The 69,447-nt window shown below is 52.5% G+C and overlaps 2 protein-coding genes and 1 long non-coding RNA gene across 6 annotated transcripts; 1 reads left to right on the forward strand and 2 right to left on the reverse strand.

Moving 5' to 3' along the window:
- Positions 1–3,421: 3,421 nt before the first annotated feature.
- ARID5A (AT-rich interaction domain 5A) lies at positions 3,422–15,895 on the reverse strand. 3 transcript variants are annotated; one of them, XM_046663128.1, is made up of 7 exons: positions 15,837–15,895; positions 8,543–8,658; positions 6,898–7,036; positions 6,577–6,629; positions 5,981–6,078; positions 5,486–5,645; positions 3,422–5,047 (listed from the first exon to the last, which is right to left on the reverse strand). In XM_046663128.1, the coding sequence occupies exons 1-7, from the start codon at positions 15,838–15,840 to the stop codon at positions 3,812–3,814; spliced, it is 1,806 nt and encodes a 601-aa protein (XP_046519084.1). In that variant the 5' UTR covers positions 15,841–15,895; the 3' UTR covers positions 3,422–3,811. The 3 variants fall into 3 exon arrangements, with proteins under 3 accessions (XP_046519084.1, XP_046519086.1, XP_046519085.1); XM_046663130.1 differs by lacking the exon at positions 6,898–7,036 and having other exon boundaries at positions 15,837–15,862; XM_046663129.1 differs by lacking the exons at positions 6,577–6,629; positions 6,898–7,036.
- Positions 15,896–17,174: 1,279 nt separating this feature from the next.
- LOC124239091 (uncharacterized) lies at positions 17,175–19,501 on the reverse strand. The gene is made up of 3 exons (XR_006888530.1): positions 19,270–19,501; positions 17,669–17,773; positions 17,175–17,415 (listed from the first exon to the last, which is right to left on the reverse strand). It is a non-coding gene; the product is annotated as an uncharacterized LOC124239091 (long non-coding RNA).
- Positions 19,502–41,843: 22,342 nt separating this feature from the next.
- NEURL3 (neuralized E3 ubiquitin protein ligase 3) lies at positions 41,844–51,385 on the forward strand. Of its 2 annotated transcripts, none has more exons than XM_046660286.1 (5): positions 41,844–42,253; positions 43,211–43,469; positions 48,313–48,798; positions 49,721–49,792; positions 50,423–51,385. In XM_046660286.1, the coding sequence occupies exons 2-5, from the start codon at positions 43,442–43,444 to the stop codon at positions 50,611–50,613; spliced, it is 777 nt and encodes a 258-aa protein (XP_046516242.1). In that variant the 5' UTR covers positions 41,844–42,253; positions 43,211–43,441; the 3' UTR covers positions 50,614–51,385. The 2 variants fall into 2 exon arrangements, with proteins under 2 accessions (XP_046516242.1, XP_046516244.1); XM_046660288.1 differs by having other exon boundaries at positions 43,228–43,469.
- Positions 51,386–69,447: the final 18,062 nt, after the last annotated feature.

The raw sequence follows: 69,447 nt of genomic DNA on the forward strand, positions 1-69,447 counted from the left end.
TCCCTGCTGCAGTTCTCCATGGGCCCTCCAGGCCCTCCTCTCCGATCCTTGCCGACTGTAGCCCTTGCCCCAGACCACTGCCGTCCTATCTGTGCTGATTTCAAGGCTTCCCACATGCTGGCCTCTCTGGCCCTTGACTTCCTCTCCTCCAGCAATATTCTCTCCCACCCTCCACGTCCCCATGTCCCCCTCACCCAACTTCGACTCTGAAGCCCACCACTGTCGTCACTCTCTTGCACCACCGCACCACCCTCTTGCTCACCTGACTTTCCTGGCCCAGCTCCCATGGGCGCTGACTCCCCTCTCATGCACCCCAACTCCGCACCTAGCTGGCCCAGCCTCACCACAACTCCTGCCACTAACCTCAGGCGGGAATTGGGTGCACCCCAGGGCACGGACTGGTGTAGCCTTGCTCCCTCTCTTGGAGATCTCTAGTCCCCCTTCTCCCTCACCTCAAAGCCCCCACCCCTGGTGGTCCTGCTCACTTCCACTCACTAGCAAAACATCACTTGACAGAGGCGCCCACAACCCCCACTCACCCCAGGCCTCCACCCAGGTAGGCTGCCTCTGCGTCTCTGAGAATGGGCCCCTACTCCCACCCAGCATCTAGGCCCACCCAGAGCCGCACGGCTCTTGTTCAAGCTAGAGAGCCTCCTCAGCTCCTGTCTCACTCTGAGTAAAAGGACTGCTCCAGCGGCCTGGAAGGCTCTACACAGCCTCAGTCCGTGGCCATGCCATCCTTCCTGCTCGGTCACTCTGCTCCCACCTTGTAGGCCTTCTACTTCCTCAGACACACACTCCCCCCTGCTATCCCCCTGAGAAGGCGCATGGCTCCCTCTGTCACCTCCTCCAGCTGTGCTCAGATGCCACCTTCTATTGAGGCCTCTCTGGCCGCTCCATTTAAATTGTGCATTCTGGAAATGGATGGTGGTGATGGTGGCCCAACATTGTGAATGTCCTTAACGCGACTGCATTGTACACTTAAAAATGGGTACGACGGTAAATTTTATGCTAAGTTCTATTTTACTACAAAAACAAACTGCACACTCCACTCCCAGCCCTATTTTCCTCTGTTTTATCCATTTATTTCCTGCCTCCTCCTGCAGAACATCAGCTTCACGAGGGCAGGGACTTGAAAGTTTTCTTCAGTGACATGTCCATCCAACACCTGGAACAGTGCCTGACGCCCACTGGGAGCAGACAGTCGGTGTCTCTCGAATGAGCAACACACGGCCTTCTACTTAAACTGTCACCAGGAAAGGGGCTGGGACTGTGGGGACATCCCTTCCAGAGTTGCCTCCACTCACCGCCACCATCAACAGGTCAAACACAGTTTGAAAGGGGTCCTGAAAGTGGCCTTGAAACAGTTTATGCCCCAAACGTAGATGCTCTGCCAGTCCTGCTGGCCTGTGGGTCCCCAGGGCAGTCAGGGACTGTCAGGACACAGCAGGCAATGTGAAGTAACGAGCAGGACAGGAAAGACAACCTGGAGCACACCTGTCCACTTAAGGGGGCAGAGCCCAGGAAGCATGGCAGGATGCCCTTCCAGCGAGTGAGGCACTCCTGGTCAGCTGCGTCCTGGCAGCTGAAGCTATGGGATCTCAGAGCTGTTTCTTCAGCTTATTTGTAAATGGGGACAGTACCTTCTCAGGGAATCGTGAGGATGAGTGAGAAAAATCATGCAACGCTAGCACACTGGAGCTGCAGGACACAGGGCACAGAGATGTTCGAGGAGGCATGCTCACATTAAACCCTAGGTGTTTGCTGACACCCAAGCAGGGGCCACAGTATCCTGCCCATGGGCCCGCTCAGGACACGGATGCTCCACGAGGAAAGGTGTATTCCCTAGAGAAGCCTCCAGAGGGCGCCATCATCACAGCTCTGAGCGGTCTGTGCCAAGTCCTGCTGCCAGGTGCACCTGCCTACCTCTGTGCCAGGGCAAAGCCACTGTGGCTTTGCAGATGCAGGGGACTCCCACGACCACGCCCCATCTCAGGCAGGACCCCACACACAACAGGAAGCCCGGGCCTCACCCTTACTCAGGGGATCTTACCCCATCACCTGTGGCCCAGCACCCAACGCTCTTGTGGAGGTGGCAGAATTCAGCCTTCTCACCCCTCTGTCAACCACTGAGACCCCAGAGGCTCAGAGAAGTAGGCAGCACATGGGCATGTGTGCGAGCTCAGGGCTGGAAGTCACACAGCTACTTGGGCTGGCATCTGCTATTTCTGGGAGGAGGAAGGCAGGGAATTGGGAGATCCCCCTGCAAAACTGGAGTGTTCACAACAGGGGTGACCATTACCCCATCACTGGCCCCAGGGCAGCTGTCTCACCGGTGCCAGTCTGAACTCCCCCTCCACAGGCAGCTCCTGGAGTTGGAGGCTGGACAAGATGGACTTCAGCCCTGGCAGCCCACCCCCTGCTGCCAGACATGTTGTGCGCCCTGGTGTGGGTTCTGTCATACGTGTTGGTGGCCTTGGGCAAACAAGACCCATCCCTGGCCTCAGCCCATTTACCTGTTAACTGAGGGGGGGGGCGGTGTCACACTAGATTGCCCCTCCCATGGCCTGAGGTCATTAGTATCCCAGAGAGCAGGGCAAGTTCCATGGTGCAGGTTAAAGGCCACCCAGCAATCAACCCCAGGCAGGAAGTTGGGGGCCTGCCCCATGCCTGCCACCCAGGTCAATAGCAGCACTGCCTTTCCAGGAACACGTGTGAACTAGGCAGGCGGCCTGCCTCTGATGGGGCCCCCTCCTACTGAGGTAGGCACAGCGCAGGGGAGGGGCATGGCTCCCCAGTCACAGCCTGTAGGAAGCGGGGTGGGGGAGGGCTAGGCTACAGAGTTTCTGAGTGAGCACCCTGGAGCAGGCACCTCTGAAACAACACAGATGCCCAGGCAGAGATTCTGGCCCTTTCACTCTCGGTGCCCCCAGAGGGGACCTGCTGACCCACTCGTGCGTGCGTGGCAGGCAAGTGGGGGCAGGGTGGGGGGCTCGCCAGGAGGAACCAGCAGGCCCTGGAAGTCTGCGGCCACACGAGGGTGGACCAATTCACGCTTCCTGGTCATGCCGTCAGCTAGCAGCTGCAGGGGGTCTTCTCGCTAGGACTCAGAGTGCAGTTCTGCCACTTACCTGGGGAACCTGGGCAAGTTACTGGCCCTCTCTGAGTCTCAGGCTCCTGGCTGTACAATGAGCAAGGTAACAGGCAGTTGTCCTGAGGCTCGACTAGGAAAGTGGACAGCAGGCACAGGACAACTGTCACAACCTGCTGAAAGATGAGCAGGAAGCTGCATTTTGCTCTGGGTCCTGCTCTTCAGTGGGGTGGCTGTGTTCCAGATCTGAGTGGATCCTTGGCCCCCCTGGCCCCTCCACTGGCGGCCCCGCCTGCCCTGTGAAGATCCGCACCACGCGCACCTCAGGACTGGGTGGATTCACATTGCTGTTTTATTGGGTTTTCTGTGGGCAGCCTGGATGCCTCAAGCTATCCAGCTCCTTGGCCCCTCAGCCCATTCCCAGCCTCTGCTCTGAGGACTTCTGCTGGGAGCTGCCAGCCCTGCACCGTCTTCTCCCAAGGCCCTGCCACAACTGGGCCTCCAGTGCCCAGGCTCGGGCTGCTACCTTGAAAGACAAACCCAGTCTTCCCACTGCCTCCCTCTTTGCACCGGGCTGCCCAGCCAGGGGCATGTGTCTCCATCAGACACAGCCAAGCTCTCCTGGGGGAAGAGCTCCAGCCCAGAGCCCCCTGGCAGTGCCTACCCATCTTGGGCCACGTCAGATCCTCCACAGCACAGCACAGCGCTGCGGGCTCTGACCTACAGCTTTGTGTTGAGGTGGAAGAGGTGGGGTGCTGCATAGCTTGCGGCAGGTGGCACATGCCACGCAGACGAGGCCGGGCAAAGTCTGTGGCGGAGGGCACTGTCGAAAGATGCTGGGGGGAAGTGCATCAGACCAGCGGCCATGGGTGAGGGGGCTGTAGTGGCCAGGAAGTGGGCTGGGAAGGCCGGGATGACCAGGGGGCTGAAGGGGAGGGTAGCTTGGCCCTTTAAGGGGTCGGAGGTGCTGGCAAAGTTCAGTGGGCAGCGCAGCATGGTGCCCCTGTAGGCCTCTGGGAGGGCAGGCCCCAGGGCTGGGCCCAGCAGGCAGGAGACGGCCAAGCCAGGCCCCACAGACTTGGCCCCACACTCCTTGGCTTCGGCCTCCTTAAGAAAGGGAGACACTGCCCGCAGTTTTTTGCCACCATAGGCAAAGCCCTCTTCCTCGAGGCTGCGCTTGTTGCTGAGGCCTGGGCTGCTAGGGAAGGTGGGTAGGGCCACAGGGGTCTCGGCAGGGACCTTGGCCATGGGGGACACCCAGCAGGCTTTAGGCTTGGGGTAGAGGCTGCCCTTTCTGGAGCCGCCTTTGTGGAATGCAGAGGGGCGGTTGGCATCCCCGCCCCACACCAGCTGGGGTTCTTTGACCAGCAGCCCCTCTTCTTTGCCAGAGGGCCCCAATAGCAGCCCATCTTTAAGACTGGGGAAGAAGTCCCGGGGGTGCTGGCTGATGGGCTTCAGTACCTCAGTGGGGTAGGCGTGGAAACAGCCAGTGAAGAGGGGGGCTGCCGGGCGGGGACCCACCGGAGTCTCCTCCCTGAGGCTGCCCCCAGGGGCTTGCATTTCCTCCTGAGGCGTCAGTCGGTGCCTGGAGTTCTCAGCCTGCCCTCCTGGGCTCTGGGGACTCTCTGGGGGGCAAAGAGCTGGGGACGTCTGGGGCTCCCCGTTAGGGCCACCTGCCCCATGCCGACAGCCCTCCTCCTGACACTGCAAGGCCTCTGCCTTGCTCACCTGGGCCAGGAGCTTCTTTTTGGCCAGTGGTGACATGATGCCATGTGTCCCTTTGCAGTAGAAACTGGACAGGAGACGCTTGTAGGCCTCAGGGCAGCCGCTGGTACCCACGAAGGGCAGAGAAGGCCCAGAGGCCGAGCCCGGCTGTTCTGTGCTGTCCCTGAGGGGTTCCTGGCTGGGAAGCCGCACCAAGTCCACGGCATCTGTTTTGGTCTTGCCTGGCATCATCTAGAATGAGAAAGGCCATGTCTCAGGGCTGGGTGTGAGCTATGCATCCTGACCTGGGGACCTGGTGACAACAGGGTCCTGGGGGGAGGGAGGGCCTAGGAGCCTCTTCAGCGACTTTGTGCAAAAATTTCAAAAGGTGTCCCGTCCTCTGAGTGGATACAGCCTGGTGTTAGGACACGGGGCCTGGTGAATGGGGTGCAGACTGGAGTTCAGACCCCACATGTGCCCTCGTTTGAGGGCCCTCAAATAGGGAGCAACTTGCACAACCAGCACAGAGGCCCTGGAGCCCCCCACAGGTTCTGCCCTCAGACCGCATTGTGGGTGTTCTGGACAGGGAGCTCTGCGGCCACACCACGCCAACAGGTGGGGGAGCTGAGAGGGGCAGGGGACAGGGAGGCCCAGGGTCAGCTGGTGGCCCCAGCAAGGCTCAGAGCTCACCTGATCCTCCCGCTTCTCCTCCTTGGCCTTCTTTGGCCTCTCAGCGGCCCCGTCATCCCCCCGAGTCTCCTTGGCCATCTTGTATTGCTTCCTGGGCTTGGACGGGGGCAGAGGCTTGTCGTCCTCCCCCTTCAGGTGCCGCACGTACGGGAGGACCAGCCTGAGGAGGAGCGGGCATGTCCACCAGGAGGCCAGGGCTGGCAGGCCCGCTCCACACTTCCCGCCCCTCTAGGCCCACCCCATCTCCTCCAAGCCCCTTTGGCTCCTCCCCAACCACGAACACCACTGCCTGACAGTGTACACAGACAACCTACACCACCGGGGCCCACGCTCTTCCCGACCCGTGCAGGACGCCTGCAGCGTGCGCATAGCTCGTGCAGCTCACATCCTGCCTCCCATCAGTATATTCTCCCCGCAGCCCAGATGCGCTCTGCCCGCCCCTGGGGGTGCAGGCCCTGGCATCCCATACCCAGGGGGCCCAGCCTCGAGCCATACCTCTCGTAGTGGCGGCGCGTGCAGGTGGCTGCACTGGTGCTGCCTGGGCTGCCCCCCAGCTCGTCGTACACGTTCTTCCAGAGGCGGCGGCCAGTCACCTGCAAGGGCACCACGTGAGGGCACAGCCAGCCGCACCCCTGGCCGGGGGCCCTCGCAGCTCTGGGTCCTCACTTGGCAGGGACAGGGGCCAGGAGTGCAGTCTTGCAGCTGCTCCTCCAGCCGCAGGAATGGGAGACTGGTGGGGCGCGCCTGGCCGCCAGCCAGTTCTCCCTCCCAGGGGCCACTGCCCGACTGCTGGCCCAAGCAGCTTCCCGAGCACTGAGTACCGAGCACCGGACACAGGGAGGACAGAACAGATGGGGAAGAGAGGAAAACTTGCTTTGACCAGCAAAGTACCAGTGGCACAGCAGGCCCCTCCACCTCCCCGCAGCATGCAGGAGCGCTGGGGAAGGGGCAGGACCTGGGACCTGCTGCCTCTTCCACTCTGGAGGCAAGGACAGCCCTGCTGGGCCTACGTTCTGCCCCAGCTCCCCCTGGGGTGCAGTGGGAATGTGCCAGGAGATGCAAGGTGGTGAGGACTCAGGTGCCCTTCTTACCATCTCATAGGCCCCCAGCTTCTCCACTGCCTTGTAGATTTTCCACAGGTTAACTGGAGAAAAGAGAGGCCAGGGCCCCGTCAGTCTCTGCCGGAGGAAGGGGCAGCCAGCAGCCCGTTCCCATGGCCCTGTCAGGCAGGCACAGAACCAGCACACCCCCAGACAGGGCCACTGCGAGGGACAGGGCACCCTTTCTATGTGCAACCCCTGTGGACTGGCAGCGTCCAGGGTCACCCAGAGTGGAGGTGCCTGCCCCGATGCCCTGCCTGGGTGGGGTCCCCTGCTGGGCCCCCCCTCCCTGCCTGCACCCCAGGGACGCACTCTGCTTGAAGCCGAGATGGGGCACCCTCTCGATGGGCGTGTGTCGCTCCTTCATGAACTTGTAGAGGCTGACCAGGAAGGCCTGCTCCTCCTCCCGCTCCTGCTCCTCCTCCCGCTCCCCGCCTGCCTCGGGGGAGTCCTGGGGAAAGAACAGGAGGCAGTGGGATGAGCCCCCAGTTGGTGGGTGGCTGAGGACAGGCGGAACCACTGGCTGCCGGAGAAGAATGACATGCCTGGCTCCCAACCCCAGGCTCCCACAGGAGGGAGCAGGCCCCCAGCACCCAGCCTACTGCTCTGGGCTGAAGTGAGTGTCCCCGGCATCAGAAAGGCGCAGTTGTCAGCTACTAGGGCCCAGGACCCCAGGGCAGAGTCCACAGAAGCCTGGCTCCAGGGATGGCCCTAGGAGCAGCCCCGCAGCTTCTCCAAGCCTCTCTCCAGGCACAGATCACTTCTTTAGCTCGCTCTAGATTTGTTACACCTGTATCTTCGCTGCTCAGCCTGAGCTTCTGGCAGCAGGCCTCCCAGCGGCCCCTGTGGTCAAAGCTGAAGGAATGAAGGCGCTTGGTACTTTCTGGCACTGAGGGTCCGCTTTGCCGGCCTGTGTCCACTAAGCCTTTGCTGCGGTGGCCTGCCTCTCTGACCTGCCAGTGTGCGAGCTGAATTCAGGGAGGCAAGGCCCTCTTCTGGGTTCCCGTCACGCTTCCGTCAGATGCACAGGACTTTGGTGTCTGCTCCCAGAGAGGCAATTTTTGCTGATGCTGTTCATCTGGCTGGTGGCTCAGGGCAGAGGGGATGGTTGGGCTGGAGCTGAGGGCTCGGAGAAGAGACAGTTCCCAGGTCCTGGCTGGGGAGGCCCCCAACACCAGAAGGACACGAACCATCTGGGCCTAGAACGTGCGGAGAGCCATCTGTTCCCAAAATACTCGATTCAAGCCCCATTTCAGTGTTTTTGAACATCAAAGACCTCTGATAATAACTGACACACAGACTCACGTGTTGCCTACGACACTGTGACCTGCGGGGGACCGAGGCAGCTGGTTTGAGCAGGCGCGCTCACACTGCTCTTCAAAGGAACCTGCTCCTCTGGTCCTCATCTCTGAATGATGCACAAACTGTTGAAAACGGTTACCATTTGCAGCTACTCTTCTATGAGAATCAGGATTTTCACGTCAGACTGTGCCACCAAAGCAAATGGCTAAAACGCAAGGACGCCAAGGCTGACCACTCTGCCATGTCACCCACGGCTCGCCTCTCAGACCGTGCTCAGCAGCACGGCCTCATTGGTCTCGCCGAGGGACTCTGATGTCCACGTCATACGTGTGGATGCATGGCTGGGAGTACGTGTTGGTTTACGTCACAGAAGAGTGCTTTCCTCTGTGCTACAGACCAGGCTCCAGGTAATCTCCATTTGATAAAAGGGATCTGCTATAAAAACTGTGTGGGAGCCCTGCCCAGGCGACGGGCCAGTCCTCCTGCCTGCCAGCTTCCAGCTCCCACTCCTCCCAACGCAGGGCCCCGGACAGCAGGATTGGGGTACAGATCACACCTCCCTCCTGAGAGCTTGGGGAGTCTCCCAGGTCACCTGGGAGGCTGTGCACAGGCAGGGGTCTGGGGGGGAAGGCCCCCCGGGGGTCCCTCAACTCACCTCCAGCTGGATGGGACTCTGGCTCTTGCTCTGCTCACCATCGGGTTGAGGGGACACAGGTGGGTCTAGGGGGTCACCCCCCTCTGACTGTTTCCTTTTCCCTTTGACAGAAGGTGCTGCAAGGAGAGAAAGAAGGAGAGAGGAAGGAGAGAGAGAGAACACGTGAGATGCAGGTGGGGAGGAGGTCTGCTGGGGAGAGGCGGCAGGTCTAAATGCCCGGTGGGGGTGAGTCCTCTCCTTCCCTTCCTTCTGCAGCATGTCTTCTACACCGCGCAATACCCCCCACCACCACCACCTCCTGCTGCGCTGGACACAGGCCGACCCCAGAAGCACATGTGGGCTCCCCCTTGAGAGTGACTCTGCTCTCACTCCTCTCCTCTGCTCATCCCCAACCAGGCCCCGCCCACGCCACACCTGCCGCCTGGCCTTCCTCTGTTCAGGCCATCTCCCCAAGCCTTTGAAGGAAAGCCTAAACCAGCACGGGGTCAAGTCAGAGGAGCCTGGAGGTGGGGCTGTGGCACTCGGGAACTCCTGTCGCCAAAACCTGCGCCACATCCAGGCAGAAAGTTTTCAGAGCAGCTCAGCCAAACCGGGAAAGCTACTGAGGCTCCCATGTTTGTGGGCCCCAGGGGGCTGCTTACACACACCGTAGATCCTTCGGGAATAATCGAGAAGAGAGTAAGTGCCCGTCTGTGACGCATCCGACCTTTCCCTGCGCACCTACAGACTCCTAACTGCCCCTAATTAGGCCCCACGTTCCCCCCACCGGCAAGGGGCCTGGTGACCCTTCAGGGCTCACCTGACTAGTTGCTTCCTCTGGGAGGCCATTCCCCACTCCCAGCCAAGCTCCTGCTTCTCTCCAGCCCTCCTGACCGACTCCCATCACTTGTCTGGCTTTCTGGCAGCTCGGTCTCCCAGCACCCACACACACTAGGTGCCAGGTAAGGGAGAAGGAGCGAGTCTCACAACCACCTACATAGAGGCCAAGGAGGAGCCACGGGCTCAAGCTTACTAAGGGCAGCCATGAGCCGACGGTGGCAAACACACACCACCTGTACCAGTACAAAAACACAACTGTGGGAAACTGCTTCGGGCCACGCGCAGGCTGGCAGCAGGTCCGAGGCCAGGGGGATCCACGCCTCCTGACCACCTTTGCTTTCTCCTTTCCTTTCCTTTTTTCTTTGTGATAATCTAGTATGAACTGTCCCATACTCCTGGTTCGGTCCAGCTCAGGAAACTCTTACTGCTGGGAACCTGTGCGATTACCCCTTCATCCCAGAGAGAGAATCTCCTTGAGACTAATAAACGCGCATAAACATGAGCCAGCACATGGTGTCAGAACCTCTGGCCACTGGATACGCCCCCTTAGTGGTTCACATAAGCGCCACTATGCCTGCAATTACCCTCTCACACTGTGTGGGTCCTCAGCTCTGTGTCCCTGGCTCTTTCATGTATATTTTCTCATTTAGTCCCAGGAGGGATCCTGTTTTAAAGAGGGGGAAACTGAGGCCAGAGAGGTTAAGTTGCTTGTCTCCCTGGGGACCAGGATTCAAGACAAGGTCTGTCTGACACCAGCCCAGTGGCCTGGCCTCACCACCACTGCGGTGCTGTGGCTATCACCAACATTTGAAAGCCTTGATGAAGAGTCCAAATAGGCCTGGGAGAAACCAATCCTCCTGCTGGTCAAAGAGAAAGCGACTCGGCCATCCTCTCAGGCTGGCTCCTGACCATTGGAGACATGGCCAACCTCCAGAAATAACCAAGACGGATGCCTTTCCAACCAAGTCCTTGGGCAACTCTGTGCCTCGGTCTTCCCTTCTCTGAAATAGGAGAAAAAGACCCAGGAGTCCTTTGCTAACTATCCGTGAATTCCTGAAGTTTTCCAGGTCATGGGAGCACCTGCTTCCACCAGCTTTTCTCCTTTCCCCTCCTGCCCTCCCTTCTTTCACATCCTCTCTCCCTTCCTTCCTGCTGGCTCAGACCCTCAGCATCAAAGGACTCTCTCCGTCTGTTCCTGTGACAGGGGCTTCCTGCTGGAGCCCTCCTGCAAACCTGCTATGTGACTCTGGCAAGTCACTGCCCTCTGGCCTCAGAGAAATAAGGTGGTCGGACCAGAGCCCTTTAGAATCAATCACGTGGGGAACATTTTAAAGACACTGATGCCTGTCTCCCCACCCCCTACTCCCATCCCCCCAAGTCTGATTTAAGGTCCTGCAGGAGCATCTGAGTTTAAAGCTCCCCGGAGGATCCCAGGGGGCAGCCAGGTTAAGTGCCACTGGCTACAGGATTTCTAGTCCCTTCTGCTCAGTTCTGGTGAGCTCTGCCTGGGCCACAATCTCCTGGAGTTGGGCACTCAGGTTACCTGGAAAGGAGGTCACCAATCCGAGCTGTTTAACCCCAGATGGGAAAGGGATTAGAGCTCTCACCAAAGCCACGGAGGGAAACAGTCTTTTTATCTGTGTGTCCAGCGGAGTCCCCAAATGAATCCAGCCTCCATTCTCTCCCAAGAGCATGGGCCCCCACTTCTGCAGCCTCAGACGTGGGAGAGGACTCCTCCCCCTCCAGGGTGCCCTCAGTCCTGTCCCTGGCTGCCCCAGTCCCTCCCTTCCCCAACCATTTGTAGATCAGGGTTCCAGGCAACTCTCCACTTGGGAAAAGGGTTGTGCTACAACAAACAAGTTTGAAACCCTTTGCCATAGGTGACGGGCCAGTCCTCCCACCTGCCCAGCTCCCAGCTCCCACACCTCCCCCAGCCGGGTCCCAGGCAGCAGGGCTGGGCCCCTCTCCTGGCTCTGCAGGGGAGGGAAGGGGCTTATGGACCGGCCATTCCAGGCCCCCAGCCACATCCAGCCTGCAGAGGCAGGAGAACCCCCTGCCCCTGAGTGACTGCTGCTGCCCAGGAGCCACTGAGCAACTCTCTTGCTCCGAGCTTGTGGGTGTAGATCCCCTCTGAGCGCAACGCCTTAGGTGTCCATTCAGAGGAGGTAGGCTCCATTACAGAAAGAAAACCTCTGCTCTCCAGAGGAATGTCATTCAGACATTGCTTTTTCCATCCAGGAAGCAATAATGACAATAACGGTGATTATCGTTTCATTGTTTACTTTTAACACATCTGGAATCTATAAGGTGTGAGATGGAGATCTAATCACATCCCCTCCAATGGTTAGGCGGTCTCGGTATTGACTGAGTGACCCCTCCCCCCATAATTTGAAATGCTACTTTTCTCACAATCTAAAGGCTTATAAGGGACATATTTGGGACTGGTTTTGGACTTTCTATTCTGTTTCGTTCACTGGGGAATGCTGGGCCCCGTGCACCGTTTTAATCTTTATAGCTTTGTAAAACAACTCACTATCCGGAAGGCAAGTCCCCCATCATTACTCTTCTGTTTAAAAAATCCCATCTGAACTTTAGGATAATTTTGTCACATTCCCTTTTAAAAAACACAGAGACACACAACACCAAAACCCACTGGGGTTTTGATGGAATTGCCTTTAAACTTAAAAGTTACGAGAAATCACCCTTTCTGACATTGCCTCTTCCTTTTCAGAAGCCCGTGTCTCCACACTCAGGTCTCCCTCTGCAGTCCCCAGTGTTCCTTCTTAAAGGCCTGGTGTGTTTCCTGTTGAGTTTATCCTTGTGTTTGGTGCAGCTGGACAACAGTGTGAGAAAAGCCTTGAGAGCTGACCGGAGGACTTCGCCCCATAGCCTCTGCCATTTCCTCATTTCACTGTTGGGAAGAGGACAGGGGGAGGCTGGTGGCTGGGCCAGGAGATGAACCCTGGGCCCCTGTGCCCAGTCCGTCACTGTGCAGGGAGTGGGCGTGGCAGGGGTTGCTCAAGGCCCTTCCTGTGTTAGGCATCTGATTTCTATTCAACTCCATGACTCATGTCCAAGTCAAGCTTAACCCCCAGATCCTAAAACCACAGCAGTGAAGAGGTTAGTTTCAGTCACTGACTGCAAAAGAGGATGCTCCCTGCAGACCACTTCTTCTGCCACCACGCTCCTTCCCTTTCCGAAAGCACGATACATTCCAAATCAGACCAGGGCTCTGCCAGGACTTGGACTAGGCGTCTTCATACACTGACTCACCGAAGCTTCCAGCCACCCAGTGGGTATTATTTCCCCCTTTAACAGATACAATACCTGAGGCTCCGAGATGTTCAGTAACTTGCCTGAGGTCACACAGCTTATTAGTGGCAAAGCTGGGATTCAGAACCAGAACAGTCTGTCCCTAGACACTCAAGATGGTGACCCTGAGATCTAGAGCATTTTTTTAATGGGAACAGGGAGACCCCAAGTTCCTTAACCATGCCTACTTTCCCGGAGTGGATCTGCAGTCTCCTGTCACATCACTCCAGTTAATCGGCTAACAAGAGCCTGCCCCTGCCGTACCAGATGACAGGCTGAAATCGGGGAGAGTGAGCAGGAGGAGAGACGGGGAAAGGGGCTCTGACACCATAAAGGTGCATCTTTTACCAAGTCAGTTACCACTTCTGTACCTCAGTTCTCCCATCTATAAGGTGAGTGTGCTAGAATCCGTGGGCCCAATGTTCTAAGCAGAACCAAGTGAGAAACGAGGCTTCCCCCGGAAAACACAGCTGAATGTTTGTGTGTGTGTGCACGCACACACATCCCTGGGTGAGATCTGAGGTCTGCCTGTCCTACTCACTGCCCACAGAGCAGTGTATGGCACAGAACAGGTGCTCCATAAACATCAGCCACGTGGACGCAGGACACAGTATCTTGATCTCAGATACTCCTGATGCCCTTAGAGGGGCTTGAGCTGTGACTAGTTCAAGGCCACCCAGCCTGTCAGTAACCCAGTGCCAGGCTGCACCACTTCTCTTTCTCTCTGCCTGCCCCACTTATCTCTCTCTCTCTTTCTCTCTGCCTGCCCCGCCCCATTCACCCTTGGTGTGATGGGAAGGAAGCGACACTTCCTTTCATGAAAAGTCACCCACTGGGAGCACTGTGTCAATTACGACAATAATGGTAACAGCAGCCTCAATAACAACCAGCAGACATGGCCCCACCCCCTCGCCTGAGGTTGTTGGCTTAAGTTTCCCTTAGCTTGAGCTGGAGCCGAAACAAAGACAGCCTTTGAAGCGGCCAGTCCACTTCGTGGCCCAGGAGCCGGCTGCCTGGCGGAGTCTGCATGCTGAGTTTGCTCCAGTGGGCAGTGTGAGGAGGAGGACCTGCCAAGGGCTGCGCTCCAGCCAGCACTGAGGACCTCGGAGCTGGACATGGGACCCTTGAGGCACAGGGTGCAGCTCCTGCAACAGCCTTGCCTCAGTGTCTCAGACTGGGGGCCGGGGGGCAGGGTCTGGGAGGAGCTGGGGCCAGGATGACAGCCCTGAGAGAGTACAGAAATGTAGGGGGCATGGGGGTACCAAATGGGAGACTACCAAGCCCCACTGGGACCCCTGGCCCTCTTTAGCCAGCTCTGGGATGTCCTAAAAGACCCTATTGCAGGATGGGGCTGAAGCCCCACTGTCCTCTTCCAAGTCTGGGTGATTCTGATGATAACAGTAACAGCTCCATCTATGCACAGTTTCCTATGACCCCATGAATTACACTTCACGTTCCCATTCCACCTACAGAGAAACCAGGCTCAGAGGCTTTAAGCGACTTGTCCAAGATGTGGCCAACAGTAGAGGCACAGCCAGGACCGGAGGAAGGCTGCCTGACCGCCCATGGGGCACTCCTCTGCCTCTCCCCTTTGCCACTCCCCTTCTAGGGCCCCCCAAGGTGGCTCTCCAAGCCTGTGGGCCCAGGGCCTAAGGGGGTCTGTGGGGCATCCCAGGCCAGTTTCCCACCCGGAAAAGAGGAGACCAAGGGGAAGGGAGGGGGCGGGGTCTTGGAGGCCTGCTCCTCCCTCACGGCCAGACCACGACTGGTCTCTAAGCCTCAGTTTCTCAGACTGTGAATCAAAGACGGAGCGGCTGATTGTCTGAGGTCCTTTCTACCTCTGCTACTCCAAGTTCTAGGCCCCAGACGGGTCCCCAGGGCTCGGATGGACTCTGGAACTCCACTCCGGGGGTCCGACCCTCTAGCAGCCATCCCCCATCCCTCCTCTGCCCTAGCGCGGACTGCAGGTGCAGAGACTCCGATGTCCTCAACAGTGGTGCTCGGGAGAGGACAAGAAGCACCTGTTATCCTCCCCGCGGACCCCTCCTCGCCCGCTGACGACCCCGCAAACAAAGGGACGCTGGGCCAGGGCAGCGCAGTGCCTTCGGATCCGCACGCCGAGCCCTTGGGGGTCCGGCGACCCCCCACTTCCCCGCGTGTCGGCGCGGCTGGGGGACGTGAGCCCCGCCCGGCGGCGCCCCCTGGACACTCTGCGGAGGGACCGAGATGCGGCCACCCGGCTGCGCCCCGCAGCCAAACATCTCTGCGCAGCCAAACGCTCGCAGCCTCCGCTTCTCCTCTCTCTTTCCCCCATCACTTCCCTTCTGGAGCCCGGAGGGGAGAGAGGAGCAGAGACTGAAGAAAGGAGAGCAAAGAGGGAAGCTACTTCTTTCCTGCGGGGGGGGGGGGGGGGGGAGCAAAGGGGGGGGGACAGGGGACAAGAAGAGACACCAGAGGAGAAAAAGAAAAAAGGGAAGAGCGACGAGAAAGGGTAGGGGGCGAGCAGCAGGTAACCGCCGGAGCATCAGCACACCCCTCTACTGAAAGAGGAACAGTGGATTCTTCAAAGTGTATTGAGCAAGTTCTTCAAAACCCGCGCAGAGTCACTTTCAGGAAACGGCGGCCGCAGTGGAAAGCGCCCCGCGCGCCCCGCGGACCCCGGAGCCTCTTCTCGGCGGCGCCGGCGGGTTCTGAGAAGCCGGGGCCGGGACGGTGGGGGTGGGGGCGGCGGGGGGCTGGGCGCGGAGAAACTGCTGCGGACAGCTGTCACAACAAATTAGCTGAGACCAGCTCGAGATTGAAACCACAGCAGGAAGTGGGATGACAGAACCGTACAGGACTTGGTAAATTTCAGTCAAGAGACGGCGAGAAGAGTTTCGAGATAAACGCCCGGGAAGCCCCTGGCCGCCAGAACTTTTTGTCTTTCCTTTTTTCGAAGAGCACGCGCCGACAGCCGGCCTCACCCCTCCCGCGCAGGGCGGAGGGCGCGGGCGCCGCGGGCCGGGCTGGGTCCCCGCGCCCTCGCCCCGACCCCACCGCCGCCCCCGCTGCGCCCCCCGAGGCGGCACCGACGGCCACGCGGGCCGGGGGACACCTGGAGCCGCCGCCTCGCGCTCCCCCGGAGCCGCCCTCCCCGTCCCGGGACGAGCGCAGAGCCGCTTACCCATGGCCCGGCGAGGTCCCGCGGCGCCCGCCCGAGCCCCTCCGCGCGCGCAGCTCCGCCGTCCCCGCGCTCTCCGCGCGACTGGCCCGCGGCGCCGCTCGCCCGCCGCCTCCCCGCGGCCCCGCCCCGCCCCGCCCGGGCACCGCCCTCGCCCCGCTCTGGGCTCCGGTTGGTGGGTCTCAGGCCTCTGCGAGGGGGCAGGGCCCGCCCCCCGAGCCCGGGGAACTCTGGGAGTTGTAGTTAGTGTGCGCCCCCCTCACTCCCCCACCCCCGTCCAGGATCAAAGACCAGGGCACCTGAGTAGGCTCCTCCCCTAGAGGAGGAGGCAGGACACCCAGGAATCACTGCCTCCAGAGGCACAAGCAGAGTCTTGGAAAAATCCCGCGCTGCCCGTAGGGCACTGGGGGCAGGGTTGGGTGAGCAAAGCGCTTCTGATTTTGACTTGAAGGGGATCATGGGCACTTCCCAACTCCGGCCCCGCCCAACATAGAAGTAGAGGTGGTTGGTGTGAGCTAAACAAGGATTCAGTCCAAACTAGCAAGTCCTTGGCAAAAGCTCTGTGGAGTTCCAGAAATGCCTGTGACAGGAAGCCTGCCGGTGGTGGCCAATGTCCACATGTGTCACCAAGAGAGTGTCAGCTACAGAGTGAGGAGTCCAAAGAGGGGGCATGACCCCCGCGGAGGGAGCTAAGGGTCAGGCTTAGGATGAAGTGGGGGCCGGAGGAGACGCTGAGCCAGCTGCGACAGCAGGGCTTCCACAGGAGGGAGGAGTAACCCTGTCCTGCGCAGGTCACAGGGAAGGACACTGAGGCTTGCTTTGAGAGCCCAAAGTCTCGCAGGATTATTCACAATAGTCAAAAGGTGGAAGCAACCCAGTGACACTTGAGGGATGAGTGAATAAACTGTGGTCCGTACCTACAATGGACTATTACTCAGCCTTAAAAAGGAAGGCAATTCTGACACATGCTACAATGTGGATAAACCTCTAAGACATTACGCTAAGTGAAATAAACGAGACAGAAAAGGGCAAATACTGTAGGATTCCACTTACACGAGGTACTTAGACTCAAATTCACAGAGACAAATAATAGAATGGTTGCCAGGAGCTGGGGGGATGGGGAAATGCAGAGTTAGTGTTTAATAAGTACAGAGTTTCAGTTTTGCAAGATGAAAAAGTCCGGGAGATGGATGGTGGTGATAGTTGCACAACATTGTGAATGCACTTAATGCCACTGAACTGTACACTTAAAAATGGTTAAGATGGTAAACTTTATGTTCTGTATATTTTATCGCAATTTGGAAAAAGAGCCTAAGGTCTCAGCATGTGGTTAGCTAGGACTTGAACTTTGTTCCTAACACGTAGGAGGCATTCATGATTTTTTGTTGATTAGTTTTAATACAATGGGTCTATGCATTTCACATCATCATGGTCCTCATTTTATCGGGTAAAACTGAGGTTCTAGGAGGTTCATTAGTTCAAGTAACACAGCTGGTAAGTGGTGGCGCTCCAGAACAGGCCTCCTCAACCATTCCCCTCAGCCATCTCTTGGCAGTGCTGCTAAGAGAATAGGGACCATGGCCTGAAGAGGAGAGAGCGGAAGGGGGAAGACATGAGCACTGGTGAGGAAGTGGTGGGCCAGCAAGATGTCCAGCCAGGAGCTGGAACTGAGGCCTGGAATCCAGGAGTGAGAAACGGACTGGAAATATACATGGTTGAGGAGCCCTCATACACAGGGACCCACCAAACCTGTTCGTACCCATTACTGCCCATCCATCATCCTAAGCAAATGGACCAGGGCTGCAGGTTGGTGACCTTGAAACTCTGGCCCTTACCTTTTGGCCTGGGGATGGAAGATCGCTCCAGGCCCAGCCCAGAGCAGACAGCACTGTGATCTCCCTTGTCCGCCTCACGATCGGTTGGTCTGTGCGAGTCAGTGCCTGTAGATTTGGTAGCAGACACATCATGGACAATATTTAGTAACTACCGAGAACAATCGTCACAATGGTGATTGTAATAGTGCACCCCACTTCCCAGCTGACAAGCTCTCCAGGAGAACTGAGGCTGTGGTGGCAGACACCACAAAGGAATGCCATCAGGAAGCTTAATGGGCTTCTAGTCCCACCAGTAAGGATTGATTGCCTAAGATTTGGGATGGACACCAGGACACTGCCCTCAGGGTCGCAGTCCAGGCTAACCCCTCCCTCCTGGATTGGATGCCTCTTCTGACCAAGGAACTCATTACTTTACAAAGCAGCTGCTCTTTCCACCACGGGGTAGGGTTCTAGGGTTATTCTGCCATCCAGGCAGCCGAGCACACGCTTACAGACAGTAGCTGTTGTGCAAAGCTTCAGCAAGTCAACACCTGCCGGTGCCAACCTGGGAACAATATGATCTAAATTTAATTGCCTCCTGAGGCAACTGTTTGCAGTAGAAAGTAATTTACAACGGCTAATAAATCTTGCAGAGGACGGACATCTCCATTTGCCTCCCTAAAAGCATAAACACTTCCATTGCTCAAGATTCTATCTCACACACCTCCACCCCTCCACCCACAGCCACCCTCCTCCTGCACCCTCCAACCATGGGATCCCAGCCCAGGACAGCCTGAGAGGAGTCGGCCTCGCCCCTCAACGTCTTCGTGTCTCGCTGTGTCTCAATAGCACAAACATCGCCACTAATAAATGCATTCTTCCTGTCAAAACATTACAAATAAATCAGTCCTCTCTGACACCACTCCAAATTCAGCTCCTCCCTGCCAGAACTTTCCCTATGTGTTTTCACAAATATATGTATCCATCTTATAGAAAAATATGTAACTTTGTTTTACATGTTTTTAAGTGAATGATATAATTCTATTTTTCCCATTCTGCAGCTTGGTTTTTTGTCCAAGAATCTATCTCGGAAAGCCCTCTCTGTCAGAACACAGACCTGCTTCTCTCTCATATCTGCAAGGCTGCGTGCCTTGGTGTGGATCTACCAGTGTTTTCATTTAAGCCCCTCTAGATGGTGCTTAATCTTTTTTTTTTTTTCCTTCTTCTTCTCCCCAAAGCCCCCCAGTACATAGTTGTATATTCTAGTTGTAGGTCCTTCTGGCTGTGCTATGTGGGAAGCAGCCTCGGTGTGGCTTGATGAGCGGTGCCATGTCTGCACCCAGGATCTCAACTGGCGAAACCCTGGGCCACCGAAGCAGAGCGGGCAAACTTAAACACTCGGCCACGGGGCCGGCCCCAACGGTGCTTAATCTTTTTGTAATTACATGAATCCTCTGAGAACGTTCTGGACCCCCTAAGAACACTGTCAGGGCTTGGAAACTCGCAAACTCTTCCCAGAGACTGAGCTAAACGCTGTCTTCTCCTAACGCCTGCCTCCATGTCCTAGCACCCCTTGCCAGCCCAACACTAGGAAGAAAACCTGGCCCTGGGATGGTTCTCACCCTGGAGCTTTCAGAGCTGGAGGGACCATTGGAGATCTTCTGTTCACCTGGCCTCATTTTAGCGAGAAGGCCACAAGGACCAGAGATGTTAAGTGAGTTGCCCGAGGTCACACAGCAAGTCAGTGACGCTTCTTCTGGGACTCCCACTGGGACTCACAAACCCATCCACCACACTCAGGAAACCACGCACAGCCAGTTTTCTGCCTAGGAAGCTCCGTTCCCAGGCTCAGCAGTTGCAAAAGGCCCCCAGGGCTTTGTTTTCAAAGGAGAAATGAAGCGGGAAGTATTTTTAACTGCTGGCCCCGCCTTGCTCCTGCCTGGCTCCCTCGTGCTAGCTGTCCAGGAAAGGCCGGCTTCACAGTGGCATTCGCAACTCATGGAAAACAACAAATGCCCGAAATAGACGATACCCAAGCTCAGGAATGGAAAAAATTGGCTCATGGCTTCAAATGCCTCTTTTAGAAAAAGCCAAGAATAGCTTTCGGCCTTTGGGGAACTGCTGGGGGTGAGGGAGTGGAGAGGCGTGGCCCTGGGATAGGGACCCAGTCAAGATCGCCAAGGGCCCCGCTGCCCGCCTGCCTGCCCGAGCAGCATTGGCCACTTTGCCCAGGGCAGGTGAAAACCAGCTCCCCGCTTTGTCCACACCTGGCTGTCTCCCTCCAACTCCACCCCAGCCCTCCCTCCCGCTGAATCTGGAACAACTTCCTTTGTTGGGCAGGGCCCAGGCAGGGCGCCCCTCCCACCAACGTCCCAGCAGGGTGGAAACCGAGATTCTGCACTTCCTGAGCCTGAAGGGTGAAAGTCGAATTCCCTTGTGTGTGTGTGTGTGTGTGTGTGTGTGTGTGTGTGTGTGTGTGTGTGTTGGGGGGGGGACAAGGAGAGAAAATCTGGGTTTTCATCCCCACTCAGACAGCCCAGCTGTGTGGCCTTGTAGAAGTCACTTGACCTCTCAGAGCCTCAGGTCCCTCGGCCAGCAGGGGTAATCCTCAGTTATTCATTCCTCGGACAGTCGTCGTGGTCGTACTGTATGCTAGCTCTGGCCAAGACACTGGAGGCATAGTCGCGACCAGAACAAAGCTCTGACCTTGTGCCCCTGAAGGTGCAGCCTCATTGGCTTCAGAGAATCAGCAATTCCTTCCTCAGTGACTGAGCCAAGGCTGATGCTGGGAGGGGCGAAGACGCCTTTGACACCAGTGTTGACTCTCTCAGACACTCACCCGGCGTGTTTCCGGGATCATTTCGCTTAGTGTCCCCCAGCCCTATGAAGCGGGCGCCCGATTTATGCCCTTATTACAGCCGACGACACTGAGAAGCACAGAGTAAGTGCTTCTCCGCAAACAGCAAGGAGGTAGGAAAGACCGCTGTGAGCCAGGTCCCTGTTAAGCCCTGGGTACTTGGATAACTAAAGCCTAGTTCTTTGTGTCACTTTGTGACACGAAGTGGTAAGTCTAGACTGGAGATCAGTACAAACGCACTGGACAAAGGCTTTTTTAAATCGTGGGGTCTGTGTACGGCTGTCTCCCATTTGACAGATGAGTAAACCGAAGCCTGCAGAGATTAAGTGACTTGTCCCAAGACCCCACCACCAGATTTTCTGCCCTAGGGTTTATCACACGCGGGACCCTTTTGTCGCGCCCGACCCCGCCCGACGCCCGCACCGTGCCGACATTCCCCGGGCCCCGGGGGGAGGAGGTGCCCGGGTCCGGAAAGAACTACGTCTCCCAGGATGCCGTGCGAGGGGTGGGAGGGGTGCGAGGGGTGGGGCCGCCGCGGGCACAAGGCTGTCATTTCTTGGTATTAAAAAAAAAAGATAGAAAAAGAAAAGAGAGAAAGAATCAAAGCCTCAAGCGTCACGTCTAGGAATAGCCTCGGAGTCAGGCCAAGTCATTATAGACGATGAGTAATCCGGTTAAGTCATTTCTCTAAACACCATTCCTTGTAAGAGAATTAAAATATCAGCTTACATCAGGGGCGAGGCGGGCTCCGGGGACCCGGCGGGCGCGCAGCCAGGAGGGGGCGCGGCGGGCGCGCTCGGCCCTGCCGGGGGCGGGGCTGGGCCCTGGGATGGGGCCCGCCACAGCTCGCCTCAGTTTACCTCGTTGTTCAGGGCTCCGGGGACAGTTTGGGGCTGCCTCCTCTCCGGAGAATCGGTGTCCTCCGTGGGGGCGGCCTTGTGAGGTGAATGAGACAGAGGGGACTAGGCCAGGCGGGGCTGGGGTTCCCTTTTATTCAGTGTCCCCGCTTTCTCCCGTATTCCAGAGGCAGTATCTGGACAGCTGCGGGCCCGCTGTCAGAGCGAAGGGCTGGGGAACGGCCTGGGGACACTTAGAGAGGAGAGAGGGGCCCCAAACCTCCTGGGAGGTGCCGATTTCCCTCTAGACTTGCAGAAAAGTCGTTGGGGGGACGGGTGGCCACCAGCGCAGCTTCGGTGTCCTGAGGGCAGGCCTGTGAGGAATCGGGGAGGGCGAGCTGATCAAGAAGCAGCCTGTCCGCCTCTGGAGCCTGCCCTCTCAGCCACGAGATGGGTCCCAGGCCCAGCAGTGAGCTGGACACAGGTACCATCCCACTCCCGGTGGTCCTAACCTAGACCCTTGCCAGGTCGGTCCCCTGGGGCCCAGAGACTTCCCACTGGCTTCCCCCACTGGTCCCCTAGGCAGCAAAGGAAACAGTGACTAAGTGCTTGAGGTGGCCTTCGCAGCTCTAAGCTCTTTACACACATCCAATCTTGCAATGTTAGGTACATTTTAAATTCCCTTTTTTACCAAAGGGCAGAGGCAAGCACAGATAGGTTCACGGCTTCCCAGGAGGCAGCACTCGCTCTCAGCCAGTCCGCTGGAAGAAGACCCCCCCACCCCGGAGCCAGGCCAGCTGCTTCCAACCCTGCACCCTCGCTGACAGGTGACCTTGCATGAGTTCCTCCCCATCTCTAATCCTCAATTTCCCCACGTGTAAAATGGGCTTAGCAATACCTATCTTGCAAAATTAGTGTGAGGGTTAGAAATAACACAGCCCTTCCACAACTGATCACTCTGTTGTGTCAGGGGTATCCTCTGGCAGCCTCCAACGGAGCAGACTTGGTGTGCTTCTGAGCCTGTGCAAGAAAAGAGGAAAGGCATAATACTTAAATAAACCCTCAGGGACCTGACCATCTGTTAGCACAGCAGCCATCCTCCTACACCACGGGACGGAGCCCTGGCTGCACAGCTGGCCTGTCTGCACAGCCCTGTCCTGTGTGCGCCCCAGGGGAGGCCAGGCTGAGGCCCCAGACCCTGGCCTTGGTGACCTAGGCTAGCTTTGAGACTCCCTGCCTGATCCAGTTTTCCAGGTTTTCAGGTCGTGGCTTCAAAGTCCCAGGGTCTTAGGGTCTGGCCAGGATGGCGAGAGGAATTGTGGGTAAGGTAAGTGATTCATCTCCAACCTGAGTGGGCCCCTCAACCCTTTCAATCCTGGAAACCCAGGCTTCGGGGGGGCAGTGCTCTAATTCCTGCTCCCCAAACGAACTCATGGGACTTTACTGACATCAAAACTAAAGCTTCCAGCCCAGGAGTTGTCTGGGGCCCCCTGGCTCCAAGAACTCAAGATCCCTTAGAGGTTTCACGCTCTCCCCACACCTGTCCCCACTCCCACTCCCTTACCTGAAGGCCAGGCCTCTGATTTCGTCATCTGGGTATTATCCACCGTGCGACTGCCACCGGGGGGCCTGTGCTCGCTTCCTGCCTTCCCCAACAATGTTTGTTTGAAACGGCACCTGGTAGGGAGGACCCCAGCGGAACTCGGGTCTAAATGGTCTTGTCTCCACCCCAGGCTCTCCTTCCTTCCTAGTCTGCCAACCAAGGGCTTGAATTCTCCCCACGCCCACTGCACATCCTTTCTGGAGCATGTCTGCAAATCTGTGTACACACACTTGTGCATTTGCATGTGCATCCTGCGTGCAGAGGAGCCCATACCTCACACTGGGAACACACATACATATGTACGTACTCAACTAGAACTCACTGGAGAGCCCGCAGTCCCTACGGCTTCCTTCTCCCCATCTGGGGCACCACCTTGGCCTACCTTGGACACCCTGAAGGGGATAGATGGTTGTCCAGCATCCCCTGCCTCTCCCCAACTGCCTACCTGTGCCTTGGTTTCTTCAGCCATAGGGCTGACCTGCTTCTTTCTGGATTTTGGATTTTGCTTTGTTATAACTGCCTTCCCTCCCTGTGTTGGCCTCGGCAGGCTCTTCTGGACCTGCCTGGGTGGTACTGGACACAGCTGAAGGCAGAGGGCTGCATGCAGCTGGCCTCTCTGGGTGTTGGGCCTGGGGTAAGGACTGCTCTTGGGCATGGCGGTGGCTTGGCATCCACCCCTACCTGGAAAATCTGGCAATACAGCCACACTAGGAGGACTGTCTCCCCAGTGCCCCATGCCCTATTCCTGACATCAAATGTTTGCATGTGCTGTTCCCTCTCTGCCTGAGCCCCCTTCCCTAGCTCTGCAGGTCCCGCCATGTCCACCTAGCAAACTTCTGCTCATCCTTCAATGCTCCGCCTGAAGCAGGCATCCACATCCCCTCCAGCACTCCCAGCATACACCTCTGCTGTGACATTTGTCACACTGGAGCTCCTATGGTCAGTCCCACGCCATCATGGGACAGGTCCTTCCTATTGGCCTGTACCATGCTGCTGGCAGGGCCACAGCACCCAGGCCACTGCCCTTCCAGAGAGGAGCCCAATGTTCAGAGGAGCCGGATGTCTGAGGTCCCACAGTAGGTTCAGGAGACCTAAGAGTTGGTGAATAAAGGAGTTGGGAAGGAAGAGGAGAAAGTGAGCCCCAGAGGGTGGATGCATGGCAGGTGCTCAATGACGATCCATGGAAGGGGAATGAAGGAGAGGAATGAAGGAAGAAGGGGCAGGATACCTATTTCCATCTCCTCCCACGCCTCCCCACATCACCACGGGGCATCTCGTCCTTCCCCAGGGCAGCGCTTCCTAATTTTTAAGGGCAGGATATTCTATGATATTTTAGCCTTGAGGTCACACGTGCTCCCTCCTTCCTGGACTCGCAGGGCTGGGTAACTGCAGAGCTGGTGGTCACTCCATCCCTCTGGCCCCAGGCTGGCAGCTCAGATCAGAGCGCCACCCTGGGTCACCTGCTGCTGCTGGACCTAGATGGGGCCCGGGAGCAGGATCTGGGGCTGTGGACGTCACTCAGGGCAGTGGTGCTCAGCCTCCTCAGGAGCTCAGAGCCCCCAAGCCCCTGACCCACTGGTCTCCACAAGAGGAGGTTCCAGGCACCCAGTAGCCTCACTCCAGTGAGTCTGAGGCCCGCTTGTGGCTGAGCAGAATCTGCCTTGGCAAAGCGGGCAAGTGACGGGCATCTTTCTCCATAAGAAGACAAGTGCCCCAAATCAGTTGCGTTCTTCACGTTCAGTTTCCTCATCTGTAAAGTGAGGATGGCATGATAACAGCCCTCACGCCTCTCAGTGCGGTTCTGCGCCCTCCATGAACCATTTCTCATAAAGGGCTTAGAACCGCGCCTGGCAGGAGAAAGCGCTCCGTCAACACCCGCTCTCATCCACAGCCCAGGGCAGAGCGAAGGCAGGCCCGGGGACAGCTTGACTGGGGGAGGGAGACAGGAAACCTGGGTCCCAGGTCCAGCTCCAACACTGCAGATGGGCCCCTTGGTCCTGGAAAGCAGCTGCCCACTCCATTTCCCTCCTTCTGTTCCTATGTGTCATATTTTATTGGCTTTGGGGGCTTTTTTTTTTTTTTTCTTTATCAACAAGGGCTACATGAAACCCCTAATATTCTGGTTAAGTTTTGAAACAGCTCAGAAATCCCCTCCTCCCCTTGTGAGTCAGCGGCAGGAGCAATAAGCAGAACTGCTAGTGGGCTGCTGCGAGAGAAATTCTGCAAAATAACAGCTGGGCGGCCCTGCGGCCCCAGGGATTTGAAATGGGGGCTCGGAAATATTAGGGTGCGCTGGAGAAGCACTGAGGCCTGAGGGCCCCGCGGCCGGCGGGGGCGGGAGGGGGGCCACTAAACCCTGAAAAAGACCCCGGTGCCCGCCCCCTCGCGTAATTTGAGATAAAAACAACTTTGAACGATTAAATCAGGGTAAGGAAGTCCCACGAGACTGACTTTTCCCGTAACTGGCGATTTCGATGCTCGTTTGGAAACATCACATTCTTTCCAAGCATTTTTCTTTTTCTATTTTGGTGCGTTAAGCACGTGCTGCGTGCACTGAGCCGGCGCCCTGGTCCTCCACGATCCGGGAGGGCGCCCGGGCAAGGAGCGGCCCCGGCCCTGCGGGGAGGGAGCGGCCCGCTCCGGGCACCCGCTGCCACCTGGGCGCGGCCCGAGCCCCGGCTCCTGGGGGCGAGGTGCGCTCGCGGAGCCGGGGGAAGACGGGCGGGAGGGGGTTTCGGAAAGCGCTTTCCTTGCCCAGCCGGATCTGAGTCAAAGCGCGGAGCTGGTTCAAACCGAAAGAATAATTCGGTTAGCCGAGGCCGCCAATATTTCTCTGGGGCCCAAATTACTGCCAGGCAGGAGCGCCAGGGCCGCAGCGCTACTGGCCCCTCGGGCCTCGCTGAAAGCCCCGCGCCCCCACCTAGTTCCTCTTTTCTCCAGATAAGGGGCCAGGGAGGGCTAGGGGCTGAAAGGGCCGACTGGAGGGGAGGGTGTCTCCTCCAGCCCCAGCGGCTCTGCTGGGTGCCCAGGGTGGTCCCTGATCCTCCTTGAGCCCCAGATAATTGGGGCTCTCTGGCAGTGATGAATGAGACCTCTACCTGCCCCGATAGCGCCTGCCCTGCACCCACCCTTCTCACACTAGTCAACAAGTCCTTCATGCTTCTGTGCGTTTGCACCCTCTGTTCCCTCTACTTTTCCCACTCCCCCAGCTTGCAAATTCCTGAGTACCCTCCTGGGAGTAGAGGCATGAAGCTTTTCAGAAAATTTTCTCTGGGGCCACACTGTGGCCAAGTGGTGAAGTTTGCACGCTCAGCAGCTCGGAGTTCGCTGCTTTTGATCCTGGGTGTGGACTACACACCACTCATCAAGCCATGCTGAGGTGGCGTCCCACATAGAAGAACTAGAATGACTTACAGCTAGGATATACAACTGTGTGCTGAGGCTTTGGGGGAAAAAAAAAAGAGGAAGACTGGCAACAGATATCCACTCAGGGCCAATCTTCCTCACCAAAAAATACTTTTTTAAAAAAAGAAAATTTTCTGGAAGTCTCACATCAACACTCCTGGAGGTCTCTAGCCCTGCTTAGAACAGGCCTGGCTTCCCATCACAGAAACGAGCTAGAAACCAACTTGAAAAGAACCACTGAAGTAGGTTCAACATCCCTGACACCAGCCCCCTACCATCAATTTCACTTCCAGGCCCCTTAGCTTGGCGAGGCGTGCCCTCTGGCCAGCATCCTAGTGGACACAGTGAGGCCCAAATTAACACGGTTTTTTTGAACTGACGTTAATCCAGAGAAACATTCATCTATATATAGTAGTTAATCATCTTTTTCAGGCTAGACTACCAGGGCACAGTGGGCCAGGTGGGACCCAGGGGGCTCCCCTCATCGGCTTATCCAGCTTGACACCTGTGTGGATTCTGACCCTCCAGACTCAGCAGCCCCAGCCTTTGCAGTCACAGAAATTCCCTGGCTCAGGGACCCTGCTGGACTCAAGTTCGTTCTGACCTCAGGACAGGTGTGGAAAGGAGAGGCTGATGGCTCATCTTCCTGGGCCACCCAGAACACCTGGCCTGGGCCTGCTGCCCTGCCGTCTTGGCCTAGCTCGCTGACTCAGCGCAAAATTCGCCCTGTAAGCAGGACCATCGTGAGCTCCAGGCAGGGCCAGCCACATGGCTGCTCTCATGCGGAAGAGTCCTGTAGACAGCGAGGTGGCTGTGGCATAGAGGGCCTGACTGGTGTACCTGACACACAAGGACAAACACAGAACATGGCCAAGCTCAGGGGCACGCAGGGTCAGCTGAGCGTCTGAGGAGAACACAGATGCCCTCCCGCCACCCCCCACCCCTGGCCCTGTACAGGGCAGTGCTAGTGGCTGGGGGGGGGGGGGGGGGGGGCGGGGCGCAGGGCCGGGTCAGCATAGCCACTGACTTATCAGAACACCTGGCATTGTCCCTGTGTGGTTGTCATATTGTGGGGAAGTCTGGGGAGGGGAAGGCACCAGGGTGGCCCTGTGGCCCCTGCTAATCTGCTATCGACGTACGTCAATATTATAATAAGTGGCTTAGAGCAGGGAGCTGACCAGTAATCCTCAGGAGAAAGCTGGGGGCATCTCTGCTTTAAGGAGCTGAAGGAGAACTGGGAGGCTGGACAGGGAGCAGAGGTGGTTCTGCCTTATTCTGGTACATTCTGGGAGGCCTCTCTGGCCTGGTTCCATTTTTTTTTTCTGCTTTTTCTCCCCAAAGCCCCCCAGTACATAGTAGTATATGTTTTAGTTGTGGGTCCTTCTAGTTGTGGCATGTAGGACGCCGCCTCAGCATGCCCTGATGAGCAGTACCATGTCCGCACCCAGGATCCGAACCCAGGATCCGAACCCGCGAAACCTTGGGCTGCCAAAGCACAGTGCGCAAACTTAACCACTCGGCCACGGGGCCAGCCCTTGGTTCCATTTTTTTTTTTAATAGGGTTTTATATTTTTAAAGGGTTGTGAAAAAAAAAACAAAGAACATTTGACTGAGATCTTAAGCCCAAAATATTCACTATCTGGCCCTTTACGTAAAAAGTGCTGACTGCTGATTTTACAGATGGGAAAGCTAAGCTCCAGAGAGGGAAAGTGATCCGCTCGAGGCCACACTGCAGGTTGGTGGCTGAGCGCTGTCTTGTGCCTGCCACCTCTGCTTTTCCTTCAGCATTGCATGACTTCAGGGAGGTGGCCTGTCAACCCTGGGTGAGCTGCTCGTGAGAGCAACAGGGTGGAGAGGGGACCCAAAGGGATGCTTGTGCCCCTAATGGCGGCAGATGCTTCATGCCACCTCCTTGGCAGTTACTTTGAATGAGGTATGTTTTGCTACCTTATACCTGGGGATCTCCAAGCACATGACTGAATTCAGAGAATGCAGTAGCTGGCTTCTGTACATTTTTTTCCCTGTGGTCTGGCCTGTTTATCAAGAGCTCTGTTGATCAGAATACTCGAGTACGTGCAGGCACACATATGCAGGCGTGTGCAGGGGCCTTCTGGGGAAGTGACTTTTCTGGGTAACTGAGGGTTAACTGGAAACCTGTGTTCTTAGCCCTTGTTGAAAATTTTTCTACAAATGATGAGCATTTCCCCAACTTAGTATTTTGAAAAGTTCCACCACTTTCTAAATATGTGACCTTGGTCAAGTTACCTAACCTCAGTAACCTCAGTTTCCTTATCTGTAAAACTCACAGAGCGATACCTCGCTAGGTTGTGAAAGGCACTAGAAAGAGGAGCGTGTGTTCTCTAGAAGCGGAGCTGCTCTCACTGCGGTTGTTATTGTTATCAGCTGGTCAGGGAGCTGCAGGGTCGGCTGAGGCTCTGTGCTCAGAGTTAGGATCACGGGTTGGATGCCATTGCACATTCTGCATGTGGCGACATGGAGATTGGCCAGAATTGGCATCCATCTGCAGTTTCTGTCCCAACTAAGTCCTCCCAAGGAGAGGGTTTTCTTATGATTTGCTGCTTTCTCATAAAAACCAATGCGGTCGGGACTGCCTGCAACAAACTGAGGACTCTTGGCCCGGAGCCTGACCGTTCTCTTCATTTGAGTTTGTTGTGCCTCCTCTGGGAAGGGGTCAGCAGATAAAGGGCAGGGCTGGGGCTCAGCCTTCCCGACGTTCCATCCCACCCCCACCCCGTCCCATCCTCCGTGCACACAGCCCAGGACCCACTGCCATGCCAGAGGCCAGCCAGGAAAGAGACAGGGAATGGGGAGCCTCCGAGAAGGCAGGAAGGCGCAGGGGTGAAGGGCACCCTGGTCCAGGGAGAAAGCTGAGCAGGTTCTGGATTCACAGCAAGCACTGGGGGATCGGGAGAGGAGGCAGGGTTCGGGTCTCGGTCTTGGCCTGGTACGTTCTGGGAAGCTTTTTTTGACTGGCCCCCAGGTTGGGGAGTTAAGGGGGCTGCCTGAAGTGGGGAGCCCAAGCTCTGTGGAATGGCTCCTGTCAACCGGGGAGGGGGAGGAGGCAGCCACAGATGGGGAGGGTGGCCACCAGGCACCCCTCCCTGCAGGGCCCGCTGCCCTCTCGTCTTACCCCTTCTGCTCCAGCCACTCGTCCCCTGGGGGATGAGGCCGAGGGGGTTGCTGAGGCCAGGAGTCATGAGTCGGAGGCACAGTACCCATCTTTAGTCAAAGAGAATGGCTCAGAGCCACATCAACTCCCAGCCATGCCCCTTACTCTGTGGCCTTGGGCAGGCCCCTTAGCCTCTGGGCCTCACTCTCCTTATCTGTAAAATGGGAATACTTACCTCTTGGTATTGATGTGAAGACAGTGAGGTTAATGTGTGAAAAATCAGCCTCTTGTGGGTCACTAGGCTTACAACCTGCATCCTGCCCTCTTCTCAGAGCTGGGCAGAGTTGCATCCGGCCCGGGGGTAGGCAGGGCCTTAAAGACCTGGGCGGAGAACCATCGGCTTTCGTTTCTGGGCTGAGGGACAAGGGCTTTCCCTGGTCCTCATGTGTTTTCAGCTCCTCCTCAGCGCCCCTCCAGCTCAGTCTGCCCTAGCCTCTCCACTTCCCTCTCTCCCTCCACAGCCCACCTGCGGCCCCCAGCCTTCAAACAGAGGCCTGTGGGCTGGTCCAGGGCCTGCAGTGGACCTCAGGAAGAACTTGCTAGGGGGACCCACTCCCCTTAGACCTACTTTTCTCCGCCTGGAGAGGACATCCTGGCACTAGAGGTGCACCACCAAGCCTGAGCTCCTGCACACCCGCAGAAACTGGAGGGGTTGGTGAGGGGGGCAATGCACATACGGGGTATTGAACAGTAGAATGCACGCGTGCTGAGCACATACTCTGTGCAAAGACAGTGCCACTCTGAGGAGGGGGAGAGAGTGTGCAAAAAGTATTCTTGCTATGGATAATAAAAATACCACTTTGTATATGTATGGCCTGGAAAACTTCACAAGCACTTTCCTACACTAGCTCGTTTTCATCCTTGCCGTAATAGTCCCTGATTTCAAAAAACTGATAATTTAGTTCCTGGAGAAAGTTGTGAATAACTGTGATGCAATGCTGTGAAGGCAATGTGAGGGGGAAAAAATCCCTAATCTTGAAGTACCTGTAGGTAAGGACTTGAGTCATGGTCCTAAAGACAGTAGGCAATTAACAAATGTACGTTAATTTGTTGTTAATGGAGTTACGTGGAAGAATCCTGATTTTGATGGGGTCAGCAAAAAAAAAAAAAAAAGACATTTCCCAGCATCCCTTGCAGCTAGGGGTAGCCTTGAGATCCTGTGCTGGCCAATGACATGTAAGGAGAAGTCAGCTGGGGATTTCTACGAATTTGACTTTCCTGATATAGGTCCCGCCCCTTCCTCTTTGTCACTTCCTTTTTCTTCCTGCTTGGAAGGTGGAGAGGGGCTGAGGTGAAGTGGCTATCTTGAAACCATGAGGAAGAAAGCTGCTTGCCAAGGAAGCAGAACAGGAGGCTGAAAAGATGCTGGGTCTTTGATGATTTCCTTGAGCAGCTGCATCAGCCTGGACTTCCCACTTGGGTACTTCTCGTCCTTTGAACAAAAGGAACCCTGTCTGGTTAAGCTGCCGTCACTGGGTTTCTGTTATGTGAAGCTCAATGCAATTTGAAATGGAGTCAGAGGGCAGGTGCCGGTCCCCCCAGGCACCATGCTAGCTGTGGGGCTCTTGGAAACTCATTTACCCTCTCCAGGTCTGTTTCCTTATCGGTAAACCAGATGTTGGATGATGTAACGTTTACATTTTTTTAAAGCCCTTTTCTTTGCTAATTTATAATATGCAAACATGCAATACCCATCCAAGCATCTATGAATGTGTTGGGGGATATGATTTAACTTACAAAAACTCAGATTACGGCAACCCGATGTCTTACGGAGCACAGCTGCCCTCAATGTAAGGGACCACAGCTACTGTAGGTTTAAAGGAAATGCATCTAGGACAGCTGCCACCCCTTGGGCTCATGCATCTGTGGCAAAAAAAGTGGCTTTAATAAAAACATCTGGCTATGCACATTTCTGCTGCCTAACAAGTGTGCAATTATTCCCCCAGAGTGAGGGCACGCTCTGTACCGCCTCCTTCAGTTTACAGGTACTGGAGGGTGAAGGATTATGTCTAGAGTTAGACCATGTTAAAGGAAACATTGTAATCTCAAAGCTTCTGTGTTTCTGGCAATGGAGGCCTGGAGTCATAACTCTTTGTTTAACATCTCCCACTAAGATTGTGGCTTTGCCAGTTTTTCCTTGTAATTCTGTAAATATTTGCTGTATATATTTTTTTTTCATGGTTTTTTTTTTGTTGTTTGTTTGTTTGTTTGTTTGTTTTGGAGGAAGATTAGCCCTCAGCTAACTACTGCCAGTCCTCCTCTTTTTGCTGAGGAAGCCTGGCTCTGAGCTAACATCCGTGCCCATCTTCCTCTAGTTTATACGTGGGACGCCTACCACAGCATGGCTGCCAAGCAGTGCCATGTCCGCACCCGGGATCCGAACCAGCGAATCCCAGGCCGCCGAGAAGCGGAACGTGGAAACTTAACCGCTGCGCCACCGGGCCGGCCCCAATATTTGCTGTATATATTTTAAAGTCATTAGGTGCAGTCAGGTTCAAGATTGTTTTATCCTATCGGTGAATTATTCCTTTTATCATTACATCTCTTTTCCCTAGTAATGACTTTTGCCTTAAAGTCAATTTTGCCTGGTATTAATATTGCCACATCATCTTTCTTTTGATTAGTGTCTGCTTAGTGTAGAGATACTTCCAATATTTCTGTGTCATTATGTTTTAGGTATATCTCTTATAAACAGCATATAGCTAGAGTTTTAAAAATGTAATCTGAGAATCTGTTATTTAAGTGGCAAATTTAGTCTATTTACATTGATTCTTATTGGCGTATTTGGATTTAATCTGCTATTTTATTTCTCTTATATTTATCATGTTCTTGCCTTGCTTCTTTTTTCCTTTTGCTATCTTCTGTTAGATCAAATTTTGTTTATTCTCACCCCCTTCCCGTGGTTTGAATATTACACGTTGTATTTTTCTTTAGTGGTTAACTTATATCTCTGTTATGTATATTTGACTTAACAAGAGATAAAATTAGTCACTATCTTTATGCTCTTCCCAAACGACCCCAAGGATCTTAAAAGCTTCAACTCCAATACCCAACTCCCATTTTCCATGTATTGTTATCTATATTTTATCTGCACCTTAAAGATTTTATTTTTCCTTTTTCTCCCCAAAGTCCCCCGGTACATAGTTGTGTATTTTTAGTTGTGGGTCCTTCTAGTTGTGGCATGTGGGACGCCGCCTCAGCCTGGCCTGATGAGCGGTGCCATGTCCACGCCCAGGATCCTAACCGGTGAAACCCAGGGCCGCTGAAGCGGAGCGCACGAACTTAACCACTCGGCCACGGGGCCGGCCCCTGCAGAAGATAAATGCCTTTTTTTCAATCTGAAGATTCATGCTTTTTTTTTCCTTTCTAGAAATTTTTCATCCATTATTTCTTTGAATATTGCAAATGTTATCTCTCTCCCCATTCATTCTGAGTTTTTCTTCTGGAACTCCTGTTAGTTGTATATTGGACCATTTTATTTTATCATCCATGTCTCCTAATCTCTCTTTCAAATGTTCCAGCCCTCTGCCAGGGTGCTGCATTCTGATGACTTTTCTCAGATCCATCTTCCAGTCAGTTCAGCTGTCTCATCTGCTGCCTTCCTGTCCACTATGTTTACAAATTCAGTGTCTATATTTTTCATTTCCTTGGCTCCTTTTCAAATGTTTCCTCCTTTTTGACTCTTTTTCACAGTATCCTGTTTCTTCATTATCACTTTTATTCCTCCCTTTATATTTTTAATTATTTTAACATGCTAGCTTGATATCTCTTTCAACTTGTCCTGGTCTCCCAAGTTCTTGGAGATGACGATTTTCCTATGGTCGTACCTGCGGACTCTCCTTCCCAGTAGATGGAAGTTGATTCTTCGTGTGACTTCACTGGTGTTTGTGAGCTCGTCTTTGGTGAGGTGCTTCTGTTCTGGGGGAGTGCTGTGTGTCTCTGAGGTTGTGAAAATGGCCTCAGGGACGTTTTGTATTTTTTTAAGCCAACTGCTCCAAGGGCTCCTCAGGGGGATATTTCTGTGTTATTTTTCAGCTTGGGAATTCCTCACCCATGGAGAGCATAAGTTTGGATGCCACCTCCATGAATAGTTCAGGTTACGTGTTTTGACTTTTCCCAGGAATCTTTTCTCCCATCCGGAGTCATATGCCAAGCAAGGATTCACGGTCAGTTCCCTCGGTTCCTGATGGGCAGCCCTTCCAGGGTTCTAGCTTACACAGGGGGCTCAGGTCCGCTTCTTCTTAAGGCCACACCTCTTTTATGTGTGTGTACGTGTGTGTGTGTGTATGGGGCTTGCTTTTCTCTATTGAGGTAACACTGGTTTATAACATTATATAAGTTTCAGGTGTACATCATTATATTTCCACTTCTGTGTAGGATACATCATGGTCACAAAGACTAATTACCATCCATCCCCGTACACAAGGGCCACGCCTCTTGACCCCAGATGGGCGTTGACTCTTCAGCCCCTGTGGTTAGGGCCCATATCCAGGGTCAAAGCTCAGCTCTGCCTCCAAGTTCTCTCTGTACACCCGACACCTGGGTGTGTCCCCACCCTTTTTTCAAGTTCCACTGTGATTCTAACATCTTTCAGTTATATTTTATTCTGAATTTCTCCGTGTTTACAGGGGGAGGGATGTCCGTGTTAGTTCAGCCCATGACGTTGCTGGAATCTGAGAGCAGTGGTCTTGATGTTTGGCAGAGCACCCCAGGGAGCCTGGGAGCCTGCAGTGTTCAGCCCGGGGACGGCACTGGTTCAGAGAGGGGTGCGACATCTCTGCAGGAGAAATAAACAGGCACTGCAGGCTGAGGAGATGGAGCTGGCTCGACAGGGAAGGGTATGAGCCTTAGGTGGGTGAAGGACGTCCACGGCTTACAAAGAGTGGGCAGTGAGGAGTCCTGGGGGGCAGAACATCCCAGGATCTTGGAAACAGTGGTGGGGTGAGCTTCGGTTTCACTCTGTTCTCTGGGCTGAGCTGCACTACAGCGCCTTGGTCCCCTCAGACAGCACGACCCCACACCTTGAGTCAAAGTCGCTGCTCACAAATGCCCATATCAGTGGCGCTTGAGTAAAATCAGAGAAAAAGAGTCTATCTGGGGTGTGTTGGGCTGCGGGGAAGAAAGTGCCCACAGGAAAGGACATGGGGGAGGGGAATTCAGCAGAAGGAAGAAATGGGGCAAGGAGGAGCCGGGAGAAATGTGGGGCCTTAGCCGAACTGCCCACGCTGGAGTCCCTATGGCCTTTGAGGGGACGCAGTGGCTTCCCCTCTGGACCTAAAAGGAGGGCTCCGGCTTTTTCCCTCAGCTGTAAGAACAGCACATCCCCCAAAGCGAGAGGACTGGAGGAGCTTGCAAAGGGGCCCCATGCTCAGAGTGACTCCCACAGACACAGGCTCCTTCTGCAATTCCATCCTAATTATCTTTATTTCCAGAATTAGTAAAACGGGAGAGAACTTTGGGATCAGGCTTGGTTTAACCTTGACTAATTACTCAGCCTTCACCCTCAGTTTCCTCATCTGTAACGTACCAGGGGCCCACAGTGGGTGGATGGCAGAGACATGCTGCCGACCACACTAAACTATTCCGTGGTACCTCTCGCAGGGCTGGCACATCATGGCCCCAGGAAATGTCTGCTGACTGACCAAAGGAATCAATGAGTTAATGAAGTCCCCAGTGAGGGCACACACCAGGGACTGGAAACGTGTCCACTCACAAACGGAGAGGATGAAGTGCACCGGGCAAACTGTCCGGGCGTGCACATGTGGTGCCCGAAGCGCACACCTGCATTTAGTGGCCTAGAGCCCCACAGTGAAATCAGCCCTCAGGACAACTTAGGCCACGGGGACAGAATTCGAGGACCCCTAGAGAGACAGAATGAGCTGGAGCCTACTCTGGTGATGGACATTTGGAGTCCCAGCTCTGCCACGGGGGGAGGGAGCTTCAGGGGACCCGGGGGAGGTCACTCCTCGCCTGGGGACTGTGCCATTGGCCCGGGCACTGGACACAATGACAATGGCCAAAATGAGCATTGACAATGGGCAAAAGCGCCAAGGAGCAGAAGGAAGATATTCTCTTCCCCTCTGTGCTATTTTGGCTTTGGGGAGGGGCCAGAAGGACCTCCAGGGAAACTTGAAAATTCTGCTGGAGACAGGGGCGATCTGTCTTCTGGCCACAGAGCTGGTTCTCAGCGGCAGGAGCTCCCCTCCCCTCCATGCCCTCACAGCGGAGTTCACGCGGGCTTGGTGCCCAGGTGCTGCGCACACAGCATGCACGCGTGTGGCCATGCACATGGCCTTCTCATGCTCCAAGCCTTCCTTCCTTCACCCCGAGCCCCTCTGGCTGCCACCCCCACACCTCTCTGCCTGCATCCTACAACTGCTCGTTTTTCTCCGATATCCACGCCCTGGTTTCAGGCTGGGCACAGGACCGTCCAGAATGAAGGCTATATTTCCGAGTCCTTGTAGCTCGGTGTGACCACATGACCAGGCTTTGGCCGATGGGATGCGAGCTGAAGGAGGGGGCCGTGGGAAGCTTCCCGGCGCGCCCTGCCTTGGCCGCTTCCTCCTGCTGACTGTGGGGCAAGCACTGTGGGCCCGTGGGGAAGGGCAGCACCCAGTGAGGTAAGCAGAGGTCAGAAGCGGCCTGGCCCTTGATGGCTCTGTACAGCGGAGCCCCCACCCACCCGCCGTGTGCTGTGAAGGAAACAAACCTCTATCTTGAGCCATTTCGAGCCTCTGTCACTTGCAGCTGCCCTCACAGCCTCAGGCCCCATCACTCACACCCCCAGCTGCCCAGCACTGCCCCCTGGCTTGGCCCCCAGCCCTCCTCTGGCACTGTCTTGCGGACCACTGACCTCCCCCTGGACACCCCAGTGGCCTCTTCCTGGTTGTCATCTCACCTAGCACTGGGTTGAGCTTGGTCAGGCTGCCTCCCTCTCCTCCCTCTCAGCCCATCCTTAGCTTCAGGAAGGCCACACTCCTGGCACCTCCCGGGTCTCTGACGTGCCTTGCCAGTGTCCTTTGAGGGCCCCAATTGCTGTGCTTGCCCCTGTCATGTTGGTTCCCCCAAGGTCTGCCTGGGATCCTTATGGGGATAGAAGCTAGACTGGCCTTCTGGAGGTGAAGGGGGTGAGCTGGGTTTCTGGGCGAAGGTAGAGCTATTGTCTTCCCAGGTGCCAAGCCGGGCCTTGTCTCCTGGCTGGACATCTCCCAGGCCACATGGCTGGGCTCGTGTGGACGTGTGTAGGCCACTGCTCTGCTTGGGATGGCTGGCAAGACCCTCTTCCCCTGCCCCAGCAATCGCTGTCTTCCTTAGTTTCTGAAACAGCGCTGAGTCTCCCTAGACTCATGTCTGCGGAGCCGGGCCAGGGCTGGCCCTCACCCTCCTGCCGGCCGCCTCCTGGCAGACACTAGCTCCTCCCCACCCGCCAGCGTGGGCTGCCGAGGCCCCTGCCGGGAGACTGGCTGAGCCAGGGCTGCCAGGCCGTGCTGGGTCAGAGGGCTGCAGTGCGTGATTCACTCCCCAGCGAGCCCACCGGGGCTCCAGGGGCCCCCGCCCTCTAGCGGGAAGACAGAGGGCACACCCGGCTCCCCAGGAAAGGCGCTGATGTCGCCTCCAGTAAGGGGAGGCTGCCCCTTTAATGGGAAGAGCTGGTGTTTACCGCTGAGCGCAGTTCCCTGTGCCAAACGTGCCCCTGTTCAGTCCTCTGAGCAGCCCTCAGGTAGGCCTCTCTGTGCCCGTTTTGCAGATGAGAACGCCAAGGCTTAGAAAGGGCCATTAGCTGGCCCAGGGGTTTATGGCTGTTTGGTGGTGAAGGCAGGATTCGAACCCAGCTCTGTCTGGCTCCACAGTCTGTGCACTTACCTGTTTCATCAACCTCCTTCCTTGGTAACTCTGAAGGGTCCATCAGATTTCTCCAGCTCAACACCTGGGCTGATCTCATCCACCACTGTGTGACCGCGACTCTGGATCTGTATCCCCAGCCCGTCCAGTGGCCTGAGCGTCTGTTCAGATACTCAGGTGCCCTCAAGCCATCTGACTCGACTTACAGCTGCCTTGAACTCCGATATCCCGAGCTTGCTCTAGTCCTCCCAGACTTGCTCTCCGCAGGACTGTGTCCCTCCCCTGCTACCTGGCATCACCTCCTACTGTCGTCGGGGCTTAGCTTTGGCTCTCCTGTTGGGCCCTGTTCAACCCGCCTCGCCTCCCCCGGCTGTCCTCACCTGCACTCAGCCCTCTGTTGTTCTGCGTGATGGATCTTTCTGCAGAGCACATTGCTCCAAGCCCCTCCACCCTCGGCTCCTGCTCAGAATCCTTCAGCAGTTCCCCATTCTCTACAGAATAAAGTCCAAACCCTCCTTAGCATGGCCTTTGTGATCTCGCTCCTTGCTGTCACCTCTCCCCACACACTGAAGGACCACAGCTCCACTCTACCGCTGGGCTAGACAGTGCTAGCTACCCATCCAATATCCATTCTCTCCTCCTTTCTTAATATTAGGAACCCAATTTTTAGCTGTTCCTCCAATAAAGACTACATTTCTCAGCTTCCCTTGCAGCTAGTTGTGGCCACATGACAAATTCTGCTCAATGAGATGTCAGTGAAAGTGTTACATACGCCCTCCAGTAAGTTGGCTTAAATAGTGAGCTGATTTAGCTGAGAGCAATGCCTTTGGGGTCTTTCTCCTTCCTGCTGTCTGGAATGCTGATGTGCTGGCTGGAGCTTCAGCAGCCTTTTTGGTTCATAAAGTGACCTTGAGTGTGGAGACCAGTATTAGAATGATGGAGCAGAAGAATAGAGAAACCTGAGTTCCCAATGGCCTAGACTGCCTACTTTCAATTTAGTTCCTGTGAAAAAGAAATGAACATCTCTTGTTTAAGCCACTATTCTTTTGGATATTCTGTTATATGCAAGCAATCCTAATCTTAACTGATGCAACCAGACAGCACTGTGCACAATTACGTTTCCATGCCTTTGCATAGGCAGTTCCTTCTCCCTGGAATGAATGCCTTTCTTTGCTTTCTCGCTGTTGAAAGCCTAATTATCTTTCATGGATCAGTTTTAATATCTATTGCTCCACAAAACCTTCACCTGTTCCCTGGGCATAACGACCCCCTGCTGCCCCCATGGTCTTCCCAGCCCTCAGCTTGGCCCTCCTGTCGCCCTTAATTACTAAGTACCAGGCCATACTTGATTGACTGGGGCACAAGGATTGGGTTTTCTTCAATCTCTGGTTACCCAGAAGTTGGACAGTGCGTGGCACACAGTAGGTACTCAGTAAGTTTCTGTTGAACACACACCCACAGACACCCAGGCAGGTGCCACAGTCTTCCCAGGACAGACCCCCTGATAGATATGTGTGGGATGAGGGGAGCACAGGAAGAAGGAAAAGGAACCAAAACAGGAGAGGGCATGCCTCTCCACACCCCTTCCCCTACTTCTGAGCAGCCCCATCGGCCCAGCAGTGGCTCCATCCCCCAGTGCCCCTCTGTGGCAGGCTCCCGCCACGTTCCCACCATGGAGGGTGCTCTGGAGCAGGTGGGGCAGGAACCAGGGGACTCAGGGCAGTGGAGGCACAGAGCAGAATCAGGGCCCAGGAACATCTGGACGGGGCGTCAGGGTGGAAGTCACAGCACAGGCCTACCTGGGGGCTGGCTGCTTTGCAGGCATACCCTGGCGTCCCTCTTCAGCCCTCTGGCCCCCAAGGCCCAGGGTGGGAGTCCAGCTATTGACCCAGAGGATTTGGTGGACCCCCAGAGTTGTTAGGGGGCTCATGGGCAGGAAGCAAGTGGGCAGGAAGGAGAGCTGTTGCCCAGGATGTAAGTGGGAGCCTTGTGGCCCCCGACCATTTCCCTCCAGGATGGCAGACCCACGGTCAGTTCCACTTCTCCCCACCAGGTGGCAGTGCTAGACAAGCCCTCTGGTTTCCTCGGGGAGTGTGGATGCTCCATCGTTCATCAGCTCGCTCAGAATCAGCATTTTAGGGCTGGAAGGGAATTCCGCCAATATATAATCAAGTTGCAACTGACGCGCGATTGGAGGGTCCTGCTGGGTGGATTTTTCCATACGTATACACACCATATGTATACACACCACCTGAGCAAGATGGAGGACGTTTCCAGCACCGCATTGGCTGCCTTGTGCCCCCTCCCAGTCATCGACTCCCGAAGGCGAGCACTAGCTTGACTTCTGACACCGCGCGTTCGATTAGCCTGTTTTTGAACTTCACATAAATGGAAACTGTGGCGAGCGCAGTCTGGATCTTCTCTTACATCTACGTCACATCGCTGAGGTCTAAGCGTGTTGTGGATAACAGTAATTTGTACGTTTTTGTTGTCATGAGTATCCCACAGCATGTCTACGTGCAATTTATTTTCCATTCTCCTGTTGATGGACGTTGGCGTTGGAGCGGCCCCTGAGACGGGGATTACTGATGGGGCTTATGAGGGAGCGTCCTCGGGATCAACACCTGTGAAATCGGGACGGCGGGAGAGCTGGACGGCGGGAGAGCCGCACTGCGGTGCAATTGCGACAAAAACCTCAGCTGACCACTTGAGGGCAGCACTGCAGGCCCTGGGGGAACAAGTCCTTCATCCCTCAAGCGGGGTCTCAGCGATGCGTCAGAGAGTCCAGCACAGTGGCCATTTGGGTTTTCTAGTCTGGGGCTGTCATGAATAACACTACCCTGAACATTCGTGGACGTCCGTACCTCGGTCTGCTGGGCATTCACCGTGGGGTGGAATCGTTGGGTTATTAGGTAGGCAGGGGGGCAATTCTCAAAGACACTGCCACATTGTACTGTTTGGCATTGACAAATCCTTGCTGGCCACCTACTGTGCGCGTGGCCCTGATTGTTCTAGGGGCTGGTTTCCAAGTATGGGAGCCCCCTGCCCTCTGAGATTGCGGCCCAGCGAGGAACAGCTGAGCAAGGGCAAGTATAATACGGTAGGAGTCCCAGGGCCTCGATGGCAGGAGGCAAAACGGGCTGGGCTGCTCAGCGCTACCCCAGAGTGGGCTGGGTTCCCACTGGCTTCCCACTTCTACTTGGCTGCAGGCTGGCATGAACCCTGGGCAAGCTCCCAATTTCCTCAGCTGTCTGGTAGGAACTGAAATAGCTGACCAGCGGCTTCTCAGAGCACTTGAGGCACCTTAGGAGACAACGTGCATGAAAACCCCTTGTAGTGATGGGGCCCGGGGAAAGCTGTTGACTGCCAGGGAGAGGAGGAGGGAGAGACTGTAGGGAGCTGCGGGTGGGGGGAGGAGGTGCAGAGGCCTCGGAAGTCTCAGTCCCTTTGAGCGCCCCCTCCGCTGGGGGCACCTCTCCTAGCTTTGAGGGATCCCAGGGACTCAGGGCATCCTGCAGTACTGACTACAGCCAGCAGGGGCCGCCTCAATCTCTGTCCAGAGGCTGCCGTGGCAAAGGGCCGGTCCCTCTCTTCTTGGAAGGCACGTTTACAACAGCCTTGCTGTCCTGGTGGCCCAGTGGGGAGGGAAGGGTGCAGTCTCCATCGTGGGGTGGCCTCCACCTCACACTCAGACAACCAGTCAGCAGCTATCCATAAAGCTCCTGCTCGTGTCAGCACAGTTAAGTGAAAAGGTGACAGTTCTCAATTTAATGAGGAAGGAAAAAGAATCGAATGCTGAAGTTGCTAAGAGCTACGGTAAATTTTATTACAGTATATTGTTATAATTGTTCCATTTTATTACTGTTGTTGTTAATCTCTTTCTGTGCCTAATTTATAAATTAAATGTTACCGTAGGTATGTATGTATAGGAAAAAACATAGTCTATACAGGGTTTGGTACTGTCTGTGGTTTCAGGCATGCACTGGGGGTCTTGGAACACATGCCCTGTGGATAAGGGAGGGCTAGTGTACAATCAACAGAATCTTTTTGAGAAGTTGCTGTGAGGATTAGCAAGTGAATACAGTCCTGGACTTAGAACAGTAGTGGATGTTAAATAAATAAAGGTGGAAGTGTGTGATGGGGTCTCGCCTGGGCAGCCCGGACTCCTAGACATCAGGCTGGAGGCAGGATTTCAGGTCTTCAGAAGCCCACCTCGCTGAGGTCCTGAAGATGGGACCCTCCACCCCAGCCTGCTGGTCGCGGGCAGCCTGATGTCTGCAGCTTGTCCAGTAATTTTCCACACAGGCTGAGGCTCATGCCCCGATTTCCCTGATAAGATTCTGCAGTTACCTCTTTTATAGGAATGTGGTTTATCAACAAGGTGCTCTTGGCTCCAGCCCTCTAGGCACCGCCCAAAGCAGCCAGCAGTACAGGTGGAGCCAGGGCAGGGGAGGCGGGAGAAGGACGGACCTCTGGGCCCCAGCACCTTCCAGAGACAAGGGGATGCCCTGAGCCTGGATCCCTCAGGCTGGGCCAGCAGGACGCTAAACCGTGGGGCCCCTCACCTCAGGCTGGACCAGCTGGAACTATCAACCTTGGACTCGCTGAGATTGCTGTTGACTTCTCACCAGTTTGCCTTTGGCCTTTGGAAGATGGCTTCTAGAGAGAAACTGAGGGCGCCTGGCAGAAGGCGTGGTGTGAGAGAGAAAGTTCAGGGTTTCAGCAACATCTGACGTCAACTGGGGCCAGGCTGCTGTTGCTTCTCCATCGTCAAGACCAGTCACTGCATGTTGGGGCTGGAAGGGACCTGCAGACCAGCTCATCTTGGCTTCCTGTTTTACGCATGGGGACACCAGGGCCCCGGGAGGGCAAGGTAACATGGGAGCCAGAACCTGAGGCTCCAAACCTCCATCCTCCCTCGCCCCCCCATCCCCCACAACCTCCTCAGTCCAGTCAATAGCACCACTCTGCCAGCTCCTCCAGGGGCATGCGTGGGGGATATCCATCCCTTCAGCCGAGTTCAGATTAGTCACTGATCACGGCCTTGACCCGTGATCTTGGGAAGGGCTTAGCCCAGATGTGGAGTGCCAGGGTACTCTCCAGCCTCCAAACAAACTTCGGGCCTTGCCACCTACAGTGGGATCCACTTTGTTAGAAAAGTGCCTTGAGAGAAAAGCAAAATCCCAGACCTTGGGAATCACGCTGCATTTTAATAGGGTCCCCAGGACATTCATGTGCCTGTTGCAATGTGAGAAGCACTAGGTTAGAGCAAGCCACGTTCCCTCCACCAGCCCAGCTTCCCCAGGAAATGGAGGGGGCAGAACTCTGACTTCTCCGCCAGAGCCAACACCGGGAGCCAGGCCTTTGGGAGCCAGGCCTTTGGCGTGACCTGCCCTGGGACTTTTGCATTTTGTAGTGGATTCTGGAAAGTGGAATTCCAGCTCCAGCAGGGCTGGGGTAGCAATCCACACCACTCCCGTGCTGTCTGCCTCACCGGCCCACTGGCCAGCGTCTCTGCTGGACACCCAGAGCTGGGGCAGCTCCACAGGTCCTGGGATGCAGCTAATTCAACTCAATCCACTTTGGCAACGTTGATTAAGTGCCTTCTGTAAGCGGGGGTCTGTTGCCCACCCTGGCTGCACATTAGAATCATCTGGAGTGCTTTTAAAAACTATTTATGTGGGCCCTACCGCAGGCCACTGGCGTCAGAGTCTCTGGGGGCAGGTCCAGGCATAGGTCCTCATTAACACGCCTTGGGCCATTATAATGCACAGCCGGGTTGAGAGCTGGTGGTCAGAGGTCAGAGAGGTCTACCTGAAACCCTCCCCAGGCCATCTCTTCCCCCAGCTAGCTGCAGCGGGAGAGGCTTCCCCTACGAGCCAGGAGAAATCATCAGGAAATTCCCTGGATGTTATAACTCGTGACAGCAACGTCTAATTAATCATCAATCCTGTGACGCAACCTGGCCCATACCAAGGGGACCTGCTGAGTCTTTGCAAACCTATCCAGGGGAGTTCTGTGGACACTTCCTTCCAGACCTGTGCCCGAGGACCCAAGGCTGATGGGGGCCCAGCTCTCCTCCAAGACCGGTAAGAGGGAGCCCTGAGCTTGGTCCCTGGGGATGCAAGAAGCAGAGGGGGGCTCTGTGTCATTGCTGGGGTAGAAGTTCCAGGAGGCAGAGGTATGGTCAGTGTAGGCATTGCTCAGAAAGAGCTTCTGGTACAGGCTAGGCTGCCCCAGGTAGTGAGCCATGGCAGCGAGCCTCCCGTCCCTGCAGGAATCCAGCAGAGGCCGGTGACTCAGGTGCAGCATCCCTACAGTGATGGATGACCCACAGGACCCATCTGCCTTCGGTCCTGTTGTGCAGAGAGGAGACTGGCTGGGGTGGGAAAGAGGATAGAATTTAGGGGGCCTGCTGGAAGACGGGGGTCCCAGCTCTGCCAGGTCGAGCGGTGGGTCTTGGGCAAGTCACTTTCCCCTTGGGCTTCAGTTTCCTTATCTGTAGGCCGGGGCCAATGCAACCGACCTTGCTGGCTTACAGAGCTGCCAGAAGCACAAACCAAAAGGTCATCAGGCACGATGGTTCTCTGCGAGCCTCACCCGAGGCCACAGTATTCCCTCAGTGTGCAGGGTGGGAGATGGAGAACCCGGGCTTCCACCACCAGATCTCTGTGCATCTCTGGACCCTGCTCCCTCCCAGGCAAAGAGCCTGGAGCCTTGGCCCTTGGCCCCCTAGCAGCACTGAAGGCTCACACATTAGCAGCAGGTGGCACCCAGAGCCTGGGGGCGGGGAGGGGGACCAAGCCACTGCTGCTGCTGCTGCTCCAGCAACTGTGTTTGGATTCCGGGCAAGGGTGCCATGAAGGAGGCAGTGCTGCAGTGCAGGGATGAGGAGCTGGGCCCAGGCTCCCCCACTTCTGGCTGCGAGATGGCAGCAACTTGCACAACCTCCCCAAGCTCAGTTCCCTGGGAGTGCTTCCCCATGGGATTGTGGGGACGGGAAAAGAGGATGTAAAGTGCCTAGTAGGTGCCTGGTACCCAGAAAGGCTTGATGGCTGGAGGGTAGTGATGAAGATGGTGACAATGACGATGTGGGAGGTCCTCGCTGAGCAGGGGGCTGACCCTCCGTCACTTAGACTCCAAGAGCCTTGCTGCAGAGACTCTGATTTGAATCCACCTGTGGGTGTTGGGGTGAAGGCGGGAGCATCCGAAAGGCCATGTGTTTCCTGAGCTCCTTGGCAGCCAGCAGTGGCGAGTCCTTCTTATCAAGCCCAGCACTTGATCTGGTCCCCTGCAGCAGTGGGGAGCGAGGGAGGCAGGCAGAAAAATTGGGGAAGGTTTTCCACGGGCAAGTCACTCTGCTTATGGGGCCTGAGGATTCTGCCTGAAAATGCGGCTGACAATAATAATGGCCACCTGTGGGCTGAGGGTGCTCTGAAGCCCAGCCCAGCCGGCTGGGGACAGGCCCACTCAGAGAGTCACACTGGGCCTGTGCCCACCTCTCCCATTCCCCACCCTGGGGTGGGGTGTACCCGGTAGCCTGGGTCAAAGGATGGAGGAGCCCTGAAGGCCCTGGGGCAGGGATGGGTCAGGTGGAGGTGGGCGCCAACACCTTTCACACCACTGTGAGCCCGCTCCAGACTCAGGCGGCAGGGCCCTGTGCAGAGTAGAGGACGGGGCCCCTGTGGGCGGACGCACCCAGTCCTGCAGGCTTTCTGCCCAGCTGGCCGGACGAGACGGGGTTTCAGCCCTACTCAGCCTTGGCTTTCTGCAGTGAACAACCAGCACGATCATACAGGAGGGTGCGTGTGCAGAGCCTGATGCCCAAGGAGCCCTTTGTTCCCCTCCTGGCGGTGGGGCACCTTTCAAGGACCACTCTCAGGGGCTTGCTGAGGGGCAGCTGCGGTAGAGAGTGGAGCCTGGGGGTGCGGCTAGGAGAAGGGTGCTCAAGTCCACTGGCCGTCTCCTGGCCTGTCAGCCAATTGTGTCCTCTCAGCCCCTCTCTTCTAACCGTGGTGACATAAGGACAAGCTCCCATGTGCCACTGGGAAGCTCCTGAGACAGGGATGAGGAGAGCTTTGCAGACTGTCAAATGCCTGTCCAGGATGAGGCCTGCTTCTCCTTGGGTCCCCAGGGCCCCCCTGCCCAGCAGGGACTCCGGCACCCACCATGGTCATTCCAGGGTGTTCTTCCTCCTCCCTCACTGTCTTCCAGACAGCCAGTTCCCTGCTCTTCTCCTCCTCCGGACCCCTCTGCTGCCCCCAGAGCCAGGCCTGCCTGAGTCAGCCTCTGTCCAGGGCAGCTGTGCAGGGGATGGGCTGGAAACTCCATTCACGGACCGGGTCCTGAGGGAGGGGAGCCAGCTCTCAGCCACGACAGCTCATCTCTGCTGGTTATTGCCTAGGCCCAAGGAGCGGAGCATGATGGACCTTCCATTCCCCCAACCCAAGGGCGGCCGCCTTTCCCTGGAGGCTGGGGCAACCCTTGTCTGAACCCCAGCCCTGGCCCTGCTTGCAGTGGGCCCAGAGCCAGCTGCTTGCCCACCATCAGGAGACATCATCTCTGCCTTGCAGGGTGGTGGCAGGACTGGACGTGCTGGGGTGTGCAGAGGGTTTGCATGCTGCCCCCCACCCATACCAAGCCCCCTCCAGGCCTTCTCTCCAGGCCCCACCTCAGGGATGAAGAGTGACCCAGCCAAATGAGGGGGGGGCCTCCACCCCCCCAGGGTGGGGTATGGCTGGTTATACCAGGAACCCCTACCTCCCCAACCCCCAGCCTGATCCTGCCCAGGTGGGCACTTAACTCCTCACATTCAGGATCCCCAGGCAAGTACATGGAGACTCCAGGCCTTGGCTGGCCAGGCATATCACTCCCATGGTAGATAAGGAGACCAAGACCCAGAGGGGCAGTGACCTGCCCATGTCAGCAGCAGAGCCCCGACTAGAATCCGGTGTCTGACATGGCTGCCCTTCACAGAGCCTTCTGGATGCCCCAGCAACTCAGCAGTGGGTGCAAGGACAGGTCCTTCTGATGTCTGGGCTCTCAACTCTGCTCCGGGTCACTCTCTGTACCTGCTCTGGGACATCCCCTTGCTTCTGCGCCTAGCCTTGGGGAACCAGTGGTGGTGGGCAGACCCATCAGGAAGGGAGCGAGGCACGAGGGCATCCCAGGAAGGGGCAGTGGCGTGGGCAAGGGCTCAGGTGAGGGAGGGGTGAGCGTGGACAGCAGGGCTCTGTGAGGGTGGGTCTAGAGGTCCCAAAAGCCAGGGTGAGCACTTGTCCCTAATGCGGGGGTGAGAGAACCATGGGAGGCTGGCCTTTGGCCTGTGGAGGTCAGGGACTAGTTCAATGTGACCTCAAGGGTGTCCTTGTGCCTGACCAGACTGGGCCTCCCCTCCTTGTGCACTGCTGGAATGTTGCAGGCATGTGAGTGATCCGAGGAGAGGGGGCCAGGGAACTGGGTAGATCTGGGAGGGGAGGGCCTTGCTCCTCTGGGCTGGGGTCTGGCTCAAGTTCTGATTGAATTCACCTCTTTTTACGTTCGACCTCCCTCCTCCCACCCAGAAAGTGCAGCGTGAGGAGGGGAGGAGGGGTGGAAGGGGAGAGATAAGGCCCAGGGAGTTGTAAGAACAATTCTGGGGCAGGAAGCTCGCCAGCTTCCTCCAGGCCAGGAGAGGAAGTGCTGCCCAGGAGGGAACTTTTCCTGCCCGGCTGGGCTGCCAAGTGGAGTGAGTCAGGAAGTCCCCTGATTTTAAAGCCTAGCCCAGACCTTGGCTGGACCCAGCTCACCCTTCTGGGGGGCTTGATGCGGGCTCCATGAGTCAAGGAGTCGAAAGAAAGATTTCTTGGACTCTCAAGGTCTGGCAGTAGTGCTCCTTTATTCAGAGAATAGCATGGAGTAGCATGGGGACGGGACCCCTGGGCAGTAAGAGCTGCAGGCATGGGGACAGGACCCATGGGCAGTGAAGGGCTGCAATGTGTTGAGGGTTAGGGGTAAATTTATAAGGCATGGGTATGTGACTTATTTTTACTAGACAAAGGAAAGATGATGTAAAAAGTCATTAAATGGTATCAGTGAAGATGGGGTCTGGTTATTGTGTGGTCGTATAACTTTAGATATGTATTGGGTCATATAGATCGGCATTTAGGCCAGGATGCCCTGGGCTTCTCTCTCTGGGGCAGCCCTAACCCACACCATAAAATCCATTGGGTCACATAGATCGGCATCTGGCCAGGTCACCTTGGGCTTCTCTACCTGGGGTAGCCTTGATCCACATCAGGGCTGACCTTGGACCCCCCACCTCCAGCCTGGGCCCCCCACCCTGTGGGGAGCTGCCAGGCTCCTTTCTGTCCCAGGACAAGGAAGTCACCCTCACTGGGGCCATGGTCTTCACAAGTGACAGGTTCTCTGTGGGAAATAACAAAGTCAGACAAGCAGACAGGAAAACACAGCACCAACACCGGGACCATCTGCCAGAGCTGCCCACCAGGAGCGTGTCAGACCATCATCTCCCTTCAGCTTGTTTCTAGATACAGAAAGGACACATATGTATACAGGAAACATAAACATACGGTGTCCAACAAAACCAGGATCATATTACATCTACTGTTCCAAAATCTGCTCTGTTTAACGACAATAATAACTGTTACCGGGTATTGAGAGCCAACGCAGGCACCAGTTCCTTTCATTTTTATCGGATCCCCAGGGGAAGGGAACCGAGGCTTGGGGAGGCTCGTGGCGGGAACTCAGATCAAACTCAGAGCAAAGCCGGCTCCTCACCTGGTTCTGAGGTGAGGGGACTGGGAAGGAGGGTGGTGGGAGGGGCATGGGGCCACCAGGGGGGTGGGCGTGGGCAGTGGCGGTGGGGAGGGGCTGCAGTCGGTCGGCCACCGCCCAGCCCCACCCTGACACCGCCCCCCACCGCCCCCACAGATGCCGAGGCACCCTGCAAGGCCCTGCGCTTCCACGCCAAGGCCAAGGGCGCGCAGGTGCGCCTGGACGCCAAGGGGAGCATCGCGCGCCGGTGCGCCACCTTCTGCGACGGCATCGTGTTCAGCCAGCGGCCCGTGCGGCCCGGCGAGCGCGTGGTGCTGCGCGTGCTGGAGCACGAGGACCGCTGGCACGGCGGCCTCCGCGTGGGCTTCACGCGCCTGGACCCCGCGCGCGTGCCCTCGGCCAGCCTGCCGCCCTTCGTGTGCCCGGACCTGGAGGAGCAGAGCTCCACGTGGGCCGCCATGCTGCCCGAGGGCTGCGCGCTCGCGGGGGACGTGGTCCGCTTCTGGGTGAGCCGCCACGGCCGGCTCTTCGCGGCCGTCAACGCGGGCCCCTGGTTCCTGCTGCGCACCGGCGTGCTCCTGGGCGCCCCGCTCTGGGCCGTGATGGACGTGTACGGGACCACCAAGACCATCCAGCTGCTGGGTGAGGCCACCCGCCCGGACCGGACCCGCCCCGGGGGGAGGGGGTGCTCCGCCCCTATCCTGAGCCACCGGGAGAACCATTCGTTCGCTTATATTCAGTCAGGTTTTCCATCAGCTTTTGCCCACTGTCATTTATGAGACTGGGCGCTGGGGACTCCAGATGGACAGACTCAAAGAGAGGGCATCTGTGTCCCTAACGAATGATAAAAAGATAGGACTAGCACCCCAAACATCTATTAAGGGCTGATCACATTTCACAGAGGGAGAAATTTTGGGCTGGGCTTTGCGGTCTAAGTAGGAGTTCACTGAAATCAAGGGTGACAAGCAGAGGGATCATAAGTATGAGGGTTAGAGGTGCACGGGAAGACTGCCTGTGGGGGAGGGTGAGACAGTCAGGCAGTGGGTGGGGGAAGAGGAACCATCCATCTAGCCACCTGGAAGGAGAGCAGATTTCCAGCGAGCGAGTCGATACATACAGGAACACCCATCAGAAGAAATATTGGCATTCCCGCGCTAGTGGTCCATGGGCCCGCACAAGCAGTCCACCCCCACGCCCCCGCGTATGTTTCTAAAGTCGCTTGTCACAGGTGCTGGAGCCTCACCCCTGGAACACCTGATTTGGTGTTCTGAAGTGGGGCCCAAGCCCCTGTTTTCCTGCCGGGAATGGGGGGAGGGGGTTTATGCACATCCGGGGTTGGGAACCTGGGTCTCCGATCAGGCCGCAGAGTGGGGCGAAGAGGAGATGTCTAAAGGAAGGGTGGTCTAGGGAAAGAATCTCGCTGGGGGGTTAACCTGGGGAGGGGACGGCCAGGACAGCACTGTAAGATCTGCTGGGAGCTCCAGCACAGCAACCCAGGAAAGAAAGAAGAGGGACAGGTGCCTGCTTGCTTTCCCTGGGCTCTTAGTGTCCCTCTCTGCCTCAGATCCCACAGCCAGCGCCCTCCCGCCTGCCACGCCGTGGGTCCCCAGGGAGGAGACTCTGTCTGAGCCTGAAGGTAAGTGGCTTTCTGGCACCAGGCACTCCCGGGGCTGCAGCACCAGGGGAGCTGGGCGAGGCCGGGGCCCCGCCTAGCAGCTCAGTCAGGTCTTTCCAAGTCGGTCAAGTCTCCCACAGACTTTAGACCAAAAGATTTGCTCTGCCTCCTGCAAACCTAAAAGCAATTTAACAGCTCTGCTTTCTAGAACACTGGCTGACTTTACAAGTTACAAGAGCACATTCATGAATAGATAATGTTATTTTGTCCCCGCTTTAAAAAAGCAATCCATGTTCATAGTAAAAACTTTGTCAAACAGAAATAAATATTAAAGGATAAAGAAGGAAGTAAAAAAAGCCACCCGTTACCTCTTGGGTGGACTCCCTCCCAGTGCTTTGTGGTCGTGTATATATATGTAGGGAATTGTTTCTGTTTGGTTTCCTTTTTCCTAAATCGAGATTTTATAATATATATGTATGTACATTATGGTTTTCTTCCTAATTTTTTTCGGTTGATTACATTGTGAGCATTTTCTCACGAGATGAAAGTTTTCAAAATATGACTGCGTAGGTCTCTGTCCTGTGGTTCTATCGTGAGTAGGCTGCCCCCTTGCCCCCAAGTACCCCCAACCTATGTTGTCCCCTTTCCCAGCCGCAGCAGGAGAGGAGTGCACCATCTGCTTCCAGCATGCGGCCAACACCTGCCTCATCCCCTGCGGCCACACACACTTCTGCAGCGACTGCGCCTGGAGGGTCTTCAGCGACACGGCCAAGTGCCCAGTGTGTCGCTGGGAGATGGAGGCAGTGGCCCCCCTGGTGTGGGGCTCCTGCTCTGAGAACTGAAGAAGACCTCCTGGAGCCCGAGGCAGATGACGCCTACCTCTGAGCCCGGCCCCTGCGGAGGGACGAGGCGGCCCACCTCTTCATGGAGAAGAGTCAGAAAGGCTGGTCAGCAACAGGCGTGCAGAGCGGGAGGCCGGGGAGCCATGGCTCTTCCCCTCCGACAACAGACGGGGGCCAGTGGAGCAAGGTGGAGCCCCTCTTTCTGTCCACACGGGGACTGTCTCCCTGATGGGGTGCCTGGCTGTGGAACTGGCTCCGCCATGGGCCAGCGGACTTCTGATCCGTCAGCTTAGCTTCGCGTTCATTTGTGCCCAGAGCCCTTGGCTGGCTGCCTGGTACGGATGTCATAGATTTAGCAATCCCTGGCACATGTAAGTCCCGGGATTCTCAAGAACCCACACATGTCAGTGAGAAGGTCCTTTATTCAGAGAGCCGGCAGCCTGATCCCTGACTGTATCGCAGAGGAAGTTAAGGTATCTGTGTGTGTCTGGGGAAGCCCCACCCACCCTGGGGAATGAAGAGCCTGGCCCAGATGCAGGGGGGCATCTGGGTAGAATGTTTATGGTCCCATGTAGAATCTGGGTCACCTCTGACAAGCCCTCCATAAAGTGGGTCAGTAGTCACCCACCCTGCCTACGTTGCAGGGTGACTGTGAGGTCCCAATGAGATCATGCATCTGAAGATGATTCAACATGTTGCAGTGCGCTGTTTTCACTGTGCTTATTTCCTTGCCAATTTCTGAGATGTAGAAATAAAGTTTGTTTTTTATGAATGTTTTTGTAATGACCGTGTCCCCTTTGTTGCCTTCAGTGGGAGTGGGTGGAGCCGTGGGCTGGTCAGGATGCCGGGGCATTTCGGGGCATGCTCTCTTGTCCTCCGCAGACACACCCTGGGCTCGCAGTGGACTGAGTGGGCTCTGGGTGCTCAGGCCCGTGGACTGTATTCTGCTGAGCACGTGAAGGAGATAGTCCTGCACTCCCAGCCCTTAAGTCACAGCCAGGCTTTGCCCTTGCCACCCTTGATGTGGGGGGACTGCCTAGAGGCTCTGGCTCCTGATTGAAGAGAGGAGTTGACCCAGGAGCCCACCTCAGCAGGTGTTTGCAGCAGGGGCAAGCCATACCTATTCCTTTGCTGTTGTTCCCTGGTCCTTGACTCGTGGGGAGGCAGCTCCAGGGGGAGAGGGCTAAAAGGGGCAGTTCCAGCCTATTGTTCTCAAATTTGTAATGATGGACACCTCCACAAACTGCCTTCCTGCCCTCACCATAGCCAGCCAGAGGGTCCGGACATTAAGTTTGATGACACTGGAGTAGCTCTCACTCAAGTGGGATCTCTTCTCCACCACCCATGAGTGTTCTAACCTTGGGCATGTGACTTGACTTCTGTGAGCTCAGTTTCTTCATCTGTAAAGTGGAAATAATGTAATACTCTTGGCTGGTAAGCTGTAAGGATAATGCGTATGAAACATGTAGGTAGAGAAAGTACTCAAAATATGGCAGCTCCCTTCCCCTGGAAAAGGCATCTCTCAGGGGAAGCAGCCAAGAGTACACCGGGCTAGGTGACGGGCCCAGGGTGAGTCCTGGCAGCCCACTGGCTTTTACAAAGGGCCCCCACATCACCCCAATATTTTGGAATAATTCCTATGGATCCTGAAACAAGGTTTTTCATCCTTTGTGCCTTTTTTTTTTTCTTTAAACGATCCCTCCAGGGTGAAGGCAGTACTTTAATCCTATTTCCAGTGATTACCTCCGTCTTAGTTAACACTCGGGCAAGCCTGATCTTAGAAATGATCTCTAACCAGAGGTGGGACTTCTGGAATGTGGATAAGGACTTCTGTACATCCATTCCTCCATCAAAACAACAAAAATATTGGCAACATTATAAAAATCAGCTTTCGCAGAACTCTGGAAATTAACCAAAGGCCAGCAACAATCTGAAGAGGGTTTATGCGAGAGAAACTACTCAACTTTGGGGATTTTCCATGTTGTAATTTGGCCTACTCCCAGCCCTCTAACCCCAGCTGCACAGTAGCCTTGAAAACCAGCAGGCTTGCAGCCACTGGAGGGGATGGATTGGGTTGGGAGCTCCTTAGAAAGCTCTATCACCAGAGCATTGTCACTATTTGACTTGTGCTGTAGTTTGTGGAAAAGCTTTATTTACAGAGTGTTGTCATTATTTAACCCGACTTGGAGCTTTCTTCATGGGAAAACCCCTGACCCCAAGGCATTATTCATCCTACTCAGGACTCTGTCCATGGGAAAATCCCGGGGCATTTATCAACCTTAATCAGCTTCAATTGTTTAACATTGCAGCTGTTTAAGACTGATATCAGTTGAGGCAAACAAACCCTTGGCCAGAAATTTAAAAGGAAGATTTGAGAAATGAGATGTTCACAGAGGACTTTGGAAAGCTCTGGCATATTCCTGGGGATCTAAAAGACTGTGTGCATGGTCAAGAAAGACCTGGGAGGGCCCCAGTTCTCACTTCTGACTGACCTTGAGGCCTGTGCAAGTGGAATTGAAGGCTGAGACAGAGCTGTAAGCTGCCTGAGTGTTCAAGTCATGCCTCAACCCACAGGGAGCTCCTTGGCAAAGGGTGGAAGATTTTCTAGCTCAAGGCATTTAAGGAAATCTCTGTCCAATTGTTAGCTGATCATTGAGCTAACTGAACAGAGACATCAGTGGTTGCACACTACATGGAATGTAGACTTTACAGAATTAGTCTAGGAAAGTCACTAAACAAACAGCAGTAACAATAAACCTTGGGGGCATGTGTGCCTGATATTCAGAGTTGCCACATTATATTATCTAAAAAATACAATTTTCAAAAAAATTATGAGAGCTGCAAAGAAACAGGAAAGTATGACCCATGCGCAGGAAAAAAACAGTCACTAGAAAGTGTCCCTGAGCGAGGCCAGATGTTGGACTTACTAGACAAAGACTCTAAATCAGCTGGTATAAATATGCTCAAAGTACTAAAGGGAACTGTGTCTAAATAGTTAAAGGAAAGCATGTCATGATGTTTCACCAAATAGAGAATATCAAAAGAGAGAGAGAAATTATAAAAATTACCAAATAGAAATTCTGGAGTTGAAAAGCACAACACTTGAAAGGAAAAATTTACTAGAGGGGCTCAACAGCAGATTTGAGCTGTAGGAGAAAGGATCAGTGAACTTGAAAATAAACTAGTTGAGATTATCTAGTTTGAGGAATAGGGGGCAAAAATGAACAAAGCCTTAGAGACTTGTGGGACATCATCAATTGCTCCAACAGACACATACTGGGAATACCAGAAGGAGAAGAGAGAGAGAGAAAGGGGAAGAAAAAAACATTTATGGAAGTAAAGTCCAAAGAGTTTCTAAATCTGATGAAAAATATTAATCTACACATCCAAGAAGATCCACAAACTCTGAGAAGGATAAACTCAAAGAAATCCACACTGAGACATGTCACAGCTAAACTGTCAAAAACCAAATACTAAGAATCTCAATGGCAACAAGCAAAAAATCATTACATATAAAGGATCCTTAGTAACAGCTGGCTTCTCATCAGAAATTATAGAGGCCAGAGAGTAGTGGGATGATATATTGAAAGTGCCGAAAGATAAAAGATTGTCAACCAAGAATTCTTTATCTAGCAAAAGTATCCTTCAAAACTGAAGAAGAAATTGATACATTCCCACGTAAATGGAAACAGGTCATTGCTAGCAGACCTGGCCTACAAGAAATACTAAAGGAATTCCTTCAGATTAAAATGAAAGGATTGATCTCTAGCCTCTCCTCTAACTTTATAGATAGGAAAACTGAGGCCCAGAGAGGAGGAATGATCTTATAAATGATGGGACAAGAATTGAAATCTTCATTATAACCACACTCACTCAGCCATTTCTTCGTTCATTCATCAAATTAATTTCAAAAAATATGAAGCACCAGGCACTAGAAGATATTCTCGTATGAGCACAGCCTTATCTGTGTCCCATATCCACACCAGGGAATAAATAGTTATACTACAAAGCAATAAGTGTTAAAATAGTCTATACAAAGAGCTTTTCAACTTCCAGTTCAAGATAGCAAACGGAGCACGTGCAGTTGTTTCTTTTTACTCCTAGTCTTTTGTTCAACAAATTGTTCATAGAAGATCTAAGTAAATTCATATCCTAACTTGAAAACAATATAGGGAACACCAAGTGAAACAATAACCATAATAAAAGATGAAAAACAGATAAGATCAGACTGAAGATGGAAACCACGGCCCAAAGTTCCACAGAGGAGAGAGCTTCTGCAAGGTGTGGTAGCAGCTCCAGGGGTACTGCAAACCCAGAAATGGTGACCTGGGAGCGGGAGGTGGCCCATGCTTGACTGGCCATGAATGGTTAGGGCATCACAGAATGGACAGGGAAGAATGTTCATCTCGGGCTGGGAGTGAGACACAGAGATGTCTGCCCATGGACAGGAGCAGTGGGGGTGGATGTCTGGGTCAGAGGGGCAAGGTAAAGCCCCAGACACTGACAGCTCCCTAGGGGAATAGAAGCCTCTATATCTAGAAGGCTAACTGCTGAGCCGTCCTGCCCAGTAGCACGTCCCATCCATTTCTCACTATCACTTTAGCCAGGTGCAGTGCAACCCAAGCTGTATATCCTACTCCTTGCAAGCAAGCCCCTCAAGCTAACAAGGAATCTCAGTTTCAAGGGAAGCTCATACCCAAGAAAGGCCAGGTATTTGAGGAAAGCTAATATCCTGGAGGAAAATGTACCCAACTCAACAGAAGGAGGAATTCATACCTGAAAAAAATGGAGTTAATAGAGCAGACAGACATGGCTTTAGAATAAATATACTTAGATGCAAAAGGATATTGCATCAAAAAATCTATATACCTTGGAAATTAAAAACTTAATCATTAAAATAAAAACTCATTAGGTGGTCTGAGTAGCAGAAAGATTAAGCTGAGAAATGAATTCAAGATCTGGAATCAAACAGAATGCACTGTAAAATTACAAAGAGATGAAATGTTTGAAAGAAGTGAGAATAGATACAGGAGTCCAAATATCAAAATTCCAGGAGAAAATAGAGAAAATGGAAGAAAGAGAATACTCAAAGAAAGAATAGAGAAAATTTTATGTGGAAGACAGACCTGACTCTCCAGATTGAAAAAGCCCATCAGTTACCACGCAGAATACATGAAAAAAGACCTTCATCTTGACATGTACTGATGAAATTTCAGAGCACTGGGGATAAAGAGCAGACCCAAGCAGAAAAAAATAGATTACACACAAAAGAGTGTGAATCACATTAACAGCAGACTTTTCCTCAACAACACTGGATGCTGAAAGAAAATGGAATAATATCGTCAAAAATCAGAGGGATTTTTTATTTTATTGAGGGATAATTTACATGCAGTAAAATGCACAGATCTTAAGCCTCCATTTTGATGAGGGAATAATTTTGAAATACGAAATTCTACAGGCAGCTGCTCTCTCTCTCTTTTTTTTTTTTTTTGCTTTTCCTCCTCCAATCCCCCCAGTATATAGTTGTATATTTTAGTTGTGGGTCCTTCTAGCTGTGGCATGTGGGACACCACCTCAACATGGCCTGGTGATTGGTGCCATGTCCTCACCCAGGGTCCAAACCGGCCAAACCCTGGGCCACCAAAGTGGAGCATGCGAACATAACCGCTCGGCCACAGGGCTGGCCCTGGGCAGCTTCTCTCTCATTCAAACACACGAGGAAAATGAAATTTTCATATATAAAAAGATGGTTTCCCATTCACAGATACATTACCAAAGAATTATTAGAGGAACTGCTTCATTAAGAAGAAAAAGAAAAATTAATGCAATGGTGATCAATGAAAGCAAAAAAGTTGAGGATAAATAAATGTTAATTGTAAAAAAAAATTAATAACAATCTAGAATGAAAACTGCAGATGATACCAAGGTGGGTGGAGTGGAGTGAAGAAGACCATGCTAAGGTTCTTTTCTCATTAGGAAGAGGTGATTATTAACAATAAAAATGAGGAAAAGATGAGTTTTAATTGTTATGTTGAAGAACATACAAACAGGAAGTAGAAGACTACAAACAGAATATATAAATTCCGAAACGAAAAACTCAGTCAACTTGAAGATGAAACAATAGAAACTGCCCAGTATGAGCAACAGATTCAAAAAGAGACTGAGGAAAAGTGAGCAGAACCTCGGGGACGTGTGGAACTGTAAAGATCTAGCATCCATGTCATCAGAATCCCAGGAGGAGAGGAGGGGGCAGTCTTGAAGATGATTTTGAAGAACTAATGGCTGAAAATTCTCCAAATTTGGCAAAAAGACATAAACCTGTAGATTCAAGAAGCTGAGCAAACCCCAAACAGGATAGACGCAAAGAAACCCAGGCCAAGACACATCATAATCAAACTTCTAAAAACTAAAGACAAAACATCTTGAAAGTTACCGCAGAAAAACAGCACCTTACCTTTAGGGAAAAAGCAATCAGATGACAGCTGATTTCTCATCAGAAACCATGGAGGCCAGAAGGAAGTGTCACAACACTTTTCAAGGACAGGGGAACAAAAGAACTATCAATTCAGAATTCTGGGGGCCGGCTGCGTGGCCAAGTAGTTAAGTTCGCGTGCTCCGCTGCGGCGGCCCAGGGTTCGGATCCTGGGTGCGGACATGGCACTGCTCATCAGGCCACGTTGAGGTGGCGTCCCACATCCCACAACTAGAAGGACCTGCAAGTAAGATATACAACTGTGTACAGGGCGGGGGTTTGAGGAAATAAAGCAGAAAAAGAAAAAAAAAAAAAAGGTTGGCAGCAGTTGTTAGCCCAGGTGCCAATCCTTACAAAAAAAAAAAAAGAAAAAAGAAAAAAGATTGGCAACCATTGTTAATCCAGGTGCCAATCTTAAAAAAAAAAAAAGAATTCTATGTCCAGAGAACTGATCCTTCGAGAATGAAGAAGACATAAAGATCTTCACAGATGAAGGAAAACTAAGAGAATTTGTCAACGCAGGCCTAAAGGAGCGGAGAAAGGAGGGTCTCCAAACAGAAAATCAATGATAAAAGAAGGAATCCTGGAACATCAGAAAGGAAGAAACAACAAGGGACACAACACACACAAATGCGGTGCAGTCCAGTAGGACAATGAGCAGGCAGTGAGCGGGGGAGATACCTGGAGTATGCGTGGCCACTATTCCCAGCTGCTCCATTCGCATAAGCTCCGTTCATCCTGATGCCATGAGGACGGAAGTCTGTTGGATCCACGATGCATGGGTATTCCGCAAGACTCAAAGCGAGTACAGAAATGTTGCTGGGAAGCAGCTGCCGGCCTGGGAATACATTTCTAAACCTTCACCAAAGGCGTGTGAGAGAAAGTGATATGTGCTATTTGTGGGCTGAGGTTCCTCCCTTTCTTCCCATCTCCCTTCTGGATGCAGAGGACGCTGAGGTTCTAGGGAGGGTCAAAACGTAAGATAGGAGGTGCCAACAACTGGGAATCAGGGCACTGGACTGTAACGTGGGTGAGAAATGAAGCTCTGTCGTGCCAAGCTGCTGAAATGGTGGGGTCTACTTGTTACTGAAGTCTGTCTTTCCTTAGAGCTTACTTTACATCTTTGCAGAATTATAGCACATGACTTCTCCATTTAAGAGCTAGTATTGAAACCTCAAATAATTTATTTTCATATAATTTGCTGAGCAAATGTCTCATATGTGTCTCGATACAATTTATTTTATTTAACTGGTAGCATGATTCTTTATGATTATGTTATGTACTTATGAACATAGAGTACATTTGATGTGTTCAAGATGTTTTGCAGTATACACGGGAAGAACAGACTCATATTTCTACAAAAAAGTTAGAAAACTATATAGGAGAATATTTGACCGCAGCATAGTGATGGCCTTTTAAAACAAGGTACAAAAAGCATAAGTTATAAACGGGAGACTGATAAGTTTAGTTATGTACAAATTTTTAAAAGGCTTCTGTATGCCAAAAGATATCATAAATGAAACTAAATCCAAGTTAATAGACAGGACATAGATTCTTTCAACATACATAACAGAGACTGGGTTGATGTGCAAACGTATAAAGCCTTCACTCCTACAATCAATGGAAGAAGCACAGAGAGCTCCCTGTGGAAGTGGCTGAGATCACCTCCAGGAAATCAGTCCACATGCCCAAAACGCATGTGAATAGATGACCTCATTCACCAGGATCTGGGTAATGCAAATCAAGGCAGCAATGAGCTACCAACAGAATGAAAATTGATTTGAAAAAAAACCTCTAGACATTATCCACTAAAATTCAAAGTATTCGTACTATTGCCCCAGCAATATCTGCTCTTGAAAGTTACTCATACGGGAGCGATGGAAGTTACTGGATTAAACAAATGGAGGGAGTGCGTGAGTGAGCACGTGCAAGGATGTTCCTGGCAATAGTACATGTGACAGAAGAAAACTTAGGAGCATGCTCTATATACTCACCAACAGGTGAATGGTTATATCAACTTGGGTTTATCCATGTGTGGAACACGGTGCCATAGTTACGAAGAATAAGTTATCACATATTTCTGACATACACAATGTGATATATGATAAATCTCATGTATGTGAAAATATATAAAATACTGTGTGTGTGTTGGTAAATGCATAGTGAAGGGTCTGGAAGGATAAGAGAGGTTACCTTGGGAAAGGACTGGGAAGGAGATGTGATTGAGAGTAAATTTAAATTTAACTGTGATGTTTGAACTTTGTTTTCAATGAGAATGAGTTTCTATATTGGTTAAAAAAAACCAAAAATACCTCCTTTGGAAAACAGTCTGGTGGTTCCTCAAAAAGTTAAACATAAAGTTACCATATGAACCAGCAATTCCCCTCCTAAGTACATACCCAAGAGAATTGAAAACATATATCGGTACAAAAATTTGTACATGAATGTTCTTAGCAGAATAATGCATAATAGCCCCAAAGTCGAAAACAACCCAAATCGCCATCAACCGATGATGGATAAACAAAATGTTGTATATCCACACAATGGGATGTTTTTGGCCATGAAAAAGGAACGAAGTGTTGATTCATGCTACAACATCGATGAACCTTGAAAACGGGGTAAAGGAAGGAAGCCAGTCACAAAGGCCGTGTATAGTCATGTGCCACATAATGACGTTTCGGTCAATGGTGGACCACATATACGACAGCGGTCCCATAAGATTAGTACCATACAGCCTAGGCGTGTAGTAGGCTATACCATTTAGGTTTGTGTAAGGACACTTTGTGATGTTTACACAATGACAAAATCGCCTAACGATGCATTTCTCAGAACATATCCCTGTCATTAAGCGATACATAACTCTATCGTATGATTCCATATGAAATGCCCAGAATAGGAAAATCCATAAAGACAGAAAATAGATCAGTGAGTGCCAGGGGTGGGGAGAGGGAGGAATGGGGAGTGACAACTAAGGTGTCTGGAGTTTCTTTTTGGGATGAAGAAATGTTCTAAATTGGATTGTGCTGACGGTTGCACAACTTTGTGAATATACTAAAAACCACTGAAGTGAACATTTTAAAGGAATAGATATTGTGGTATGTGAATTATATCTCAATTTAAAACTTATGTAATAAACTCCAAAATGGATGAATAAGGAAGTGCTAGTGAGAGGAGAAGAGAAAGGCAATGTTAGCCCTGGGAGCAGGAAGCTGACATTTGACCTTGTCTTACAGGGCTATTGGCTATCTTGACAGAGGAGGAGAAAATGGCGTATTCCGTTGAGTGGGCACAGCACATGCAAAGATGGACAAGTGCAGGATGTGTCAGGGATCTATAAGGAGGTCACAATGGCCGAAGCAAAAGCAGCAGGAAGCGGCAGAGGAGCCCAATGGGAAGGTGGCTGGAGCTGGCTGTGGAGCGTTCTGATGACCATGGGGTGGCTGAGGCGAGCCCTTGCCCTCCGAGCTGGCCGCAGGAGGGCTAGTCTGTCAGGAGACCATAGGTCAGTTGGCCTGTCTCACCCTGGCCAACTGTCCTCTGCTTGTAAGACACCTTTGGAGAGAAGCAGGCTGCTCTTAAGTTTCACTTTCCTAGAAGTCAAGATTTCTAGGCTGTGGTGACAGTTCACTGGACCAGAGTAAAGGAAGGGAGTAAGTAATGACTCATTATCATGAGGACAATGTACACAGTAAAAGGAAAGTGAAAGTGCAGCAAAGGAACGTCAGTGTTGGTTCTAAGCAGGAAGTCCACCTGGGCTGGGTCCAGGGACCTGCTGTGGGGCTTTCCTGGAGGCTGGAGAAAAATTCCCTTGTTCAGGTGACTTTTAGATAAGGCTTCCTGTCACACCGATTGGGATGTGAGACATCGGTCCAGGGGGTAACATACTCCCTCTCTGCCCCCATCCCCCTCCCCCCCCACACACACACTGCCACAGCCCCAGCACGCTGTCTTCAGTGGGGTCTCCACCAGCATTATCACCTAACACCCCCCTTGCTCCCCAGCACCGCCTGCAGAGCCCTCCTGACTGCCCATGAGCTGTTCAGGAAATATTCCACTTGGAAGAAGTCCACAGGCAAAGGCTGGGGAGGCAGGGGAGGGGACATTCCTGAGGCTGGTGGCAGGGTGAAGAGAACAAGGTGCTGTCCCTTTCCTCTATGGACCTGCACACCAGATCTGTGTCCTGTCTGCCAGCTCTTCTGCCTCCCTCTTCCTTTGAAGGAGGAAGAAGCAGGGGTCCCCTCAGGAATCTGGAGGTGGTGACTCTGTGATGCTCTGGTATAGCCAGCCCGTCCGTCTTGGACAGGTCTGCATGAAGTAGGTGGGCCACAGCTCATGGTAGTATTCCCATTTACAACCAAGAAAACTGAGGCCCAGAGACTATGTCTGACTTGCCCAAGGCCTCTCAGCAGTCCATGGTGTTGTCGGGACTAGAGCCTGAATCCCTGAATCAGCCAAGGAACTGTTCTGCCTCAAGCTGTGCCATTTCTGGTTTGACACGGATGCAGATCACCTGGTAGTTATCACCTCTCCCCATTCCCCCAAAGTTCCTGTCGATGAAAATAATCCATAAACAATCTATAAATCACAATTGGGGTGGGTTTATTATGAGCCAGATCTGAGGGCTAGCCCGCGGCCACCAAAGAAGTGGGTATACAGAGTGGTTATATACTGTCTTGGAGCAAAGAGTGTACATCGCATATGACAGGAATCCCTTTTTTACGTACGTTTTTAGGTAGCTCACGAGGCTACCTAGCCAGCACAGTGATTCACACAGCAGGTAGCAGGTCTGTTGCCTCAAGCTGGGTGGTCACAGGTGAGCACAGCAATCAGTTCCTAGTCTGGGGAGAGATGCTTCTCCTTAAGGAAATGCCAGTGTGGGGGAAGTTGCATCTTTATCCTAAGGGCATTTGTTCTTGTCTTTGGACCATAGCAAATGCTTGAAGATATACAATGCATACTCAGTGGCCACATCAGGCCCTTTTGGAAAAACAAGGTCAGGCCAAATTAGATTTACACCAAATGGCCTCCTCATATACTCCAATATCTCCTATTACTTGCCATTTGTTTATCATTCCCAACAAAAAAGGGATTAATTTGGATGCAAATGGTGATTGAGATGGGAGGGCTGACAGTGAAAGCCCCTCCTGATCTCCCTCCCGGGCCCTGCCATCCTTCTGGCTTCCTCTCCAGGACCTCTCCTGACTCCCTCTGCTCCTTTTGGGTCCTGCTGGTGAAGAGAAGATCAAATACATCTTGGTTCCTCACCTGTTCCCTCAAAGTGTGTGTGGCCCTGGGGTTGGTTACCCCAAGACCCTGAGCCCCCTAAAAGGAAGAGCCAAAGCCTTACATTGGAGAGACTAGACTGTCCCTTTCCTTCCCCAAATGGAGACTGAAGAGGACACAACCCTTGGATAAAAGAGGGGAAGCAGACCCTTGGGTTACCCTAAGGTAGAACACTTTGTTAATATTTGTGAGGGCGGGGGGCCCTTGTGGTCAAGGGCCCCATATCTGTGTAGTGAATAGGTGCTCTGCCAGCCACAAGTGATATGGAACCTGAAGTGGGTTTGCTCACCCATTGCACAGCAAGCCAATCTCTGACACTGGGTGTAGTGGAAGAAAGCAGGAATTTTATTATTGCACAGTGCTCAGCAAGGAGAGAGGGCAGCTAACGCTGAAATCCCAAACTCTCCAAAAGGCTAAAATTAAGGAGTTTTATTTGGGGTTTTAGGTAGGGGAGGGGGAGCATATGGCCTCGCTGGTCGGAGCTTTTCCACCAGCCTGTGTTGGGCCTTGAGACTACTTGCAGAGAGGAGGGGGAGGAGATAATGAATCCAGGTGGTTGTCCTTGGCCATTTGTCTCCATGGCGGATAGTGGATTCTGGAGCCAGGGAGCCAGGGAGTAAGCAGGGAGGGAGTGCTTTGGTTTTAACCCCATATTTGCTGGGTTTAATGTAAGGAAACTGATATTATGGCCGGTATCAATTCCCCCCTATTTTATGTTCATCTCTCATTCTTGAGGGATTTGGGGCAGCAACCAGTCTAGCTACTTCCTGCTGAATTGGGGCATAGGTTGTTCCAGCTCACTGAACCAGTCTTTTAATAAGGCAGTGATGCAGGTAGGCTCCCAAATTTAGGCCTGTATCATGTAAGTAAGTAACTAGGTATTTAACAAGAAGTTTTTCTAGAGAAACAAAAAGAGAAAAACAGGTCAATGGTTGGAGCAAATTATAAACCAGTTCCTGAACCCAGGGGGCAGCCAATCAAGATTCCTAGAAATCAAAGTGGAAGCATCTTTTGCAGTTTGCAATGTCTCTGATGGTGTCATCAGGGACGCAGGTAGCTTTCTGAGTGGCTTACCCAGCAGCAGACGTGACTGTCTCTTACGTTTATATTAAGTCCTCCAGCTTCCACTTAGCAAGGCTTCAGGAAAAAAAAAAAAGGCTGGATTAGTTTTCAAAGATTCTGAATGAAAATGATGGGGAGAAAACTGAAAATGTTAGTTTGGAGGTTTCTAGCCAGATATTTCAGGAGACTAGAAGAATTCAGGATCCAGTCCCATTAACAGATGTAACAAAAATCTTAAAGACAATTGACAGAACCAAAATCCAATATCCACAAACGCATATTGTAGTTTTTATTGAAACATAATTTTTCTCTCTCTAAAGTCACCCTCGATTTCACTAGACATAGCCAAATTAAGACTAACTGGTTTTCAAAATACATCTAGTTTTAATAAATTTGGCATAATTATTTACATAAGTACAGCAAGAATAGTAATTGATTATATAGGCTCTTTCAAATCTGCTCTGCTGGAACCTCTTATAAGGAGTTTCAGATTGAACTTTAAAGGCCTCCCAAGGCCAGGAAAGCCAAGCCAAGGACTTGTCATCAGATTCCACCTGTAGTACCTACACATTTGGGTGATTTCCTCTCTTCGTGAGGCTCCCCGAAATATTGAGGTTTCTTGCACCTGCCAGAGGGAGGGACATTCTTTACTCAACATTACCAGGTTCCTGGGAACCCATAAGCAAGGTATCAGGCCCACATTTCCAAGTGGCATTATTCCAGAAAGTCAACCTTCATTTCTCAAAATCTGTCTGGTCATATCTGAACCTGCATGTTTTTCTCAAACATGATGTTCCAATCAAGGCCTTGGTATTATAACCAGTGTTTCCAATTGTGTCCTGTTATAAGAAGAACAGATTCTTATTGGACTTATGCAAATAACCATTTTGCCATGAGAATAAGAATACTTACTCACCAGGAGATTTTTACATTTTGGAGGGCTCAGATAGGGAGAAAAAGATAAATGCCTCAATTTTGTTTACAAATTGCTGTAAAGCATAGTTCCTTAAGAGAATAGAGAAAAAGCTTTTCTTAAATATGAAAAAAACCAAAACATAAAAAATCAGCAGTATCTCAAGCAAAAACCCATAAAAATTATAATCATCACTGTCGGTGTATTTAGTCCTCTGTAACTGGTTCTTGATCTTAATCTTCTGTCAGCAGTTTTATGAGGTCATCAGTTTCTCTGTTAGAGCTCTGTAATTTCTACCCAGTTTAGTTTTACAATCTGAACATTTATCAGAAACCTGTATTCTAGAGTAAGCACCACAGTCCTTTCCATGAATTTCTCTGAACATGAAACCTATTTGCAAAAACATCAGAGTAAAACAGCCACTGTCTGCAAAGAACAAAACATTCAAAAATGGTAATTGACAAAGACACTTGACCATTCTTCTGACATATAATACTTTGAGATAATAACCAGAATCAAGGCTGACAATCAGAACAGATCAGAATTTTAGATACTTTTTAAAATATTTATATCAATAATATGCATTTACATAATACCATTTAAGAAAGTTTATTATTACTTATTTGACGACGCTTCCCCTATTTAACATATCAAATAAACCTAATTAGTTTAATATTTTTTCTTAGAGGAAGAGAGCAAATTTCTCTGAGAAGTCCCAGGGGCCCTCTGAAAATCCCCAGAGAAACTCTCCCTCCTCTTCCAGGTCAAAAGAAAGCTTTTATTCAGGGCTTGAATATTTTGTGTGTGGTAGGAGGGAGCTTGTCAAAAATATTAAAAGTTTTAAAACATCTGTTCAGATAGGAAACAAAGCTCACTGTGAAACCACGTTCAGGTATCTATTCAAAGTGACAACAGAAACAGTCAAGGGGAAACAGAGTTAAAATAGTAAAAAAAAAACCCAAAAAACTTTTTATAATCTTTTAATCAAGAGCAGATTCAAAGTTTAGGAAAATTACCCTTTTAAGAAAGAGGAGACCAGGGGCTGGCCCCATGGCCGAGTGGTTAAGTTCGCGCGCTCCGCTGCAGGCGGCCCAGTGTTTCATTAGTTCGAATCCTGGGCGCGGACATGGCACTGCTCATCAGACCACGCTGAGGCGGCGTCCCACGTGCCACAACTAGAAGAACCCACAACGAAGAATACACAACTATGTACCGGGGGGCTTTGGGGAGAAAAAGGAAAAAATAAAATCTTTAAAAAAAAAAAAAAAAAGAAAAAAGAAAGAGGAGACCAAGTTTTAATTTTGTACCAGTTTCCTCTTGACATTGAAACTCATTTATTTGGTAAATTCATTTTAACCTCAGTCAACTTGATCATAAACAAAATTCCTCAGGATTTTACTTCCATAAACCTTCTGTCACTTACTTCTTACATTCAGAATTCATACTATGTTTTTTTTTTTACTTTTTTTCCCTAGTATTCTAGGACTAACTTATCTTTCTTAACAAAACAAACAAAAATATTTCTATTCTTTTTACCTTCTTTACTGAAAACATACATTTTACTTTTCTTGTATACAAACATTTCAGAAATATGTGTTTTCTCATAGAAAATTCCTCAGCATACATAAAATATGTTTATCAATAAACCTAAGTATCTTTTCAGTTTCTTTGATATAAGAAACCAAAGACAGACAAATCTATGCTTGGTAGTTAACCATCATTTTAAGTTGTTTTAAATACATACACCATAACACATATAATTATTGTTAAAAAGTTTTTCCAAAAACTTTTATCCTTTTACATTTATTTAGTTTACCTGTTCTCAACAATTATATTTAGATTATCTACAAAAACCTCATGAAACATCAAACAACCTTAGCTATTATACTGAGTTATTAGTTTTGCTGATAAATTTTGTAACAGAGATGACATGAGCTCATTCGACCAGTAAACCCAGGCTGTATGTCAGCATCGTATCCAATGCTGATAACTCTAAGGGCATGTCTATTTTAAATCAAACCAGCAAACTTACACAATCTTTTATTTACCAAAGTTCATTCTATACCATGTTGAATAACTGTGTCTTTTAGAAGTTTTGGCATATTATTCAAAAACTGCATTCCATTATGAGAGATTTTGAATCCTCTCTTTTCTGAAACAGAGGTTTCCCAGAATGGCCAATTATCTCAAAACTTTACTTATTCTTACTTGCTTAATTTTAGATCGGGAATTTTGGGGGAGTTGAAGGGAGGCTCAGCAAGAGAGGAGACAACAGTAGTAGATTTGGCTTCAGCCACTGGCATGTTTAATTACTATTTATTTATTTAAAAGAGGCAATAAAGTATTTCTGATTTTATTTAGAAGCCTCAAAAGATTAAAATGGGCTTCCCATTGTTGTAGCTGGCTTTTTCCAATTACATACATCAGTTTGGGTAAACTGAAATTGGCCCATTTTTGCCATTTTAAAGTGAGATCTCCTCTAGCATGTTTAATTAACACCCTGAAAAGTGGATTTATATGCTCTTACGATATCAGGCAGGGGAAACGTTCCCAGTGAGACATAATGTTTATCCCTACAACATAATCTATAGTATTATAGATCAGGCAAAAAAGATGCAATCATTTTACAGAAAGCCCATTTAAATATACCAATTTTTAAAAACTTTTATCTTAATTTTTTTACTCTTATACCCCTAATTATAACTTACATTAGAATTCCATTAACAAGTTTCCGTATTACAATATTGTGTAGGGGAAGCATTCTCAGCTAGACGTAACATTTATTCCTAAAAAAACATTCAGGCAAAGTTGACATAACCTCTTTATATAATATTAGCTTAAGCACTTTAATTTTTATAGTCTTATCAACCTTAGTAGCCTAACTGTTTCCCCAAACAATTGTTGGTCAGGTTTTTTTATTGTGATTTCTGCCTCCAGACCTTTTAAAATTTTTCAAACTGGGGTGAATAGAACAGGTTTGTCTGGTGTCCTTTAATGTTGGGGGGCCAATAGGGGGGTCCCTTTAGCCCTCCACTCTTAGGTGGTGTTTTATTAAAACCTTTGTTTTAACTTTATTTATATCTGTTCCATTTATCCCATTTTTCTCTTTAATAACTAGTTAAAGATTTTCATCCTGTCGGGATGAGTCCTGTGACTCTTCCACTTTTGATTTCTCTTTGTTTACTTAATTTTTTCTTTAGCATCTGTAAAACCACAAGAAGAAGCTGAGACCCTAAATTTGATTAAGTTTTTAAGACTAGTCATTGTATTTTCCTTTTAATTTGGTCTTCTCATACGTACCAATAAAACAGCTGTTTGTCATGAGAGCTCTCTAAAAAAGTTTCCCAACTTAAGGATCCATCGTTTGGCCATTTTTTTTTCCTCCAGAGTCTAAAGAATACTGTGGCCACGTGGTGTTACAAAAGAAAATCATCCCTATTTAGACATCGGCTTATAACTATAGGTTGACCAGTCAGCCTAAGTTTTTCCCAAGGGGCTCTTAGGCTGAATAGATGCAGCACCTCCCATGTTAACACTTTTAAAACGACAAACAAACAACAACAAATATCAAACGAGCGTGCTTCTACAAAAAGCCTCGCCCACAAATGGAAGCCAAAACAAAGACCAAAACCAAAAACCAAAGTGCTTCCAGTCCCAGCTTACTCCATGTCCTACACTCGGTGGGTGCCCAACAAATGAAGATTCGCTATGCAGATGTTCCCAAATGAGCAAGGACCGGGGACCTCAGTGAGCACACCAGGAGGAGACTGACCAAAATCTGGACAGGGCATCGTGACTTCAAAACAAATGGAGCCCAGAGGGCTGCCACGTATCCATTATTTCTGGCCCGTCCTGTTGGAAAAGATTAGCACAAGGACAAAAACAAAAACTACCAGCTACTTACAAGAGACATCTTCCTAAGTCCTGAACCTAGTTTCTTCCACCATGAAAGCAAAAGTACTGCAGGCCAACAACTTCTGGCTAGCAGCCAGTCACTTCAGGCTGTCCCTGAGACAAGGAGCTCAGGCAGCTGTAGGACTGCTTCCAAGAGAGGCCTTTAGCCAGAGGCTGGTGTGCCACAGACGAGACGTCTACTTGGGACATTGTCCCATCTGGGTCGCCAAATTGATATCGAACCTGAAGTGGGTTTGCTCACCCATTGCAATCTCTGACACTGGGTGTAGTGGAAGAAAGCAGGAATTTTATTATTGCACAGTGCTGAGCAAGGAGAGGCAGCTAATGCTGAAATCTCAAAGGCCCCAACAAGCTAAAAGGAAGGGTTTTTATTTGGGGTTTTAGGTAGGGGATGGGGAGCATATGGCCTTGCTGGTCAGAGCTTTTCCACCAGCCTGTGTTTGGCCTTGAGACTACTTGCAGAGAGGAGGGGGAGGAGATAACGAATCCAGGTGGTTGTCCTTGGCCATTTGTCTCCATGGCTGATAGTAGATTCTGGAGCCAGGGAGTAAGCAGGGAGTGAGTGCTTTGGTTTTACTCCACATATGCTGGGTTTAATGGAGGGGAACTGATAACAGGGCCACTGTCACAAGGACCTGTCAGGAAAGTGTGTGTCCTCTTAAGGGGATGCATTGAGAGGCCTGAGGCTGGCCTTTTCACTTCAGTGAATTTATGTGGCCCAGAAATCTGATTCTGTCAGCACCCAGTGGATACAGCATCTGGGCGGGCTGGGTCCACTGTCACCACTACATCGCAGGTAAAACCAGTCGAGGGAAATATAAACCAACCCAAATGCCTGTGGCTGCCACAGAGATGCCCTGCTCAGACCTCTGCTGGAGGAGTGTGGTGACCGCAGCCTGTCATCCCCCAGGCTGCTGCCAGCCTCCGACTGACATGCCGAGGCAATAGGGCAGGCCCACTCCTGCAGGGTGGGGCTCCTGTAATAGTGCCTTTGGCTTGAGGACGCCTCATCACCAGGCCACACCTTTCTCGGAGCTGTCCCACACAGTCCCAGATTCTCCCATCCAGCCTTCCTTCCCCTCCTTTCACAGGCATCAGACTTGCGTTACGCCGGAAGGGTCTCCCCTCCTGCTCCAGCTCACTCCCCTTTATCCTTCATGGATGTTCCCCGCGATAAATGCCTTGTATG

The sequence above is a fragment of the Equus quagga genome, chromosome 5, assembly GCF_021613505.1.
Source record: "Equus quagga isolate Etosha38 chromosome 5, UCLA_HA_Equagga_1.0, whole genome shotgun sequence".
NCBI lineage: Eukaryota > Metazoa > Chordata > Mammalia > Perissodactyla > Equidae > Equus > Equus quagga.

What these genes read in the sequence shown, in the direction of transcription:
- ARID5A (XM_046663128.1), bottom strand. An exon ending in CCATCTCGGCTTCAAGCAGA is followed by an intron (nt 6,630 to 6,897) that starts GTGCGTCCCTGG and finishes TCTTTTCTCCAG; the next exon opens with TTAACCTGTGGAAAATCTAC. An exon ending in ACGCGCCGCCACTACGAGAG is followed by an intron (nt 5,646 to 5,980) that starts GTATGGCTCGAG and finishes GCTCCTCCTCAG; the next exon opens with GCTGGTCCTCCCGTACGTGC.
- NEURL3 (XM_046660286.1), top strand. Translation starts at nt 43,442, where the DNA reads ATGGGGGCCCAGCTCTCCTCCAAGACCG. An exon ending in CCAGCTCTCCTCCAAGACCG is followed by an intron (nt 43,470 to 48,312) that starts GTAAGAGGGAGC and finishes CCGCCCCCACAG; the next exon opens with ATGCCGAGGCACCCTGCAAG. An exon ending in GACTCTGTCTGAGCCTGAAG is followed by an intron (nt 49,793 to 50,422) that starts GTAAGTGGCTTT and finishes CCCCTTTCCCAG; the next exon opens with CCGCAGCAGGAGAGGAGTGC.